The sequence below is a fragment of the Toxorhynchites rutilus genome, chromosome 3, assembly GCF_029784135.1.
Source record: "Toxorhynchites rutilus septentrionalis strain SRP chromosome 3, ASM2978413v1, whole genome shotgun sequence".
Classification (NCBI taxonomy): domain Eukaryota; kingdom Metazoa; phylum Arthropoda; class Insecta; order Diptera; family Culicidae; genus Toxorhynchites; species Toxorhynchites rutilus.
In genome coordinates this window covers 138118016-138190104 of record NC_073746.1, presented here as the reverse complement: position 1 = coordinate 138190104, position 72089 = coordinate 138118016, and positions in this window count along the sequence as shown.

Sequence of the window (72089 nt, the reverse complement as noted above, 5' to 3'; positions counted from 1 at the left end):
TATACAGGAATCGCAAATATACAAGCACACTGTTTTCTGCCCTTCCTGGATGCAGTCATATTTCATTGCATGATGATTGTGTCGGGTGAAAGATTTGCCGAATAACCCTCAATGGTCGATGAAAAACATTAAATTACGGGAAAATATGTTCGCTGTATTTATAGTTCCATTTCTGAGATAGAACCATGTGTTAGATTTTCGTTTCAAAAATTATTCACAGTTATTAATTTTCTCCAGCAATATGATAAATATGATGATAATGTTTAATTTTCTATTAAATATCTAATAATTTTGGATGAATCGATGGAAACAAAATTTGGAAGAATGAAATTAAAATCTCCTTATGTTTTTGGAATTTTTATGCAGACTTCTATTTAAAAAAAAACAAGAAGTGGGCTACATCTGTGATACAACCGCAAGGTGGACGAAGGACTACCGTTGGTTCGGTAATCATTTATTTGAAATTGCATCTGAATCAATTCTAAATGAATTAGTGAATGAATATTTTGAAAATTTGCTGAAAGTTTTTCTTGTTAGTGTGTGGTTTTATGAGTATAAGTATGGAATTGTTATTAACATAAAATTCAACTCTTTCGAACTTGTTGGTGGTCCCGAAACGAACCGATGGAATTTGAGTGGCCTTGCAAAAGCAAATGAAGATGTTTGATACATGATTCATTTTTGTTTTCGTGAGAATAACACGAGATTGTTTATGATCACTCCATGCGCAGAATAGAAACTGAGGGCGCCTCTTCACGATGAAAACGAAATAAAGTCTATATAACCTTGCATAAAATTCATTTCGTTTTTATCGTTATGTGGCAATTTTTCATGATTGTTCCATGCGAAAGCAGAACAGAAACTGATGCTATTGACGAATTTACGTTAGATTTACAACCAGATGGCACAGCGAGGAAAATTATGATGTTTTGTTTTTCTGGTCGTTCAAATTTTTTAGAAAAATCAGAAAGGTTATAAAATCGCCATTTTACAATGTGGCATGTATATTTTGAAGAATTGCTTGGTATAAGTATTGTAACTTAAATTTTTTTTATTCAACTAGATAAACGATGAGTAGCATGTGTTGCGCTAAAAATACTGCAAATCCTTCTTGTATCGGCCGTTACATTATCAATTATATAATCCAACTTAATACGATTACGATTTCATCACCATTATCCACAGTATTAATAAGATGTATGCATAATCAAACTCGAAATTTTCGAAAATTATCAATGATTTTGGTCCAATCGCGTGTTGAAATCATCGTAAATATACAAAGCCCTAACTTTCTTACCATATACTGAGGACATTTAATGGTTGAAATGAATCTAAATAGTAATAAAATGATTAATCACGACCGAATCTTGCTTTTCAGTGCGTAGAATTTTTGTGGTTCTGAACTCTAATGTAGGTGTCGCATGAGCTGATTCTGCTTTGTGTAAATTCGTCAATTGGATTGCATCACGGGAACACCAAGTCGAATGCGCAAATGCGAATATTCCTTCGCTTAGACTCATTCACACGCAAATAATTTTTCATGACTGTTCCATACGAAAGCAGAACAGAAACTGATGCGAGTAAAAGTACTCACGCCTTGCATGTGTCCACTATGGTTTCTCAAACACTAATGTAAGCGAGCAAAAGAAGTCGCAGCTTGCATGTATTCGCTATGACGGTTTCTCCAGGTGCCTAGATTTTGCGTCCGTGTTCGGGAACACATTGCGATCACCAAACATCATCAATGAGCAATGATGATTTCAATAGCTTGCTTTCAAAGTTATTTTTAAGCTATTGAAACGATTTTTTTTTACCAATAAGTGACAATCATATAACTCGTTGACATTTTATCTTTCGGATGAAGTGATTATTATACCGCTCCATTCAGCCGGTAAAGAGGTATTAACGTGCAAAACCTTGCACTCCAGCGTCACTCTCTCGTTTTCAAAACATTGAACTTACACCCCGGTACAGAAATGAAAGACGTAGTCCTACGTCAAAACTTAAAAAAATTAAAAACACAACTGGTTTCTTTGACAACTAAATGCAATATTTCGTGTTCAGAAAAATATAAGAACAAATAAATTTTGAAGAAAAATTTGCAGTAACGATAATGCCAGACCAGAGCTGGAACAATTGTTTAGAACTACCGCCTTTTAAAAGTCATACAGGTCGGACTCGATTATATACAGACTCGTTTATATGTGATTCGATTATATACAAATTTGGACTCGATTATATACAGTTTGGAAATTTTTTTTTTTAAATATGGCTTATTTCAAGAAGAAATGTAATCTTTCAAAGTTAAGGTGAAGTTTAAGTAGCTATTACATGTACTGTGGGGTAAAAATCGTGATTTTTGAAGGTTTTGCTTTAATTTTCACCAGGAATTGTCTATATCGGTATTGCAGCCAAATTAAGAAAGATAGAAGTTGGGCGTCAAAGAACAAATTGTAGAGCGGTTAAAGAACTTCAATTTAATTGATAGAAACAATCTAGTTTAATTTAAAATCCACTAATTTAGTTGTTCCACTACTATATCCTGCACTGAATTTTCTCATCTTAATCATAATCGTCTTCCGTAGCGTACTTTGTAATGTAGAGCCAGTTTGAGGCAACAGAGTCCGAAACAGAAAAAAAGTTCTATAACTCTGTCATTGTCAATTCGAACATATGCGTAAGAGGAATTTTTTCGTCAAATATGATCGCCTATCACCTCCTGAGATAATCTTCATAAATTTATTTTTTTCGTGTGAGAAAGGTGCTTTCTGACTTTAAGGGGATGAATCAAAAATTCAAATTCCTCTTTTATTTTCAAAAAATGAAAAATACATGCAAAAAAAACAAATAATAAAAAAAAAATTTTTTTGCCTCGATTATATACAGGATTCGATTGTATACAGTGAAAAGAAATCAAAAACTGTATATAATCGAGTCCGCGCTGTAACAAAATTCAAATTCTCCTCAAATGCCGCGATCGAGATCGCACTCCCACGAACGCAAAGTGAAAGGGAAAAGAACCGGAATCATTGGGGAAGAATTTGGTAAACAAACCCCGATTATCTCACGCGCCTTCCATGCGCAGCCTAAGCCGGTCTGATGCAATGCAGCAACAGCGCCACCGAGTCTTTTTGTTTTCTTCATTTCTGTGCGCCATCGACGAATCTCTTCGCTCGGTCAATTCAAGTCACATACATCTTGAGTCTGCGTCCTGCGCGAGTTCATTGGCAGAGTTCAGGGACAACAGCTTCTGCGCGACCACAAAACTGGCTGCTGTCCGATACGTAACGTAATTCATTTCCCATTCCTGGACATGCTGTCTATACGGAGCGGCAGCGGAGGAAGATTTTTTTTCCTCACTCCGTGTCTGCGCAGCTTTGGGTTGACATTCCCTCGCGCCCTGTGCGCCTACCTACTCGAACCGTTGTTTGTTGTTCTCGGAAAACAACTTTTTACTGTGGTTGACTTTTTTTTTCTTAATTTAAGTTTTATTATTTGAATTCCAGTAGAAGAAACGCGACAACAAACGCAATACAATTAAAAAATACAACAACGACATCGAGTTGTGTGGTGACAATCAACACGACCGGATCGATGGACTAGAAGCTTGCTTGCTCGTGTACTCACTGACTATCAGATGTAATCAGGAATGGTTCTATGAAAGGACAAAAAAACGATTGCCCGAGCAGAATGTGCGAGTGAAAAGAATGCTGGAATTATTTCAATATTTTTGAATATTTACATGGCTGCACAAAATGTTTATTGAAATATATGCAACAAGATCAGGAAACCCGATGAGCAAAGATGTAGTACTATTATTGGTACTCTACGCGGCGATTAGCACGATATTAAAGACTTATGGCTTATGACTTTATGACTTATTTTATTATGATTTATGATTTCTTCAACATTACTTGAGATTTTATTATTTGTTAGCTGACCCGGCAAACTTCGTCCCACCCAAAATTTATTTTTCGTTATCCCATCCACATTTTCTTACTGAGCGCTGTTCATGGTTCGCAGAATTGTTCATTGATTGATCTTCTAATCTACCCTTTAAAATTACCTTTTACTGTAAAATTCCTAGTACTTCTACTAAAACTCGTCATTATAATATCAGATTATTTCAGACACAATTCTCGTTCAAGATTTTTCAACCACTTGCAAATACAGGTCGGACTCGATTATATATAGTCGACCATTTTTTTTCAACAATTTTTTTCAAATCCTATAGATGATCGAATTTGAAGAAAACAATTTTTTTAGTAAGGAATGAATGTCAAACATTAATAGAAAAATAGTTTTTTTGTGATTCGATTATGTATTGGATTCGAAAATTAACATTGAAAGTGAAATTGCGATTATATATAACCGAGTCCGACCTGTAACATGTTTCTCCGTTAAATGGAATAAATGATAGATTTTAATTTATATAGCTAGAAGACGATATAGGAGTGCGTTTTATCACATTAAAATCCATTTTCATTTTCGAACGAAGATCAATTTCGTTAGCACAAACATAAACGTCTGTCATTATGTAATTGTAGAACTCTTTTTCCTTAAGAGTTTTCCGAAAATTTTCAATTGCCATGTTTGGTTGAAATATGTGTATCATTTTTATGGGACCCCCTTTCCATTCCAGAGAAGAGATGGGTGTCATATCATCATAGAAAAATTTTTCGTACATAATACTTGATCAGTTCTCGAGTTATACAGAAGAGTGTGTTTCATATGTATGGCAGCCCCCCACTTAGAGAGAGAACGGGTGTCCAACCACCGTAGAAATGTTTCGTGCCCCCTGAAACTTGCACATGGCAAATTTGGCACGATTTGTTTGAATGGTGCTCGAGTTATGCAGAAATTTGTGTTTCATTTGTATGGCAGCCTCCCCTTAGAGACGGTGGAGTAGTGTCGAACCACCATAGAAACGTTTATCGATCTCTAAAACCTCTATATGCCAAGTTTGATTCCATTTGCTTGATTAGTTCTCGATTTATTCAGACAAACCAACCCCCCCCCTCCATCCTGTAGAGAGGGGGAGGAGTGTCAAACCACCTTAGAAACATTTATTGTCTCCTAAAACCTCCACATGCCAAATTTGGTTTTGTTTGATTGATTAGTTCTTGAGTTATGCAGAAACTTGTATGGCAGTATTGTTTTTTTTTATGACTCGATTATCCGGAGGATTCGATTATCCGGAGTGAAAAAAAAAATCAATACTCCGGATAATCGAGTCCGACCTGTAGTCGATCTTTGTTGAAGCTTATTTTCAGTCTCTTTCTATACTCGAATCAACGATTATCGCTTGTTTTAATTTCAAAAAGAGTTGAGAATCAACTTTAGTAGTGAATTGTATAAGCAAACGGAATAAGCATCACCAATGTTTACAAGGCGACATCGTGCATTGACTCATACACTACGTGTCAGAAGTTACAGCCACTTGATTTTTTTTAGTTTCCAGAAATGCGTAAGAGCTTGGTTGAAATGATGTATATAGTGCAGAGTATAATAACTCTCTTCGTTCGTAAGACTGATCATGCCAACTCGACTGGTCATTGGCAACACCATATCAGAGAGCAGTGAAACGAGGTGGATGTAAAAACATTGTTCATTAAAACAAATATGCATACCTGAAATATTAAAAAATGGACTACTTTTTGAAAAGGGTTAACAAAATTTCTTTATTTTTTACAAAATTTTATAACTCAAAAACTATCATATCTTCAATATTATGGTCAAAGTATAAAATGCAGGAAATTGTTTAAGTTTTCATTGTTTGGCTAAATTCAAATGAGGTACAGCAGTAGGCGAAGTGGATCTGTATTAACAAGCAAAATATCGTGTCATAATTATTTGCATTCAATATGTAATGTATGTGGAAGAAACAAAACAATGTTGAAAATACTCACGGTTGCATGATCATTTGAGCCAAAATTCTCACGAAATCATTCAATTGGATGTTTTTTAACAGATGACAATTATATCGTGGCTTATTTCGATTATTCATGTGGTAAAAAGGTCCAGAGAACAGTCGTATGCTTAGTTCTCGAAAGCAGTAACATTTTCGGTGAAATTTTGATTAATTGGCGATTATTATCTAACAACATACACACCGACACTGAGAGCCTTCGAAACATCAACTTCATAGCGGTAAAATAATGAAACTTCGTTTATTTCTATGAACGTGGCGAAGTGAAAATAGCACATGAAATATTACTTTTATCCGTCTTTTTCGACGTGATTTCACAAATATTCACTCCACGTTATCACATTAGCCTCATATTCAGCAGGAGCTCTACAAAAATGTACGTTTTTAATTGATAAATTACTTCCTGAAAATAGCATTTTTACATGGATGCGGTGGGCAATCAAAGATAAACACAACGACTGACGTCACTATTTGCGAAATAGTTATAGCAGCGCATACTATGTCGTTCGAAACTCGACCATCTTCATTACATTTTTTCCAGCACATTGGCTAAATTCCTAAAAATTAACTTAAATGAAACAGTGAATTCGAAGCCAAACTGACACACAAAATGACCACCCTGTACATACTGTTATACAAATAAATACAGATAAGGGACACTCGCAATACACTCAGAAAATTATAGCAATAGAATCCGAACACGAATGAAACTCAATAGTACACGTTAAAAAGGACATAAGTTTGATATAGTAACCAGTATCCGACAGATCACCAAGGAATAGATATCCTGAAATACAAAAATTATATTATTGTAAAAAATGGGAAAGTGGTTCTAATAAATTTGTATACATTAAAAATTATGTGGTTGGAGTTGTATATTACTACATTAGTCTATGGAGGAAAAGGGAAGCGGACAATTGGATTCGTGAAGGATTTGGAAAGGACGGTATTCAGTAGGAAAGGAAGGAATTCAATTGGGACAAATTACTAATTACACAAATCCTACGTTGGTAGGTACACTCCAGTGCTAAAGATGCATCTTTGGAGCGTTTTGGAGTACTCAACCCACGAACCTGAATCCCCCAGCATTCATAAAACATTACCAAAATATTTTTAAAGAAAAATAACAATGAAAACATTTTTTTTAATTGAAATTCATTTTCTTCAAAAACAAAAACAAAAATAAAAATTATTTGAATAGCCCTTACAATTTCCAACAAGTAACCCATACATCAGAAGCAGTGTTGCCACACGTACAGATTAGTCTGGAAAGGTACGGTTATTTCGTTATTTTTGGTACAGATCTGTACTGTACAGAGTACAGATTTTCGTCAAAAAGTACAGATTGGTACAGATTTTTTTCCGCGTGTGAAATTTCTTACATTTGAACAAAGCACAATTGAGGTACCGCCGATGGGGATGAAAATCGGTCAAAAAAGGTAGTTTTCGAACTTTTTGTTGAATAACTATCGTAAATTAGAGTAAAACACAATTCTGATTACGTAGGAATGTTCTCTAATGATGAACACTCGTAGGTGTTCAAGGAATTGTTGAATAATATTAATTTTTCACTGAACTACGATTAGATGAAAGTTGACCCAATCTCACCCCTTAGAGGGGGTGACAATGGGTCAAAGTAGTGAATATTACTTTCTATTAAGAACTGTGCCAGATTTTCGTGAAAAGTGGTAGTTTTGTTCTTTATCGCAAAACATTAGACCCGTTTTTTATCATTTGGCTGATCATTCCCATTTTTGGGTAGCCCAAAAATCAAATTTTTCCTATTTTTTTTCCAAAAATGTTTTTTTTTTAAACTCAAAACTTTTGAACTACTGTACCGATTTGGATTATCACAATCAAATCAAATTAAATAGGTAATCATTTCCATTTTAGGGTGGTCGGAAAGATCATTTTATTCTAATTTTTTCCAAAAATTACTTTTGACGTAGGATTACGTCTTTCGTGAACATATTGGGGAACAAATTGAAAATCGAGAATCGAGCACATCGTGAAAATTGTCCAATTTCAAACGCTTATTGCTCAGTCATTTCATGATGGATTGATGAAATGTTTGCGTCAATCGATTCCGGTACTCCATAACAATTTGTTATATTGAAGAAAATTATATATGTCATGAAACTAACTATCAAACAATTGAAAAATCTCAACCCCTTCCTAACAGAAATATCCACTTCTGATTGGTCAAAATTGACGACACATGCGACGGGTCCCTAACAGAGACATCAAAACCAAGCTGCCTGGGAGAAATCGGCATTGCAAATACATAAAAGTAGGAGAAACTTTTGTTCCTACCGAAATGTGTTCCCTAACAGAGACATGAAAGTAGGGGGAACTTTTGTTCCTACCGAAATATGTTCCCTAATAGAGACATCAAAACCAAGCTGCCTGGGGGAAATCGGCATTGCAAATACATAAAAGTAGGGGAAACTTTTGTTCCTACCGAATGTGTTCTCCAACAGAGACATCAAAACCAAGCTGCCTGGGGAAAACCGGCAATGAAAATACCTGAAAGTAGGGGGAACTTTTGTTCCTACCGAAATGTATTCCCTAACAGAGATATCTGAACTAAGGTACCCGGGGGAAATCGACATTGCAAATAAATGCAAGTCGGGGGCATTTTTAATTTTCAAGTAGGGTGAGTGATACGATTAATTCTAGCAAATAAAATTTAAATTTGGAACTTTAATGTTGGTTGCTTCGTGAAATTTCATATCAATGACCGATCGTGTATTGTGAAAAATTTAGTACAAGGGTGAGTATAAAATTGTATATGGTAGCAGTTGTGTTAAAAATGACTTGATACATGAAACGATTTATTTCAATTATTATAAATAAAAACCAAGGTGTGTTCCCGCTCGAGAACGACTTGTTTGGTTTAAGCTGTCTGCAGGATTGCCACATATACATAATATTCTGTATTTTACAGATTTTTCGCCAAATTTCAGATACAGAATCTGTATATACAGTATATACAGATTTTCGGCAAAGATATAGAATTTACAGATTTTTGAAAATTCAGTTTCAAATATTAATTTTAATACAGTGCATGCATAGCTAGATTTGATTTTTTGATTTATGAAACAAAATTGCTTTCTTTGAAAGCAGTTGTTAAGCGAAATATTGAGCGAATTGAAGAGCTTAAGCTATTCTTTTCGTTCTATGTTAAGTATAACCATAACGTCTATTGCACTTCTTCTCATGTTTGAGAACTTTCTAATGAGACAAGAATGTTATTGATGATCATGTTGGGTAACTTATGTTTGGAGAGCTACGTGCAATGATTCGCTTGATGTGAAAGATTTTGAACACTTTCCGAAAAAGCATGAGAATGTTTACGTTGGTATCGATGCAGAAGAAGCTGGAAAAGGATTGGATTCAGCTAGGAAAATGATCTTCAAATCGATTTGTCGTGAGCCTTTTTTTTTGAGCGATTGTCAAATTATGTGGGATCCAACGTGAACATAATTTTCGCACAACTAAGTGTTCATGTAAAATCGCATATATGCTGGTGGAACTAATGCTTAGGGATGCCTCAATCTCACAATAGGTTACATGACGATCTTGCTTAATCATTTCGTGCACAGCATCGATGTTTTCTGGCACTACAGTCGATTTTGGACGACCTTCACGAAACTCGTCGGACAGCGAACTACGACCACGATTGAATTCACTATACCAGATACACAGTAGTTTTTGATGGAGCTTCATCGCCAAAAGTCAAATTAAGTTGATTGACGCACTCTTGTTGTGATAATCCACGTCGAAAGTCGTAAAAAATCGTCGCACGAAAATGTTCACGATTCAGTTCCATTTTTTTGCCGAGACCAAACTTTCAACTAAATATAAAATAAACAAATAGCGTCCGTATGACAAAATGTTCTGAGTACGTATATCGTCAATAATGTCAAACTTTACGATGGAACCGTTAGATGGACTCACATGACATCAGTGAGTATTTTTTCTTTAATTCATCCATTCATAGCACAGGGGGCATCTAGTCTAAGATCACAGAGGGCGGTTTTCATCATATCTCGTTCCACTTCGGTATCTTTTATCTGATACACATCATCCAACGACTGTTTACCATCCTTCTATGGAGTGAACAAACAATACCCAACAACTAAACAACTAAAGAGTTTAACGATGTAATTATTCAAACATATACAAAATCAACATTTTAAATCAATAATTTAAAAAAACACATAACTTTTGAACTACTTAAATGATCGATATATCAAATTAAAGCCAATTAGCCACATTTCCTGTTTTTGGTTAGGTTTTGAAGTCTGAGTTAGGGAAGCACAGATATTACAGCGATCGTACATCAACCGCTGCTCAATCATAACTGAATGGATTTGGCACCCGCTTATGTACAGATTCGTGTGATTTCAATAGCATGTTTTGAAAGCAATTTCAAAGCTCTTGAATTAAGTGTTTGGATCAATAAGTAACAAGCAAATAACGCGTAGACATTTCATCATTCGAATGAAGTGTTCATCATTTCGTTCAGTTGTTTAGGACGTTTTAATGCACAAAATCTTGTTGTTTCGGCGAAACGCTCTTATATTCGAAACTTTGAACTTACACCCCAGTATAGAAACTGCTCCAAAATGCCACCAACAAAACATTAACTATTTTCATTAAACAACAATTTTTACTCGGCACGGCACTTATTGGAACATGCGTACAGAGAACGCGTAAACGTAATGAGAGACAGATAAATCATCGCTGAGCATTAGCAAGCACGACGGAGTCGACTCTTAAGTACCATTTATCCTTTCCCAAGCCGGCAAAATGATGCGCCGGAGGCAAGTTGTCCTCAGTTGTGCATTAATAGTCTTTGATTAGCACTAATACACTTGTATGCATGAATTGGCCGCATCATGTTCCGATTCGGAGGGAGCGGGCATAATAGTCGTAAAGATGATAATAACGATGGTGACAACTGTGGGGAATATTAATAAAACGGGCGATTTAATCAAGCAGGCCACCACACATTTTACGGGGTCAAGCTTATATCCAATTAAAAGTTTGCACGATTGAACAATTAGGCATGATTGGGCCACTGTCTGACCGCAGAAGTTTCGTCGTTTTAATGCCGATAGCTAGTTTTAAACGGTTGTTCAAACAGTCATCGTTTCATCTCAGTTATGACGAAACTGAATTGTACTTCAAAAAGCTGTAAAAAATATTATAGAATTCTATCTTGAACAAGCCTGAGAGATAAACGGAAAAATGTCTAGAATCATATGATGCTTTGTTGTGGATCACCACGACGATGTATGATCCCGAGAGAAGGTTAATGAATATCATCGAGCAAAAGTCTATGCTCATCGGTTCGACATGGCAGCTGTGGAAGAAGTAGAATAGACACGAAGCAGAACCTTGAAAATGTAGAGTCCTATAGTAAATCGCAATCAATGACCTCTCTCTTTCCGTGTTACATACCTCTGCATATTCACAGAATTAGGAATTCTTCGGCTCGGGTTGATTTTCTAGCTGCGGAGCCATTGAACTCTCGTCAGATCAAGATTGGCTTTTATGAGGCGCTCGATTGTGCGTATTGGAACGTGCTAACCGAGATCGTTGCATCACGTTGGGGTTAGCTTGTATTAACTGCTGATCATCTTGGGATCCCAGTTTTTTGAAAGATTATGTTCTCATCGAAGACGAATCGTTTTCATTCATGTCTCTAGCTGTTTATGTCTATTCGGCAACTCACGAACAATAACTTCCCATATTTTTCATTGATTTTCGTCTATTATATTCATATTTTGAGTTCTGGTAACACTGAGTCTTTTAGTTGACATCTGAAGGTTCCATTAGAAAGTTCAACATTTTTGTTTATCAAATCAAGAACTTTTTTGGTATTCGGTCTCGATTTGTATTTTCTAGACTCACCTGAAATTTGACTCTTATCGAGAAAGATGGAATTGGCCCGGAATTTTTTCGTGAAATAATTATTATTAGCATTGTATTTTTAAGACATTCGATGAGAATTATTTGTGGCTCCCCTTTATGTTATGACCGAGGCTGATGGCGAAGTACCTCTGGAAGCGTTAGTACCATTAAAGAAGTAAAAGATAAGTTAGAACATAAATGATAAGATAAAGGTGTGTTGATTTACTCCATGAAGATCTCGACCGGATGCAGAAAAATCATTGCATCACTTTCCCGTCGAAACCTTAGTCTTATGTGGTAAAAGTAAACGAGAAGGAAAACAGTTATTTTCATCAGGATCATGTTATGGTGGGTTTTACATAATTATTTATGGGTATTTGTTCCGGCAAACTTGTTAAGACCGAACGCATCGATTAACTCCAAAATACATAGAACATAAGGCTTTCTCTCGGACAATGTAGAAGTCAACAGTCAGCGTTTCCCCTAGACGTAAGGGGTCATCGATCTAATCGAAAGCTGTTGTGAATGCATTACCGAGGGGTTTCGAGTTGTTTTCTGGCAAACTAACTATCGTGTAGCTGATACGGAAGATCAAAAACGAATCTTCACACAACCATAATACACGCAAGCTTTAAATTTTTGTTTGATATTTTATGTTCAGTTTTTTTTTTGGCTGATTTGCTTATATTAGCGATATTCCTGACCAAGATGTAAAATATTCGATAGTAGGAAACGGCCAAGCTGCAGTCATATCAGTCCAAAAATAAAACACTATCCATAATCTTCTCTCAAAAACGGCATTAATCAGTAAAACAAAACTGTTCATCTCCGGCATGCATCCAATCATTTTGAAATCACACACATCCATCTGGGAAACCGATTCTCATTCTATGGAGCATTCGCTATCTCGCAAAATGTGGAAGAAACACAATGCCAGTCACGTAGCTGTTAGAGGTGATTGATTACAGGATTTTATTATCGTCAGGTTTTGATCTCATCATCCACAATGCCTTCGGATTTTTAGAGTTTTTTTCTTTTTTTTCCATTTTCGAATCGTGACTTAGGAATCTGGCACTCCGAGTGAAGAAGGAAGCTGATGTTGTTAATCACGTACGAAATTTAGCACTCCAGACACGCGGGCATTGTGCAAGCTTCTAGTTTTTTCAGAATATCGGTCAGATTGGTGAGCGGAGCTTGTTAGCTCAAATCAAACTTTGTATTGGTTTTTTTTTCGTGCAAGTTCCGAAAAAAAGCAGAGGTAATCGTTCACAGTATTAACACCTTCGTCGCCCCGTCACCCAGATATGGGTGCCACTTTCCTCGTTCAAATTGAATAGGATTTTTATAAGGAATTCAATAGAATAGGCACCTAAGTGTAACTATAGGATATATAGAAAAATTATAAAATTATAACCACATCAATATAATGTTTATACTATTCTTTTTTTATTAAAATATTGCTTGATCATGTCAAAGTTCCCTACACACTAAGTTGATTTTCATTGAATAATTTATCCCCAAGTTGGGCTCCGCTAGAAACTCAGAAAAGTCGTTTTGGGCGACGAACGTGTTAGTTATGATATTTTTTCCGCTTACCTGATTCTAAAAAACTCAACTACAAATGAATGATTGCCCTTTCTGGTGGTGTCTTTAGAAGAGTCTTCCCTATCCATTCCCTAAAATATATATTGTAGGAATATGTCTTCAGTATTTTCTGGTGACATAACAACAAAACAAACAAGCTATAGTTATCGATATAATGAAAGTTAGGCAGTAAACAAAATGCCACTTTTTTTTCTAAATAAAATTTTTATGAGGTCCGTTTTCCTTTTTCTTAGCTTTTCCTGAACCTGATCTTTATTTTTCGGGATGGGTATTGTGAGGTAATTTGGATGTTTTGGGATAGTCTTTTATTTTCAACACCCTATTCGAAACCTTTCAACTACCATGTTCATTCCACGCCGACAGCTTCGAGAAGTCGCACGCGCTTTGTGTACGTCCCGTTGGTGTGATCGGATACCGTTAGTGAAGCTATTTTTTCCCGTATTGGTGCTTATTAGTGTCGCGCGTGAACTGGATACAGTGTTCGCGATAGCAGAAAGGAAAGGTTCACTTCAGCCAAAGTTGGCAAAGCGTCTGGCTTTTGGTTTTCACCATATCATCGCCATTACTATCGGCATCAGACATCGGTGATCAATCCCACACAGTGTGAAAGCGTGAAGAAGCACTTTTTGGTGGTGGTAGTGTTCGATTGCCATCTCACTTGCGCGGAGCGCCCAGCACGCAATCAACCGAGCGTCAAGTTCAGCTGCACCGGTGGGTGCGTTTAGGTATTTAAGAGTAAAAAATTTTTAAGATTTGATAGTTTTAAGATTAAGAAAAATATTGTATTTTTTAACTGCCGCATAATCATGGCAGAAGGGGAAAGAGAGTTTCCTAATATGGAAACCTCTGACTCCGAAAGTATTACCGCTTTAGTTGTGCAAACGGCGGCAGGAAAATCGCTAAAGCGAAACACCACTTCGGAAGAAGAGTCATCCCACCTCAAAAAACCCCCCTCGAAAAAACTCGCAACCCTCTCCTCTCGATCCCCTGAACCATCCACTTTAACTCAACCCCCGATCTCGCATCCCTCATCTGTGGCTTCCGATCCCCCTCAACCATCCACCTCCTCACCCCCCTCTATCGTCACCGTTTCCGCTCAACCATCGACCTCGTCTTCCTCCTCCGCTGTCTCCGCTCCCCGTGTCAAAATCTATCCAGAAGATGCATCTGGAAATGGCTCATGGGTTGTTTTCTTCCGGCCCAAACCAAACGGGAAACCGCTCAATGTAATTCAGATCATGAAAGATCTGTAAAAAAATTATTCCTCCGTGGTTGAAATTTGTAAAGTTAGACCGAACAAACTACGTGTTGTCGTGGCTGATCGGAAGCAAGCTAACGAGATTGTTGTCGACAACCGGTTCATACTAGAATATCGCGCATATGTGGCCTGCCATATCGTAGAAATTTCGGGGGTGATAACAGAAACGGGTCTGACGAGTGAATTAATAAAACAGGGAGATGGCAGATTTAAAAAGCTTCCTTTGACAAAAGTTAAAATTTTGGACTGTCATCAATTAGGAAAAGTGTCCCAGGAAGAGGGAAAAACAAAATTCACGCCGTCCGACTCGTTTCGAGTAACTTTTGCTGGTTCCGCCCTCCCTGACTACGTTATGGTGGACAAATTGAGGCTTCCAGTACGACTCTTCGTGCCAAAGCCCATGACTTGCAACAAATGCAAATCAGTTGGTCATACAGCAGATTATTGCGCCAACAAGGAGCGCTGTGCCACTTGCGGAGAGCAACATGTTGGGAAATCCTGCAGTGCGACTGAGCATAAGTGTCCATATTGCGGGGGATCCCCACATGAGCTCTCAGCTTGTGAAACTTATAAGAGTCGCTGGGATAAACAGAAGCGCTCTTTGAAGGAACGCTCAAAGCGCACTTTTGCGGAAATTTTAAAGGGCGCTTCTCCACTGGCTCAAGAACAACAACCAATCAACACACATAATGTCTTCGCCACGTTGCCAGTTGACGAAATAGAAGCGGACACAGCTAACGGGAGCACACCATTTATTTTCCAAGGGAATCCCCGGCGCAAAAATGTGACCACTCCCAAAATTCAAGCACAAGTCCCTCCGGTGATAGCCCCTGTTAGCTTGCCTAAAAAATCGAGTGCAACGGATAAGCAAAATCAGGTTCCTCCTGGCTTCCGTGGGAATAGTTCACCTTCGAATGACCCAGCACTTGACGGGACATCAAAAACCCCAAATGTCCCTGTTTTTCCGTCCAGTTCAACTTCCCAATCGGGATTTATAAAGTTGACTGTCATTTTGGATTAAATTTTCATGTGTTTTAATGTTTCCGACTCCATCAGAACCATTATCACCGCAATGCTTCCAGTATTAAAGACAATTTTGCAGCAATTGATGCAAACATGGCCCCTCCTTGCAATGATTATCTCTCTTGATGTCTAATTTAAATAGAGAGGTCGGAGATATCACTGTTCTACAGTGGAATTGTCGTAGTCTTATCCCTAAACTGGATACATTCAAATTTTTAATTCATAAGTTCAATTGTGATGTTTTTGCTCTGTCCGAAACATGGCTTTCTTCGCGAGATGATCTCTCTTTCCACGATTTTAATATTATACGCTTGGACCGTGATGACAGATACGGAGGGGTGCTATTGGGGATCAATAAGTGCCACTCATTTTTTCGAATTGACCTTCCACCTATTGGAGGGATCGAAGCTGTTGCTTGTCATGCAAACATCAGAGGCAAAGACCTCTGTATAGTCAGCTTGTATTGGCCTCCGAGAGCTGCGGTTAGCCGCAAGCAACTTGTTGACATGTGCTCACTCCTTCCTGAGCCACGATTAATCTTGGGAGACTTCAACTCTCACGGAACTGCCTGGGGGGAACAGTACGACGACAATCGTTCATCGTTGATATATGACCTTTGTAACAGCTTCAATATGACCGTTTTGAACACTGGGGAAACAACGCGTGTACCTAAACCTCCTGCTAACCCAAGTGTTCTTGACCTCTCGCTTTGCTCGAATTCACTATCGTTAGATTGCAAGTGGAATGTAATGCAGGATCCCAACGGTAGTGATCACATGCCAATCAAAATTTCCATCACCAATGGGTCAAATTCTTCTGAATCTATAAACATGGCATATGACCTCACAAGACACATTGACTGGAATAAATATTCGGACACGGTTGCTCTAGCCATCAATGCCATAGATGGTTTACCTCCATTAGAGGAGTATAACTTCCTTTCTCGTTTGATTCATGATAGTGCAGTTCGCGCTCAAACGAAACCCATCTCAGGTTCCACCGTTCGCCGGAGGCCTCCCAATCCATGGTGGGATAGCCAGTGTTCCAAGCTTTATCAGGATAAATGGAATGCATTTAAAGCTTTTCGGAAACGTGGAACCCCTGAAAATTTTCAAACGTATTTAGACCTTGAGAATCAGTTCAAAAATTTGATCAAAGGGAAAAAACGTGCTTATTGGCGAAATTTCGTGGGAGGTTTGTCACGAGAAACGTCAATGAAAAAATTATGGAAAGTGGCTCGAAACATGAGAAATCGTTCTTCAACGAATGAAAGCGAAGAATATTCACATCGGTGGATTTTTAATTTTGCACGGAAGGTTTGTCCTGATTCCGCTCCTGTGCAAAAAATAGTTCGAGATATACCACAAGATAGGTGCGATCTTGATTCCGAGTTTTCGATGGTAGAATTCTCTCTTGCTCTCCTTTCTTGTAACAATTCTGCCCCAGGATCGGATCGAATTAAGTTCAACTTGCTGAAAAACCTCCCTGATGTTGCGAAACATCGCTTGTTGAATTTATTCAATCGGTTTCTGGAGCATAATATTGTTCCAGATGACTGGAGACAAGTACGAGTTATAGCTATTCAAAAACCCGGAAAACCTGCGTCCGACTTCAATTCCGCCCAATAGCAACGCTGTCTTGTATACGGAAATTGTTGGAGAAAATGATCTTGTTTCGCCTTGATCGATGGGTTGAAACGAATGGCCTACTCTCAGATACACAATATGGGTTCCACAGGGGCAAGGGGACGATTGATTGTCTTGCGTTGCTTTCTTCAGAAATTCAAATGGCTTACGCCGAAAAAAACAAATGGCTTCAGTATTCTTGGACATAAAGGGGGCCTTTGATTCTGTTTCAATAGAGGTTTTGTCAGACAAATTACACTCTCGGGGTCTGCCGCCTCTATTGAATAATATGTTATATAACTTGCTTTGTGAGAAACATTTGAACTTTTCTCACGGAGATTCGGCAGTAAGTCGGGTCTCTTACATGGGCCTCCCCCAGGGCTCATGTTTAAGCCCCCTTTTGTACAACTTCTATGTAAGCGGCATCGACAATTGCCTTACACAAAATTGCAGCCTTAGACAACTTGCAGATGATGGAGTGGTGTCTGTCGTAGGATCAAACGAATCCGACCTGCAAGGACCCTTACAAGATACTTTGAACAATTTTTCAACCTGGGCCATTGGGCTAGGGATCGAATTATCCACGAAGAAAACAGAGATGGTGGTTTTTTCTAGGAAGCATAGACCAGCAAAACCAAAGCTTCAACTTTTGGGTAAACCGATCACTCATGCTATGTCATTCAAGTATCTTGGGGTCTGGTTCGACTCCAAATGTACTTGGGGGGCCCATATTAGGTATCTGAGTAAAAAATGCCAACAAAGAATAAACTTTCTCCGTACAATTACCGGTACCTGGTGGGGAGCCCATCCCGAAGATCTTATTATGTTGTATCGAACAACTATTCTCTCAGTGATGGAGTATGGCAGTTTCTGTTTTCAATCAGCTGCCAAAACACACCTCATTAAACTCGAGCGAATTCAGTATCTTTGTCTCCGTATTGCGTTGGGATGTATGCCCTCAACGCATACCATGAGTCTCGAGGTTTTGGCAGGCGTACTCCCACTAAAAGATCGCTTCAAATTATTATCTCTTCGGTTCTTCATCCGGTGTAAGGTTATGAACCCATTGGTGATCGGAAATTTTGAGCAGCTGATCGGGCTAAATTTTCATTCTGGATTCATGACTTCATATCATGAATTCATCTCCATGCAGGTTGATCCTTCTTCGTATATTCCCAACCGTGTTTGTTTTCCTGACTACATCAATTCCTCTGTACATTTTGATCTGTTCATGAAGGAGAAAATCCATGGAATTCCAGATTATCATCGATCGGGGATCGTTCCTACGATCTTCAATGCAAAGTATGGGCGTATCAATTGTGATAATATGTACTTTACTGATGGGTCCACTATAAACGAGTCCACAGGATTTGGAGTGTTCAACGTATTTTTTAGCACCTCCCACAGTCTTCAGAATCCTTGCTCAGTGTATATTGCTGAATTGGCAGCAATACACTGGGCGCTGGACAGCGTCGCCTCACGACCTGTTGAACACTATTACATTGTAACGGATAGTCTTAGCTCTGTCGAAGCTATCCGTTCAGTGAGGCCTGAAAAGCACTCGCCGTACTTCCTTGAGAGAATACGAGAAATTTTGAGTGCTTTATGCAGACGCTGTTATGTCATTACCTTTGTCTGGGTCCCTTCACATTGCTCAATTCCGGGTAATGAGAGGGCTGACTCATTAGCAAAGGTGGGTGCGATTGAAGGCGATATTTATCAGCGTCAAATCGCCTTCAATGAATTTTACTCTTTAGTCCGTAAAAATACAATCGCTAACTGGCAACACAAATGGAACGAAGATGAATTGGGCCGGTGGCTCCACTCAATTATCCCTAAGGTTAGCCTCAAACCATGGTTCAAAAGTCTGGACTTGAGTCGGGACTTTATTCGAACCTTCTCCCGACTCATGTCCAATCATTGTTCGTTAGACGCGCTACTTTTTCGTTTTAATCTTGCCGACAGCAATCTCTGCGTTTGTGGCCATAGTTACCACGACATCGAACACGTTGTTTGGTCGTGCGAGTTGTATCTTGTCGCCAGATCGAATTTAGAAAACTCCCTTCGGGCTCGAGGAAAGCAACCCAATGTGCCGGTGAGAGATGTGTTGGCTCGCTTAGTCTTGAATATATGTCCCAAATATATGTTTTCCTTAAAGCCATCGATCTTCGAGTGTGATGTTCTTACATCCTTTACCCCTCCTTTTCGTCCTTCGCGAACTATCGGTTCCCTTCCTACTAACATTAGAATAAGTTAAATTGTGAATACATATTAGATGTAAGGATAGTTTTAAGGATTGAGTGTGAAGTGTGAGTGTGAATGAGAATGTGAATGTAAATGCGAGTGTGAGTGTGAACATTGCTACAATATCCTTACATCCCATCCTTTTCCCAATCAAAGTGTGTCACCCTTCTAAACTCGAGTCGACCGCGAGTTTCCTATTTTATTAACCATAGAATTAAGGAAACATGTTAATATTTTATAGTAAAAATATATTTAAGAGCGTGGCTCCTTTAAACCTATGTAACTGAGCCTGTAAAAATAAACGGATTAATAAAAAAAAAAACTACCATGTTTCAGAAAGCCATGATTTAACAATACACAAATCATTAACACGTTGTTTGCCGGCCGGATTGGGCCACTGACAATGAACTTTTTATTTGGGCTACATCGGTCTCTGCGGATCGATAGTGGACTCATTTTCTAACTTTGCAGCTGCCGTAACCAGTGCCGGCACTCACCTGACAAAATGTCCACTGTCCGTTCAATAAAATCGGTGCGAAAAAGACAGAAAATTCAGTGGTAGTCCCCAAGAACTAATGCGGGGCTCAACTTATTACACTATCCATCTGTAAGGTAGTGTACACCAGTGGTCAGATAATGTGAAAGCCACGACCATGCTAATCCGTGGATCATCTGCTTGCGAACAATCTAAGTTCTACTGTATGTCCAAACTATATTATTGCGTTAATTCTTTGCTTATAGCTCATTCTGACAGTGAACTTGAACTTGAAGCAATGCACTTGTAATCGATATCAACTTCAAAGTATATGATTACAGTCTGTTTTCTGTGATAAACCTAGGGCAGGAGTTTTTTTCTCGGAGGAGCTCTTTTCATAGCCAAAATATGTGACGGTGCATCTGCATTTTTTGATCAATAAAAATAAAATCCGGTTTGCGTTGGCGTTACCCAACTGGGAATAGCTCTATTTCGGTTGCGCATCACAATTACACGACAAGAGTAAGGGTTAAATGACATTTATTCAGTTCTTGACGGTTATTCGTGAAAAAAGTGGGTTAAGTTGAGTTTTCGCTGGTTTTTCACGCAAACAAAGTTTTTTTTAAGTGTTTATTTCTAAAGCAATAAATAACATTTTTGACGTAGGACTACGTCTAACCGGAAGATATAGGGGGTGAAATGAAAATCTAGGCACTGAACAAGTAGGAAAAAATGCAAGATTTGGAACGCTTATAACTCGAGCATTTCTCAATAAATCGCAAAGGTGTTTGCATCAATTGATAGGAAATATATCTACGCATCTATCATAACGAATAACATTTCATTTTTCTTGAGATAAACAATTGAATAATTGTGAAATATCAAGCATTGTCCAAATGCACTATGTGCCCATTTTTGATTGGTCCATTTTGTGCTCCTCAAATCGTACCGACCAAAACGGGCAACCAGAGCAGCAGCGAAATAGAATGAAGCACGATTGGGAAGGAAAAAGAAAAAAAATGAACGAAACATTGGTCGCAGTCTCACACATGCGTAATTCTCGAGCCAGCCAGCTTAAAAATCCCCGCTCCGCTGCCGTAACGATCATTCTCATCCAAACCGTACACCACATCGTTTCGCATCACATCACATCAACAAACTAACACAAGCAGCCATGTCTGGACATGAGAAAGGAGGAAAAGTGAAGGGAAAGACAAAACCCCGCTCGAACCGTGTTGGTCTTTAGTTCCGCGTAGGTGTATTCGCCAATTGCTCCGCAAGGGTAGCTAGGCCGAGCGCGTTAGTACCAGTGCACCAGTCCACCTAGCCGCCGTTATATAGTTTCGGCCGCCGAAGTGATCGAGTTGAGTGGCAAAACAGTGAATGAGCTGATGACCACCTATGCATTCCCTATCACAGCCATCATTTTGATTGTACGATATGTACATACCCCAAAAGATGCCTGGCGTTGAACATTTAATAAGTACAAAGCCTTCAGAAAAAAAATCAAGAATCAACTATGAGATAGTGAGAAAAAATTGAGAAAGTTTGTAAAAAAAAGCAAAAACACTACAAAGGTTCTTTTCAGAACCCCCAACATGTTCATAAAGAGTAAACAGTAAACTAATCCATTTTTCAGGTAGATAGGTAGGTATTTACGTAGGAGAAGAAAAGAATACAATATATTTAAAATATATATTTAGCAAAAGCTGTCCCCTTTGTATAGTCCTACGTCACTCCGGTTATGTCCCCGACATTACCCACCTATCTTTTTCTGTTATTTAAATATTTACACCACTATGAGGGTGAAAAACTTTTACTATTCATGTCATGAAATCATTTTTTGGATAAACTGGTATGCTTTTTTACTCGCAACGACTTTTGTTTATCGCATTAGTTCTACGGACAATGAGGATAGAGAAAATGTTGCAATTTAAGCGCCGCCCGTATTCTGTTTATTGAGTATAAACAAGCTATTCGCGATTCCGAAGCATTCTAGCATTCAGCTTGCGACCAGATGGCAGCGATGCTTTCCAAAAGGCCTTTCTCAAGGCCGAGAGTTCAGTTTAGTTTTCCAAATCGGCCTTTCACAGAGCTAGAGACGGAATTAAAATAATTTAAATCATGATCATCATTATTAATTTCATAGTCTCGCTCCAGTTAGCAAACAGCATTTTTTCTCAATGCTGATGACACTCACAGCTGTTCTGCTCTATACAAAGGGAGAATTGAAGATAGATATCCCTCAAAGTCGTGCAATTTTGTTCGAGGGAGGCACCACGTGTTGAACGGACGTGCAAAATATGACGCTTCAGAATGCATTACCAGAATATGTGCGAAGTAAGCAGAGTGCAGAGCTTGCACTGACGGGTAGAAGCGAAGCAGGAGAGAAATATTGAATAGGTAGGTAGGTAGGTATTGTATTATAGAGACTTTAAACTTTTGCAGTTCATTCGTCTCTAGCCTTGAGAAAGGCCCTTTGAAAACTCTACTCTATTCTACTCCAGCGCTACCACCTCCGCCCTCTTGCCATGAGAAAGGCACTCGATCCCTCGCCGTCCAGCTCGTCCAGCAACGATGTTGTCCAGTCGGTGTCCACACAAAGAATGATTGAATAGGACGTATCGCGGAAGTTTTTATACCGTTAGGAGTAGTGGGGGCAAATTGGTCATGGGGGGGGCAAAGTGGCCACCTGCTTGTTTTGTAGTATAACTATTGAATATTGACACCGTATTGATAGTCACCTTATGTTTGAAGAATTTAATGACTTTTGAGTCACCCTGTACTTCAGTAGAGCTGTCGCATGTCACAATACAAATAAAAACAGAAATTACTCTCTCGATAGTCATTCGGCCGTAGTTCTGTGCGCATGGTATCTAAGGAATTTCTCGTGAAATTTAGTTTATTCAATCTAATATATTGGACAAATCATCAGTTTGGACCTCTGTTCACATATTCTAGGAGAGGTGAACAGATATTTTGTTGAATCTCAGCGATTAATTAGCATAGAAATTATTTTGATGTTTGGGGGCAAAGTGGTCATAGGTGAATAACAACTCACAATGTTCTGTTTACTAAAGCTGATATACCGCATCACATTCTGCTCTTGGAGAGGATCCTTTTGTGGCTTTGACCCTGGACAAATATGCCACTCCAACTAAACCAAGCCTCATTATGCGAAACGTTATGTGTTTATTACTACGTTTTTGTATGCAAGAGAAAATTTGAATTGAGACTCTAGGTGAATAGGCCAAGCTTATTTCATACATGTACCTACTATATCAAATATGATTTGAACAAATTTGGACGAAAAAACGCATAAATCTATCCCATTTGGCTTGATATGTGCGGGGGACCACTTTGCCCCCACCAGGTGACCACTTTACCTCCAAGCAAAAAAAAAAATCGATTTTTCACCTTTTTTTCTAATGATGAAAAGTACACTATTTTGAATTTTTATATTAAAATCCGTTTGCTATCTTGAAGAACAATGAGTTGAACTATAATATTCTTCGAGAAACGGGAATTGAATCGGTATGTGGGCGTTGGAAATGGGCATATTCCTTGACCACTATTCTCCCACTTCCCCTATGTGGAGATTGTTTGTGTGTGATTGAATCACACATATAAATTGTTGATTTTATGCTTTTTCGAATAGATACGGGTCATGGGGGAACAAATATGTAATCGGCTAGAGTCACTTTATGACTAGCACCAGAAGATATATTCGCGATTCTATTCGCGATGCATACTGAATGCACTACGTCTATTAGCTTCTTAGAATGTAGAAGTGCGTGCAGATTTATTGGTGTGATGAAGATGGTTTTTCGATTTATAGAGACTCTTTCAGACTCTCGGACTTTATCAGTTCATTCGCCAATTTGGAAAACTAAATTGAACACTCGGCCTTTAGACAGTTCATTAAGGGGGTATTCTAGTCTAGAAATCTGAAAAAATCGAAATTTTTTTTTACCATATTTCTGTAGTTTAGGCATTCAAGAATATACTCTAGAAAGGACTTATCGAAAATCCTATTATTTACCTAGTTAGAGCCATCTTAGTGATGTGGTATCTAACCTGTTACGGCCATCACAATGAACTTCAAACGCGTTTCTCTCGGAACTAGTTTTTTTCTAACTGGCGTACACGATATCTCAAGTTCTACTGAACCGATTTATGTCAAATTTATATGAAAATAATCTGCATACATCTCTCTATCGCATGAACCAATAAAAAATTATAACTTTTTAATTTTACTATTTTTAAAAAATCGGTAAACGCAAAAAAAAAACCTTTTAAACAGCATTTTTGTTTTCAAACGGCCGCCATTTTGTTAAAACCCATGTTTTTGACTTGTCCGAGGTTCATGCCATAGCGACATCTTTACTGATTCAGAATCTGTTCGATTTTTTTGTTTCAGATAACCAGAAGGACTGGAATCGTGTACGCCATGGCACAACTTTTTTTTGAACACCCTCACTTCACCAGCATGTAACTATTCTAATTATGAATATTTTTTTTCCGTCCTATTTTTGTTTTATTGTTGAAAGATAGATAAACGAATAATGATATAATGGATAGTAAAAATATTCTTTGTTTTATTTTTACGGAGTTCGAAAAAACGTCCGAAATTCGTGTCTCTACACTAGAATACCCCCTTAAGAAAGCCTCCCTACTGTTGTCATTTGGTCGCTAATTGGATGATGGATAAATCGTGAATGGCACATTGGTGATTTTTTTTCCCAATCGATCAAATAATTTCGTGAACTCGAACATATTTTCCGGATTAAAAGTGGCGTTACACTACATCTCGTTTCAAGTCGGAGGAGAAGAAGGTATTTTTCGGCGGAGAGAGCCGCGTTCTTCGGTAGAAAACTGAAGGCTCCGCAGCGATTACTATCGACCCCGTCACCCTACCACGCATTCGATTCGGTTCGAATTTTCTGTTGCCGTTCTGAGTGGCGTTGTTTTTGGGAGCGTTGGAAATGTAACTTTGCTAAGAGATACTTTAAAACTACTCTGATATTCAATTCATTTTGAGAGTTAATTTAAAAATCTTCTCAATTTCGTGTTTTATTGCTCCGCGAAACGTTCGGACCCTCACTCAAAGAAAGCATTCATTCTGCGTATTGAACACCATCCTTCTTTATTTTTGTTTACGGCCCGTGACACCATGACTAGCACGTATTTGTGACCCTCATGGAGAAAGGGTTGAGTACCGCTGCTCTATGGTATCGTAATTATTGAAGTGTATATGGAAGAAACAAAAGAACGTTCAAAACACTCACGGTTTCATGTTGTTTTGAACCAAAATGTTCATGAATTATTACAACTGTTTGTTTTTGATTAAATAGTATTGTGACTTATTCTCACTATTTAACCCTTTGGGGCACGGTGTTATTAAGAATATCCCACCTTTTTGATGCGAAATAACGCATGGTGGACAGTGCTGCCACACGTGCAGATTTATCTGGAAAGGTACAGATTTTATAGATATTTGTAGTACATAAGTGAGTATGTTTTATGCTAAGAAAATGATTTTTTCTCTACAACGAATATTTTCGTTGGCGCAGATTTTTGGAAGAAAAAGTACAGATGAGTAAGATTTTTAACCCCTCTGGTACAGATTAAAATGTGGCAACAGTGATGGTGGGATATTTTTGAACCACCTAGAAATATCAGAATAGCTGCGTGCTAATGTTTTTTTTCGGAACCTTTTTATTTAAAGTAGTTGGCAACACCATTAGCAAATGTCAAGAAGGTACGAGGTCGCCGTCTAGCGGATTTTATGGATGTATGAGTAAAAAGTAAACAAATCGTGTGTTTTTCAACTGTACCTTGTGTGCTATTTTTTTCTCGAATTCTTTTGTAGTTTATAAAAAACGAATACGTAATGATAGAGTGGAGCTTAGTAAAGCAGTTTTTGCTTCAGGAACCGTTAATTTATTTCTTTGATACACAATACAGAATCGAATAAGAGTACCTGCATTGATATTAGCATACTCAAAAGCAGTTGTAAATTTTCAAACATTGAATGAAAATTAGTTTGAAATGTTGTTTGCATGGTCAGATTCCATAGTCCGGAGCCGTATATACTCATTACTAAAAGAACTCCCAAAAATTTTTCACCAGAACCTTTGAAAAGTGGACCTCAAAACATGGAATAATTGCCCTAACAATAAAGAAATTTCTCTAGTTAGTGATACTGTCATAACGCTGAACCTAACTGTCGCTCGATTTGTACAGTCGTTCCTGCTTTTAAATCAAGATATTGGCCAAGAATATCGTAACCTTTCATCGAAAACTGATGAAACTTGGTACTTTGAATAGTTTCAACGGCTCAGGATGGAGATTGAGCCGTTGATAACCAACCGTGCCTGAAATCTTCATATCCGCGCTTTGCATTTCCTTCCACCAAGTATGTAAAATTACCCCCTCGACGACTAAACGACTTCCTCCAACAGCGAAATTGAGAACATCTGCCAGGCCCTCAAATACAAAATTTGCTACTATATATTGTTTCCGCTCACGATTTTTTACTATTTGCACAAAACTCGTTACTCTTTTATTTAGAATATGCACTTGACACGAATGATTTGAGTTTCATTGATAATTTTGTCTCTGAATATGTGTTTGTTTTCCCGCCGCAGAAAAAGCGTCATTTTGTACAGCAATAAAAAGATGTTTCTAATGTTGCTAATTTTTATATTCAATACATAGCGGACTCGAAGCACCTTTCTCACATGAAAAACATTTTTTTTCTAGAATTTCTCAGGAGGTGATAGATGATCATATTTGATGACGAAAATCCTTCTACGCATATGTTCGAATTTCAGTGTAGTGTAGCATCTAAATTAGTGTATTTAAATAACATTTTGGAAGCGAAAATTTTAAAAGTTAGTAATTTTTAATATGTAATTATTAATTTTATCCCAAAAATTCATATTAAGCGTGATTGTTTCTATCAATCAAATTGAAGCTCTCAAACCACTCTACAATTTGTTATTTGACGCCCAACTTCTACCTTTCTTAATTTCGCTGCAATATCGATATAAACAATTCCCGGTGAAAATCCAAGCAAAATCTTTAAAAATCGCGATTTTTACCTCACTGTACTTATAATAGCCACTTAACTTTCACCTTAACGTTGAAAGGTTACATTTTTTCTTGAAATAAGTCGTTTTTGAACTATAAAAAAAAAAATTTTTTTTTTCAAACTGTAGATAATCGAGTCCAAAATTGTATATAATCGAATCACCTATAATCGAGTCTGTATATAATCGAGTCCGACCTGTAATTAGCTCTACAGAACATCATTCTTACATTTAACACTTACCACTATCAAAATTGAATACATTACTTCTGTGAAACTACTTGTTAAAATCCATCACTTTTTGCTTTGCGTTTTGTTTATCTTTGCCTTATATAGACTGGCTGTCAAACTCAGCTCCGATGTCACGGATTGCGTTGGCAAAGTTTATCATCATATGACAACACACCATTTTTTTCAATTTTGAATGATATATCATTTCTGTGCATCATGAGTTTTTTTATTTTCAAAAATTCTGTGTGTCAAAGAGTTAAGACAGAATTCTAGTCTAGAAATTTGACTTTTTTTTCGTATTTCTGAAATTTAGGCATTCAAAAATAGTACTAGAAAGTACTAGAAAGTACTTTTCGAAAATTTCATTAATTGCGGAATAATAGGCATTTTAGTGATGCGTTATCTAATCTAGTACGGCATTGACACAAAACTTCGAACGCGTTTTTTTCGAAACTAGTTTTTTTTAAACTTGCGTACACGATATCTCAAGTCCTACTGAACCGATTTATGTGGAATTTATATGAACACAATTTGTATGCATTTCTCGATCGCATAAACCGATGAAAAGTCATATTATTCAAGGTTTTATATAGCATTTTTTCAAACGGCCTCCATTTTGTCAAAAAACATGTTTTTGACTTTTCCGAGGTTCATACGATAGCGGCATCTTTACTGATTCAGAATCTATTCGGTTTTCTTTCAGACAACTAGAAGGGCGGGAATCGTGTACGCCAAGGCACATTTTTTTTTAGCCCCCACACTTCATCAGCTTGTAAGTATTCTAGTTATAATTCTTTTGCCGTTAAATTTCTGTTTGTTGTGAAAAGAAAGAGAAAAAAAATAATGATATAATGAGTAGTAAAAATACTGTTTGTTTTATTGTTTCGGAGCTTGGAAAAACGTTCAAAATGCGTGCCTCTACACTAGAATACCCGCTTAACATATTGAGCCCCAAATTTTTCTTGCTGCGTTCTCCATTCAGCCCGCATCAAGAGCGTTTGCACAATATCAGTATCGGTTCCTGATCCCAAAGATAGCTATTGTATGAATAGAAAATAGTCAGAAATTCGTCTAGAAAGTACACACATTTTGTAAAACATCCGAAAATAAACCATATATATTTTTTTTTTGTAACTGTCAGTCCTAGTCAGTCAGCGCTTTCCTACCAAAAAGCTCAAAGTCGGCCCCTAGGGACCGACGCGGGGATCAACGTGTTAAGTGACAAAAGGTTCAGAGAGAAGTCGTATTCTTAGTCCTCGAAAGAAGAAGCATTTTCTGGGATATGCTGCACCAACACTGAGAGCCTTAAAATTATCTTATTGATACCGCTAAAATAATTACTGAAAATAACGTTTTCACATGGATGTGGTAACCAATTGAATACAGACACAGATATCGACGTTAAGATATGAAAAGAAGTTGTGGGAACGCAAATATCTCGCACAACACCATTCCAGTCTATTGGATATAATATACCCATAGTTAGAAATATTTATTCCTTAAGACCTCGGCCCCATAAACCGTAAGGCTAGATCGTTTGATTCTAAAATCACTTTGTAATGAAATTGCATAAACATAAACTCTATGTTTGGTGGAATCTGGAAGATCCACTACGAGTTGTTAAAACGACTTCAAACTGTCGTAGGAACGTTCTATAAACTCTTCGAACTACAAATGGTTCGGAACGGACATGAGAACGAGCGGAATAATTTGATTATTTTTATGCAATTTCTATATATTTTGACGTGCTGAAAACGAGAATCGAATTGACAAAAAAACGGGATTTGCCACAAAGTGAAAAATTATCTTCAAATTCGGTACTTTTTCCTCACACTTTGTTATTCTTTTAATGTTAGGATCTTAAACAAAATTCAAAGTTACTGTTAATTAATTCACATCACAGAATGCCACATGATGTAGAAGGCCAACAAATAGAACTTTCAAAGATAAAATGATTTACAAGTAAATTTGCCATTTGTTCATGTTTTAAAAACAATTGACTAAGTCTCACTAATTTCATAAGTCTATTTTCTTTTATTTTGAGGAATGGGGAAATACCGGGAATTTGTGTTTTTAAAGAAAATGCATTATCTATCATCTGAATTTATATTATCGCCCTCAAATAGGTCTCTTCTGAAACAATACACTTTCTCCAACAAACGATAGAATATAGAATAAAGATCTATTATTTAAACTAACAAGATACTCGGTAGACGTGCTTAAAAATGCATTTGATAAAAGCTGTGTACAGCGATAATCTTCTATCTAAGATAAGAGCGTCCCAATGGGCAGAATCCGTCGAATTTGAATAGAACATCATGGTTCAGAATATTGGACTCTTTCAGAGCCCTCAATTGACTATCTTCATATTGTTATAGAATAACTACGTCCACGCAACAATCATCAGCGAAGGAGATCTCTGTTACAGCTAAAATGCAAATGACCCTGAATAAATATAATAAATATAAATATGTAAAAAAAAAAGTTGGACTCTTGCACATGACAATGTCAAAAGTCACATGTCATTGAATGTGGATCAAATTTAGACTCTAAATTGTGTCTGTGTATTAAATCATGCGCCGATCACTTGATTTGGCACCCTGTGACTTTTTTGTGTTCTCAAACATTAAGTCCATGCTAAGAGGACATTTATTTCACAACATTAGGGCAATTCTAGCCGTTTCAATCGAAATTTTGATCGCCATTTCTCTGAATGACCTACGTCACGCATTTGAATAGCTATTAAATCGAATCCTCTTCTTTGAATAATATGTTTAAAAGTTTGCGCTTCCTACAAGTCTCGACGTTATTTGAACTTATATCTTTTGTGAATATTGTGGCGTATTATAGACTGTCAAAATAACAGTTGTATTCGGACGAATCGCCAGTGAACGCATCCATCATTATCCGGCATGTTAATTAGACCTTCTTTGAAGCCATGTTTGCGAACAAACAACATGTTTTTGCATGCTTTGATAACTGTCCCGGTGGCCATTAGTAAGGTAACAAAAACTATCACCAACCCCCACGAATTATGACTGACACGGGGGTAATTCGAGAACAATCCTCAGCAAATTACCTCATACGCAGTCACATCCGAACTGGTTCGGCTGGTTACGAATAACACGCTCACCTGGAAAGGAAAAAAAAAACGCAAGAAAATTGGATTATTAAAGTATACCAGCAATAAAACACCTTTTCATGCATCACAGAACTCCTAATCCACATCAAAGACAGACAGGGCTGAAAATGTTCACAGACCAACAAAAAAAAACTCAAGCTTTTGGAGCGGAAGCAGTCCGAATATCAAGCCACCCAAATCGCTTTGTGTGTTAAAGTAATTAAATTAGGAAATATTGGAAACCTGAATCGTAATCCTTTCTTCGGTTCGTTTCGAGCCTTTTGAACCATTTTTTTTCTCACGGTATGATGTCACTCAAGAGGAATGCTCAGACGCGGCACTGATTCGAAGCTTTTTTTATTCCTGTCGTTCGTTGGCATTTATTGCGAAATCCATATTTCGCGAAAACACCATCCCACTGTTGGTTCACGAGTGACCTTTTTCTTCGCAGAACAAGAGAAAGATAAAAGTGCAACTAATTTGATCGGATTTGGTTTTCGTAAATTCCCCGTGCCGTGACACAAAATGAGTCACAACATGTGTGCTTGAATAATAATATTCAAAGCTCTTACTTCAGAATTGGAATATGTGTCTACAGCATCGACTATACTGAATAAAACCTTGAATGCGGTCAATGAATTTTCGAGTTTGTAGCACTCGTTCTTGTTCCGTTTTTTTTTCGCATTTTGTTTTGTTCTCTTCCAACGAACGAGATATCTCAAAAGATACATTCGAAACTGTCGATGGTCGAAAAGGAGCGCCTATTGTACAATATTTACGCTTCGTTCATCAATATTTTTTCAACATGAATCATACTGACAATTCCTAAAGCAAAAGCCCACTTTGAGATCTCATTTTCTATTAGATCTGGAAGAATTATTCATCACAATTTGGATTCATAAAAACAATTTACCCCGGAAGCATTACATTCTAAATTCATCGAACGAAGCATCATTCACGCAATATTGATTTTCCCACCCCTCGAAACAGATTCTCGCGCCAATGATGCTGCCTCACGCACTTTCCGCCGCCACGAGGAAAGCAATTGCCTTTCTGAAAATAAAGCACCTGCCGGCGCAAGAGAGCACCTTCTCGGCATTCATCCCTCCCAAAATATTGCTTCTTCAATTCTGCCGGCTTCAATATCGGTCCCTACTTATTGCCGCTACAGCGATGAGACTGACTGAGTAAATACACGCACCAAATTGCCATTCTCCTAAGCTGATGCAAATGTCCTTGGAAGATATTTTACCCCGTCGCCCTGGGATGTAGCAGGATTTGCCAAAATGTACGACGGCTTGCTCGGTATTCGTCCTTCGCCATCGTAGTCCTGGAGTCCTACAGGCGGACGGGCGCTCGAATGAATATGCACGTGATGCGAAACACTTTTCTTTTTTCTTTGTTTTCTCTGCCGAATGTAGCCGAGGGGACGCTAGCGACTTTCCCACTTCCGGGAAAGCAGCGCACGTGGACCATCGTGAGCAGCATCTCCCTCGCTCGCGGTGCTGTTTGGATATTAAATTGTTTGTCGAGGATTGTGTGCTTCCGTGGGAGTGCTTAAAATTGAGCGTTCCGAAAGATGTGATGTTCTTCTAGAATTATGAGAAATAAGGGAATGAAGCATATACGAGTGTTATTATCAATTCCGGTATTGTAATAGATCAAATATTTGTACACAAATATATTAGGCTGTCAAAAAAGTCCTGCGGTATTTTTTTTGAATTTTCATTTGTTCATAAAATTAGTTACAATCATCTGTTTTAAGTCAAATATGCGCCGTTTTGTTCGATGACTTGTTCCCAACGAGATGCCAACTTCATAATACCCCTGTTATAGAAGCTCGCTTCCTTATTGGCAAAAAACTCGGATAGCCAATTTTCACAGGCCTCTTTTGTGGCTAACTTCTGACTACCTAGCTCGTTCGCCATGGACAAAAACAGGTGGTAGTCACTTGGTGCAAGGTCCGGACTATACGGCGGATGCAAAAGAACCTCCCATCCGAGCTCCCGGAGCTTCTGGCGCGTCACCAAAGAAGTGTGTGGCCTGGCGTTGTCCTGGTGGAAGACAATGCGGCCTCTGTCTATCAAAGATGGCCTCTTCTTCATGAGTGCTACCTTCAAGCGGTCCAGTTGTTGGCAGTACAGGTCCGAATTGAGCGTTTGGCCATAGGGAAGCAGCTCATACAAGCCTTGACAATCCCACCAAACAAATCAAATGGTTAATAACGGTTTGATGACTTATCCCCAGCTCTTGGCCGATGCTACGGCTGCTACTATGCCAGTCTTTCTCGGCAAATTCAGCGATTTTGTCGCAATTTTCGACGACAGGCCTTCCGGAGCGTGGCGCATCTTCGACGACCTCTACACCAGAACGAAAACGTTGAAACCATCGTTGTGCGGTGGAAATGGAAACTGTATCGGGTCCATAAACTGCACAAATTTTATTGGCAGTTTGAGATGCATTTTTGCCTTTGTCATAGTAGTACTGTAAAATATGTCGGATTTTCTCTTTATTTTGCTCCATATTTGCGAAACTATAACTCACGAACGACTTAACCAAACAAAACACTGTCAAGGACTATATTATACCTTTCCAACAAGCTATAGTATGACTCGATACAATGAATACAACTAAAACTACGCGCTTACAACGACACCTCGCGGAAATACCGCAGGACTTTTTTGACAGCCTAATATTATCTTCATTGACATATTGATTTAAGTTCATCCTATTCAACACTAGAAAGACCGAAACTCAGTACATACCTATATTGCCCAAAATCAGTCCGAATGACTGCTTTGTGAAAGAATATCTAATGTGTAGGAAAAATGATTTAAAATTAATTTTCAATTTTTTTTTATATCAATTTCAAATATTAAATTTATTACAGTGCATACATAGCTACCTTGATTTATAAAAAAAGTTGGACACAACGCAACGAGATGGCTTTCGTTGGTGGCAGTTATTAAGCCAAATCTTGAGCGATTTGAAGAGCTTAAACTTTTTTCGTTCCAATTTATGTATGACCATAATCAATCCGCCAGTCATGTATTGGCTCATTTAAACGACCCTATGACTAAACCGATTATACTGTGCCTAAACTTTGTTCTACCGCTCATCAATAATGTCAATCGCTCCTTTCAAGCAGAAGGTTCTCAATTTTGCGAACTTTATAATGAGAGAAGACTGTTATTGTTGATCATGTTGGGTACTTTATGTTTGGAGAGCTACGTGCAACGATTCGTTGATGCTGACCTTAATGTGAAAGATTTCGAAGACTTTTTGAGGAAGCCTGAGGATGTTTGCGTTGGTATCGATGCAGAAGAAGCAGAAAAAGAATTAAGTGCAGCTAGGAAGTTGATCTTCAAGTCGTTTTGTCGTTATATTGAACTCGTGAAACATAGTTTCAGCCTTGACGAACCAAAATTTCGTCAAGCTACCAAAGCTTAATGATTTGATGCTACAATTTTCTTCAATTCGTTGCTACAGGTAATAGAAAAGGTTTGGGTTACGGGTTACGGGCAAAAATTGAGTGACTCGGATATAACTAGGTCCCAGCTATTGAATGTCAAAAGGCGTGATAGGAAATTTTTGTATCCATTGCTAAGGTCGTTTGTAAGATATTCGGCTCCGCAAAGCTTATGCGATTGAGACTTATAAATAAATGAAAGAAACTGAAAGAAAAGACATTTGATGACATTCATTAGCACGTTTTGAGCGAATATTTTTGCTAAACCGTGCCAACAAAACAAAATTCGGAAATCGGTTGATTCCCACAACTGCGTCGCCTAGTTGCAAAACCGGGCAACTCCACAAGTTTAAAAAATACGTTTTTAGACCTTAGACACATTTTTTCACTTATTGGTAGTGAGAAACAGTACCAATATCTATCAATTCCCTATAAAACACTCGTTTGAAAATCATGACGTGCTAAGAGACGAATGAACTCTCAGAGTTTAAAGTCTCTCTAATTCAATACCTTCCTTCCTTCATGACGTGCTGTAAAACAGGTGGCATGATGCTACAGCAAATCGCCTTTCCTGTAATTTTTTTCATTTGGAGCCGGTTTTGCAATAATCGACACAATTATGGACCCTATTTTGAGAGCGAAGAACTATGTATCGGCTTAAGGAGGAGCGTCAAAGATGAAGTCGAAGGAAAATTTGAAGGCAAAGTACAAACAAAGCCATGTAAAAACATTGTACAATTCAGAAGTGAAAAACTTTCCTATGATTTATTTTGTTGTATTGACACCACTTACACAACCCATAAATAAGAAAAATTAGTTCAAAGTGAAAATAAACCTTTATTTTAATTTTGCAGATTTTTTATACAGATTTTTTGACTAAAAATATAGATGTACAGATTTTTTCAGAAATATTACAGAATGGCAACCCTGCTGTAAGAACACAATTCTCCAATTTACATAACAGAGTTAAAAAACGAGGCATGTTAATTTCCATTTGATAAGCTGATTTGGATAGTTCCGTTTTGTTTCCTCTAATGACTCCAACTAGAAATGTTTTTTTGTCAATAATTTTGTCGCGCTAGGGAAAATTGGTCGTGATATTTCTTGAACAGATAATGGCTTGACGAGTTTCAGAACAACTGAGAAGCATTGATGATATTTCCCCAAATAAGAAAAACCATTCAAAACATTCATTCCAATTGTATGCCAAGTTTATTGAGTTTATTAGGCATATACTGTGAAAATCTGCATCTGGTTTTTGTCGAAAATAATTGCTCGTTAACTGTAATATTTTGCCCTGGTTGATAGCAAGCTTGATTATTCTCAATATTCTCAAAGCTCCACAAGCATATAAAATCCCAATAAATGCACATATTTCACATAATTTTGTTGTTCAATCTTTCCTCAAAATTCAGCAGTCTACATTTGTGTGTTTTTTTTATATGCTTGATAATATTATAATCTATTATCAACGAGATAAGACCATCTGCCATAATGCTCGTTTTTGCGTTACCTGTTGGCCCTTTCACACCCTTGAAAATACAAGTAGATGGCAACCTTCCAGGAACACCAGTTTCGTCAAATTTTGACCACACAATACCATCGACAACTGTTCCGGTCTCCTGGAAAGTGTTTTCTGTTTCTTCATCAGAGTCTGCACTGCTTATCACCCTACACCTTTCTCCGGATATATTGAGGACATTTTCATTTTCATCATTGGTGAACGACTCCTCATCGTTATTTTCAGTGTCAGATGTTTCACTTCGAATACAATCTTCATCATATACACATGATAGTTCAGAATTTATTGCATCTGATTCTACATTACATCGAAGCACTCTTCACTTATGTATGTTTACTTTTCCAATAACTCATTTTTATTCAACATTTATTTCCTGCATTTAGGTCTCAGAAGAAATAAAATAAACAAATTGTTAGAACAAGTTTCACTGTATAAAAATTCGAATGACGAGTACTACTTTAGATTTTTGAGAAACTGCAACTTATCAAGTATACGCCCAAAGTAACAATTCATCTTGTACTTGTATGTTATCATGTGAGGGTAATCGAAAAAAAAAAGTCACAGGAGGGTTGTTTCCGATACACGACCGCATAGTTTACGTAGGATCCCGTTAGGCTACCTGTTGATTATGGATATGTTTGAAGAATTACATCGTTGAACTCTTTGACCCTGTAAAGGGCCGTTTTGTTTGGTTGTTGGATATTGTTTGTTCACTCCACCAGTGTTTACCGAGTGATGAATGAACGCAACAAAACAGAGAGCTTTAACCAAACGATCCGTTCTCGAGCGGGAACACACCTTGGTTTTTATTTATGAAAATTAAAATAAATCGTTTCATATATCAAGTCATTTTTAACATAACTGCTACCAACTGCTACACAATACACGATCGGTCATTGATATGAAATTTCACGAAGCAACCAATATTAAAGATCCAAATTTGAATTTTATTTGCATTGTCGATTTCCCCCAGGCAGCTTGGTTTTGATGTCTCTGTTAAGGAATACATTTCGGTAGGAACTAAAGTCACAGGATGGTTGTGTCCGAGACACGGCCGCATAATTGTAGTAGGATTCCGTTAGTCTATCTGTTGATTTTTGATATGCTAGAACATTAACATCGGCAAACTCTTTGATAATGATTTGGTGGCCCTGAAAAGAGTTTTGTTTGGTTGTTCGGTATTGTTTGTTCACTCCACCAGTGTTTACCGAGTGATGATGACAGAAGGATGGTAAACAGTCGTTGGATAGTACGTATCACATAAAAGATGCTGAAGTGGAACGAGATATGATGAAAACCGCTCTCTGTGATCCTAGATTAGATGCCGCCTGTGTTATGTATGGATGAAAAAAAAAACTCACTAATTTATAATAATTAATTACCAATACCGAACACAATTATCAATTTTTCACATCAGTATAAACATGTAACTTTAATGTAGAGAAAAATATTTGAAATGGAAAAGGTAATTTTCTTTTATAATTTTTAGTTTCTGAATGTTTATTCAACCCAATGCGAATTTGAATTGGACTAACAACACCAACACCTATACTATATATAGAACATGTGGGAAATCACATTTTCTAATATTTCTTCACTTTTCCAATTTTTCTCGCCGTATTGAGTGAAAATGAACATAACAAAACAGACAGCTTAAACCGAACGACCCGTTCTCGAGCGGGAACTCACCTTGGTTTTTATTTATGAAAATTGAAATAAGTCGTTTCATATATCAAGTGATTTTTAACACAACAATTTTACAGTTACACTTTTGCTAAATTTTTCACAATACACGATCGGTCATTGATATGAAATTTCACGAAGCAACCAACACTAAAGTTCCAGATTTAAATTTTATTCGCTAGAATTAATCGTATCCCTCACCCAACTTGGAATATAAAAATGCCCCCGACTTGCATATATTGGCAATGCCGAGTTCACCCAGGTACCTTGGTTTTGATGTCTCTGTTAGGGAACACTTCTCGGTAGGAAGAAAAGTTCCCCCTACTTTCATGTATTTGCAATGTCGATTTCCTCCAGGCAACTTGGTTTTGATGTCTCTGTTAGGGACTCGCCACATGTATCGTCAATTTCAACCAACCAAAAGAGAGTATTTCCGTTAGGATAAGGGTTGAGATTTTTCAATTGTTCAATAGTAAGTTTCATGACATATATTATTTTCTTCAATATAAAAAATTGGTATGAAGTGCCGAAATTGATTGACGCAAAAAAATCATCAATCCATGACTGAGCAATAAGCGTTTGAAATTGGACAATTTTCACGATGTGCTTGATCTTCGATTTTCAATTTGTACCCCAATATGTTCCCGAAAGACGTAATCCTACGTTAAAAATGCACTGAAAAAAAAATATTTCAAATATTGAAGTTAATTTTTCTCAAAAACATATTTTTTTTAAATTCTCAAAAACATATCAATAGTCTTTTTTCCTGTATCAGTGACCTTCTTTATATGTATGGATGACTTGTTGGTGATTGTATGGGCCATAAATGGTTCATTCACTATTTTTTACGATAAATTTATTTTTAAAAATGTGATTATTTAAAATAGATTTTTGATATTTTTATGAAAACATAAATAATTTCCTGCATTTCATTCTTTAACTAACATCTTTTAGTTCTTATAGCTTTTAAATGAGATTTTTTCTGAAATTTTGAGTTCTTTTCCAACTTTTTTTCGAAAAATCTTGGCTCAAAAACTATAAAATCTACAAAATGTTGGTTAAAGAATGTAATATAGAAAATTATTCAAAATTTGAATCAAAAATAACAAACAAATTGAGAAAAACGAAATTTAATTAAAAAAAAATATTTTAAAAATTAAAATTATTTTTTTTCGAAAATATGTTCTAAAAAATTATATGGATAGCCCATAAAATTAGCAGCAAATTACCCGCACATCGGAAGAAGGGCACTACTACAGAGAAAAAGCTTCCCGAACAACAACTTTTTCAGGTTTTTTCTTAAGTTACTATTAATCTCGTAACTCGTAACATTTTAGTGTGTAAATTATCGCTATTGAAATATTCTGCAAACTCTTTTGCATTTAAAATCACGTAAAAAACATATCGAACGCAAGAATTTACACACAAAAATATTACGAGGAGTTTTCCAGAAGTCTCCATACAAAAATGCCTTATATTCAAGAACCTATAAAAGATAAGAAGTCGACGTCTTCGACAAAAGTTCTTATATCAATATGTTCTAAAACTATGTCGAATATATCTTTATCATGACTTGGAACAAAGTGCCCTCAAAAATGCCCAGCTTTCAATGTATGGATGGCTTGTCCTGCCAACTCGTAAGACAAGTAGGAATGAAATTCTTCTATAGCTAATTGTAATCCTACTTAATTTAAATTTCCTACACTAAAATTTATTTGATTTAAATTTTATACCGAACTTAATTCTTAACGGTAATACGCTCAAATTGCTCGTCGCCGTCTCCTAGCACAGGGGTTGAAGTTGCCTTGAAGTGTCCGTTTATCAGCAAGGCGAACAAGACCAAACGACTTAAGTTCGGTAAGGAGCATGCTGATAAGTCCCCAGAATTCAGGAAAAAGGAAAAAGGCGCATATCGGAGGAGGAGCTTCAGGAGCGCCACATCCAAGGCATGATGAAGCAAGGAGGAGGTAATGTGATGGTATGTGGGTGTTTCTCGTGGGTTGGAGTGGTGAACCCCGTGAAAGTCGACGGGATAGTGACGGAAGACTCCGTGTACACCATGGCACTGCTTATTTTTTAGAAACCATCATATTTTAACAAAATGAGACATCTTCATCTTCTTGGTTCATGATGTTTTGGATATGTCGAAATAACTAGCCCTTCCTGCCATTCATTAACTGCAGGAACAGTCGTTTGGTACAAAACAACGAGTTTGCAGAAGTTGTTGAAAACTGAGTTACGTGTCAAAACCAGTCAAAATGCTTGAAGTGGAGTGAAAATCCATCCTTCCGAAATTGCAAACCATGCCAATACATCCACGAAACGCATCAGAACTGGTGATGTCACATAAGGTTATAAGTTCGGCCAACATTCTGCTCATAAGTTTAGCCAACATTCCAAGCCTGCCCTCCAGCAGAGTCGCAATCAAAGACAACGTCAACGTGGACAAATATCATCGCACAATTACTGTATTCGTCTGATATAGCTGTTTTTTTTCTGTTCCCAAAACACAAATTAACACCACCCAATTTGATAGACGTCATAAAAAATTGGATGCATTTATTTGAAAAATGTTTAGATAACCAGTTAATTCCCTGTCATTCCATGAGTGTACTATTTCAGAAGAGGATTCGTTTGAAACGATAGGATACATTTGAAATTATTAAAACAATAAGGAAATAAATAACAACGAACCCACGCAATATCAAATGCTTCTCCAAGTAAAGTATTCTTTCTCCCAAGCCGGAATTCGGATAGATGACACCGCTCGGATTATGTCGCATTCTTTCCTCCTCCTTTCAATCACTCCACCAAATCCTGCCGCTGTGGAGCCACCGGTTTCATGGATAAACAGAAAAAGTGAAAGCTGTTTGAATGACAAATGTAATGAATTCCTCGGGAGACTCGTTGGCACAATTTGCCGGGTGACGCACCCACGTGTCTTTGTTATCCTCTAGGCGCTCTGTGGTAGGCGAAGCTAATGAATATTTCATATATTCCTAGCGGTGTCTGCTTTTCGGGTCCTTTGGAGTTTTGGCGGCGTGGGTAAACCGACAGTAGGGAAAAGGGTAAGAATATGATTTTTCAGGATCCAGATTTAATATCTCTAGGTGAAAGTTAAATTAAGTTTTCTAAAGTTTGTCAGCGCTTGTGGTCTTAGGGGTTGTGAGGATTACTTGATTGTCGGGTTCAGATAATAAGTTAGAAAGTTAATGAACCAGGACGGTTTAACGACCGAGTTTGATGGGGATATGGTCGAGCTGGGGCAAGAAATACGCACAAAGTTTAATCTCCACCTTCCACGGGCTAACCGAGGAAACATGCGTCGGAGGATCATCTTATCCGTCTCACTTTTAATGATAATCGCTGTAATCAACCTTCATTAGTCCTATGGGATGTTACTACAAGAGAAGCGCGAGCTTTTGTTCTTTAATGTCAACTTTTGATAGTGGATTTTTTTCCGACCAAACATATGTAGCGGTTTTCAGAGCAATCAGTTTTTCCCAAATGGAGCAGATTCAAACGGAAAGTTGGATGGGAAAGTATCTGGCTTTTACCGGTGGGCAAAGCATTTTATTGATGATTGGAAATCGACAAACCCAATGATATATCGCTCGTTCGAAACAATGATATCATGTGGATACCTATATTGTTCGTTTTACAGAAATAACATGAGAAACTATGATTCTCCACAACACAATGCCTTACATTGTACAAAGATGCCTCCAGCGTGGCATAAATATGGTATGGGCCCTTGAAACTACTCACATATTTTCTCTCACGATATCCAAGGCTAAACAATAGCAACACACGAAAAGCATCATCAATTCCCAGCTGAGTTCAGTTTGCCAACATCTAGCTGGGAGACGTATGCAAAGGATTCGATTCATATGGCAAATGTATGTGAAGCCATTATTCATACTTGACGACAACGATTCGAAGCCTTTGTTGAGCCAGGCGAAAAGTTCCATTTAAATTTTAAATTTCTCACACACAAACACAGATCGCACCGATCCTCGTGTGCTAGGAAGTGAAAAGGATATTGACGAAGGGGCGACACAACGGTTGGGTGGTTTTCTTCCAAACGAACAATAGCTAATGGGGAATTTCTGCCAGGGGTGTAGAAACAGGAACACGTGACTACAACAACATAATCGTAAACTTGGTACACCGTTCCCATTCAATCGCTGGGAGGGTTGTAAAATTGTGGACAGAGGGGAAAACTATGTCAACCACCTTTTTCCCAGAATTCCAAGCTTCCGATGGTTGTTATATCACGAGCTGGATGTGTATAGCAGCGCATATCAACACATGCACGAGGAAGGAAAGTGTCAATCTCTAACGCCAGGGGGAACAGAAGCCAACGCAAGGAGTCGAATGGCCGGAGGAAAGGGTTGACGTGTTTAGATTACCGGATTGTGCAACGGTTTCCCGGAGTTACTTTTTTTAATCCATTCTGTAAGGGAGAATAGAAATAGGAACTGTTATGAGCGAAGGAAAATCCTGTTGCTGCGCCGTGAATTTCAGCCAAAATCGTTGCTCATAAATTCAGTGGGATTAATGAAATTAGTAGAATTACATCAAAATATTATACCATAGATTATAGTTTGATTTGAGTTTCATTCATTGGCTGTTGATAACTATCAATAGAAGAACAGGAGGGAATTGCCGGGAAGGTTTCGAATATTTATATTGTACTAGCTGACCCGGCGAACTTTATCCCGCCCAAAATTAAATTTTTGATATGAATTCTTCTGAACATTCGCGTTTTCCCACTAAGCGAACATTCTCGTGGGTTCTATCCTAGAACTCTTCTTTGTTTCATTTTTTGAATAGCATTTTTCACGGTTAGAGTCGAATGAACTTTGTAGTCTAAAGTCTCTGGGCCTGATCACGAACATCACTGCCACATACGCTTTCTCTTCGCTTACACTTCACTTAATCATTTTGTGTCTATCATCATTGTCACGGACAGTTGCGTGTCAAAATAAACTCCGTGAAGTGGAAGTGTTCATTCCTATTCATAAGAGACATGTCGGTTGCATAATTTCGGGCGTTAGAACGTTATGTCGGTTGCATAATTTCGGATGTTTGAACGTTATGTAGGTAACATTAATACAGTGTATGAGATATTATCTCATATACTGTATTAATATTAAATATTCCATTTACACAACAACAAGTTTGCGATTATACCTCGATGATTCGGTATTTCAATGCTATTCGGACTATTCGGACGCATCCCATGATTCATTTGTTTGGTGCGTTAGTTTGGTGAATCACACGCTGGTTCAAAGATGAGGATGAATACTTGGTTGCTCGTGAATAATGTAGTAGTATTGTTGAACATATGAGAATGTAATTTTACTCTCTCTTTCTATAAATTACTCTAGAGATAAAACATGACTATTATGTTTAATTATCGATATCTCGCATACTCTTGTTCTTAGCTCTGGCTCTTTTGAATAGTGAGAAATATTTAGTATAGGTCAAGGTTAGCATCATTTTTTAAGAACCGTTTCAACAATTTGGATGAATAATAATGTCTTCTATATCTCAGAACAAACCCGAATTTATCCACCTCACGATCAGTATAATCTGAGCTACTCCCATATGAGATTCTGAAGTTTAATCCTCTAATCCTTCCGTGTAATTTTATATACGAGACATGAGGTTTGATTTAATTATTTATACAGGAACTGGTCAGCAGCGTCAGCCAGAAGCATAATCTTCATACAAAACATCTAATGGGTTTCAAGGAATTTGCAAAAAGCAGAAAGTGATTCAGATTTTCTTTTGACGGATATCAAAATTATGGAAAGTGGGACCGTCATCGTTATTATAAAATGAATAGAGTACTGTTTTAGGTGTAGGTGCATGTGTGTGTGTGTGTTATTTTTATCTTAAGACTATGATGATGATGGTATGTTGCTTTTATTTTGTATTCTATATAAATAAAAATGTAAGCCATATCTGTTGGTAAGCGGAAAGCCTGAAAAAGGGATGGTCCGATTTTAGCCTCCAGTATTTTGTTGTATTCGTCTCTTCCCGTAGATCAATATAGTGGAAAATATTCGGAAAATTCTGAAGGAAGGTCGGAAAATTCGGAAAATTTAATTCCCACATGTTCGAAAATTACATCATAATAAGCGTTGTTAGTCCATTCGATATTTGCGCTATCGAAATTGATCTTTGTTCGTAAGTGGAAATGGATTTTCAGGCGAAATAACGCATTTCCATATCTTATATCTATAAATAAAAATGGAAGGCCAAATGTGTTGGTGTGCCCTAAACCCGAGGAAGGAATGGTCCGATTTGAGCTGTCCGAAGGTCCGAGGATGGTGACTTCCGGATCGTTAAAAACGGATATATAAGACCGGGAATGGCATGAAATCTCACAATACAATCGTGAATGGTATTGTTGGCATATATCCATGGGTGCGCGAAGAGGAATAAAAAAGAATAATGTTTGATAGTGAGAGACAGGATTCAAGTGACAGGGAGATAATGTTTGAGTGGAAAGAACTTAGCCTTAGAGGGAGGTGTGTGGAGTTATACAGGGTTTTCCAACTTTAAATTCCGAAAGTAAATTGAAATAAAACACACTTAGAATTCGAATTTCGATGAAACTTTTATTCCAAATTAAAGTTTGGTTTATGCCATTATGTGTGTTTTTGGTACAACATCATTCAAATGTCCACCTAGGGCTTCCTCGCACACCTTGATCCGGAACAGGTAATTTTCGATGACTTTTCGGCACATATGGGGCGGTATCTCGGTCATCACTTCACGAATGTTGTCTTTCAAATGTTCAAGAGTTTGCGGAGAGTTGGCATAGACACGGTCTTTCGCATAACCCCACAAAAAAAAGTCTAGCGGGTTAAAATCACATGATCTGGACGGCCAATTGGCATCACCAAAACGCGAAATTATGCGTCCCTCAAATTTCGTTCGCAATATGGCCAAGTTCGGTCGTGTTGTGTGGCACGTGGCGCCGTCCTGCTGAAACCAAATGTCATCCGTATCCATATATTCAATTTGTGGCAAAAAAAAATCGGTTAACATGCGGCCATAGCGCTCACCATTCACAGTTACCGTCTCGCCGTCCTCATTTTCAAAGAAATACGGCCCGATGACTCCACCAGACCATAATGCGCACCAAACAGTGACTTTTGGCGGATGCAATGGCCTCTCAACAATCATGTGTGGATTTTCTGAGCCTCATATACGGAAATTTTGGGTGTTCACATAGCCACCGAGCTCGAAATGTGCCTCATCGCTGAAGAAAATTTGATGCGAAAATCCGGCATTTTGCTGCTGTTGTTCGTTCACCCAATCGACGTATGCCTGACGCATTCCATGGTCACCACGCTCTAATTTTTGTACCAGTTGGACTTTATATGGATGTAAGTGCAAGTCCAAATGCAAAATTCGCCACAATGATGTGTTTGACAAGCCCAATTGCTGAGCACGCCGTGGAATCGAAACATTCGGGTCATCCTCCACACTGGCAGCAACAGCAGCAATATTTTCGGCCGAACGCACATTACAATGATGCACAGGTTTCACAATATCCGCTACGGATCCAGTTTGTTCGAATTTACGCACTACATTAGCGATTGTGTGCTCTGTAGGCCGTCCATGACGACCAAAATCCGTCCGTAATGCTCGAAAAACATTTGCCGGTTTTTCATCATTTTTATAGTATACTTTAACAGAATTAACACGTTGTGCGATGCTAAAACGATCCATATTGTAAAATGGCAGACATTCAACTAACGATATGACGCTTTGGTTGACAGCTATGTCAAACGGTTGTCAGCGCAGGGCTCTTTACTTTCGGAAGCCCGAAATGGAAAACCAAAAAAGTCCTGCGGTATTTTTTTTTTATTTTCATTTGTTCATAAAATTAGTCTGTTTTAAGTCAAATATATACGCCGTTTTGTTCGATGACTTGTTCCTAACGAGATGCCAACTTCATAATACCCCTGTTATAGAAGCTCGCTTCCTTATTGGCAAAAAAAACTCAGATAGCCAATTTTCACAGGCCTCTTTTGTGGCAAACTTCTGACTACCTAGCTCGTTCGCCATGGACAAAAACAGGTGGTAGTCACTTGGTGCAAGGTCCGGACTATATGGCGGATGCAAAAGAACCTCCCATCCGAGCTCCCGGAGCTTCTGGCGCGTCACCAAAGAAGTGTGTGGCCTGGAGTTGTCCTGATGGAAGACAATGCGGCCTCTGTTTATCAAAGATGGCCTCTTCTTCATGAGTGCTACCTTCAAGCGGTCCAGTTGTTGGCAGTACAGGTCCGAATTGAGCGTTTGGCCATAGGGAAGCAGCTCATAATAGATTATTCCTTGTCAATCCCACCAAACACACAGCAGAACCTTCCTGACCGTTAATGAGGGCTTGGCCACCGTCTGAGCCGCTTCAGCGGGCTTCGACCACGACCGTTTGCGCTTCACGTTGTCGTAAGTGACCCACTTTTCATCGCCAGTCACCATCCGCTTCAGAAACGGGTCGATTTTGTTGCGATTCAGCAGCGATTCACATGCGTCGATACGGTCAAAGATGTTTTTTTGCGTCAACGTGTGTGGTACCCATACATCGAGCTTCTTTGTGAATCCAAGCTTCTTCAAATGGTTAATAACGGTTTGATGACTTATCCCCAGCTCTTGGCCGATGCTACGGCTGCTACTATGCCAGTCTTTCTCGGCTAATTCAGCGATTTTGTCGCAATTTTCGACGACAGGCCTTCCGGAGCGTGGCGCATCTTCGACGACCTCTACACCAGAACGAAAACGTTGAAACTATCGTTGTGCGTTGGAAATGGAAACTGTATCGGGTCCATAAACTGCACAAATTTTATTGGCAGCTTGAGATGCATTTTGGCCTTTGTCATAGTAGTACTGTAAAATATGTCGGATTTTCTCTTTATTTTGCTCCATATTTGAGACACTATAACTCACGAACGACTTAACCAAACAAAACACTGTCAAGGACTATATTATACCTTTCCAACAAGCTATAGTATGACTCGATACAATGAATACAACTAAAACTACGCGCTTACAACGACACCTCGCGAAAATACCGCAGGACTTTTTTGACAGCCTAATAATTTTCAAGGAATTCTTTTTAACCATTCAACGTCGCTTGCATCGATTTTATGCCTTTCACCATTGATTCAATATGATTTCACCGAACGTAAGGATTTCTAGATTTGCTCAACGCAATTGATCAATGCATCCGTTACGTTTCATCATAGGCCTACATTTTTGAATCAGTCATATTCCTGCCAACCTCAGAAAACATATTCCATCGGAACAGAAACACCCGGGTTATGTTGCATTGTCGGATTTTCGGCCCAACAAAAACATGTTCCATCAGTTGCAGCAGCAACAGCAGCGCGCGCGGATGCAACCGTCTAACCGTACAAGGATATCAACCCCTTTTTGTCAAACGGATGGACACGGATCACGGACGAAACAATAATTACAATATTTATACTGATTTATAAGAATGGGTAGCATAAATTGATATGCAAATGAAGCGCACTAATAAACGCCACGCGTCGTCGCTGTTCTGTGACTTTTTTTTTCTTTTGTGTTACCGTTGCCTCGGCTACCATATCAAGGATTTTTGCAGCTGTTGATGAATGGGATTGTTGAGTGAATCGGAGTAGGAAGGGGCTCGACTTCGTGCTCGGATAACGCAAACATGAATAAAATGTTGAAACGGTAGATGATAGACAGCCGTTAATACGTTTGGCTTGGTAGATGATTTTTTATGACTTGGATGTATCTACTCACGAACACAAAATATTTTATTTAGAAATAGCTGAAATTTTTACGTTTATGCGTTACTACTTTAGAATTCAACTTTTTGCTTTCCGCAAAAATAAAAAGTTTGCTTAAATACATTTATACATTTACGAGAGCACGGATAACGGAAATGAGCATGTATTATACATACTTGTTTGCAAGAAAATTCTTCGAAGACACTAGAAACCGATATTGCGTGAAAGCTCTTGTGCTTTGACACAATATTTCGAACAAGTTGCTGACAGCGACACACTGCGGTGGTAAGCCTAAAGTGTTGTGTAGTTTCTTATGTTTTCATGAATACATTCTTTAGACTTAATGTGTCTCGGATAAATCTGAACAGAATTTGATTTGATGGAGCAACTTTGTTGCTGTCGTTTTACAGCCTTTGAAATTATATACCACTAATTACTTGACATGTTACTTGACGAATAACTTGTTGGAATTAATATTCGCTACAATCATTCACACCAGATCATTTCCAGATTATTATAATTTCTTATTTTATTTGTTACAATTACATTGATGATTAAGTGATCATTTCATTCGCTAACAACAGAAAGGTGAATCGTACCCCCATCGGAAATTAAACTCCCTCAGTACCTGCTTATCACAGTGAGGAGCTTCCTCATTGCCTCATTTCCATGTGACCTTGTCCGGAATCATGTGTTTTAACAAAGCGCCGAGGGACGATAACGAAAAGAAAAGTGTTTGGGCAAACGAAGGAGAAAACGAAACCCCTCTCAAGGTCGTCTCGACTCACCTATATTTGGAAAAGTCTGGTTTTTTCTTGTATCTTGATTTGGATGTTAGTCGTTTGTTGTGAGCAGCAGATGAATGTATAACTGTAATAAGAAAATATGTTTGGCCTAAACAGATTAATCATGAAGTTGTTTCAAGGTCAATGTCATTAAATGCTTTTTCTCACGTTTTTTTCATTTCTTTTTCATTCACGCAAAATGTAATGTTAAATGGGGTTGTATTATTGTTTGCATCAGATATTTTTGTAAAAGCATGCAAAATGCGTGCGCACATCAGCGAACAAAAAAAAAAGCTCACGTAAGCGACACCAGATATACATTGAATTCAAAATAGAATGATTGATACTGACATTGAAGTTATGTGCTTATTTATCTTTAGACTATTGTTTTTCTGGTGTCGATCGGAAGCAGATGTTACAGTGTTGCTGTTCAAGCTTCCTCCGTTTGCGAGTGATCATGGGCTCATTTTCAGAACCCTCCATCGACAATGTTCTAAATGGATTTTTACATGAATAAAATCGAATGACATTTAAACTTTCAATATCTCTGATACTAACAAAAATGAATGAGGGAGAGGAACGCGAACGAAGAGACTTTTTTATGCCTCCTTGAAAAGATATCACAACAAAATAACCGTCATTTTGGGCCTGATTCTCGAATACACTACGAATACACTTCACGGTGGAAACGGAATGAAACGTATTCGCGATGACAACGGTACGGTGTCGACATCTGGATACGAGATTAGTTTCCCACTAAACTTAACATTATAATATCAAATTATCTTCAGATGAAATTTTTGTATGAGATTATTATATCACATGAAGAAAACAAAGTTTTCCACTCACATTGGATACCAGTTTGATACGAAGAAGTGAATTTTCATTAATAATTTTTTATTTGAAAAGTGCTCATTCTGCCTGAAAACTCATCATTATCTTCGACATTTCACTAACTCGTAAAACGTAGTTCAGTGGGGTACCGTTTATTTCGTTTCCACCGTGAAGTGTATTCGAGAATCAGGCCCTTTATTTTTCTACTTCTGTTAATATGTTTTGTTCACAACTTACGACGAACAGATTTTAATGAATCGTATACCAATTATCGGATAGTTCAAACAAATGCAGCAGCCAAGCACAGTCGTAATACAGTAGAACCTTGATTATCCGCGAATGCGAGTTCCCTGGTAATTCTATAAACCTTCCCGAAATATGCCAGTGAGTGATAGAGTCTTACTCTTTTGTTTTGGTCATGGCTTTGACATTTTCTGATCCCTGATCTACACGACCATCATACATAATTTCTGTATTGATAAAACATATTTTTTCATGCTAAAATATCTTTTTTTCGTGTTTGTAACTCATTTTTAGCCCTTTATTGCGTTATCCGCGATTTTCGTTATACGCGTTGATCAAGCCCGACTATTTCGCGGATAATAGGGGTTCTACTGTATACCGAAATATGATATTTAAGCGCATCTTAATCGCACGATCGGAGTCCAGAGAGAATGTTCGTTCTACAGAAACTGTGGAGAGAGGAAATATTTCAATTTAAGCTCCGTCCGACGGCAACCTGCTCACACAGTCTGAGCGTATAACCAGAATTTTCAATTTCTATGATTCAGTATTGCTCCTGCCTGCTTCTTTTCATTATCAGATGACCAATTTGAATTACGAGTGATTTCTTAAAAGGGCGTAATAAAAATATTAATTCAAAATCCAGATGCCTGCTTAAAATATGATGTTTGACAAAGTTGTTGAATGAATGACAAAGCGAATGAACCGTTTAGAAAAAAAATCACATTTTGAATGCACTGTGGTGCCATGGTCTCCTCACCAAAAAGGAGAAATGAAATTTTGGTAATTTCAATACTTTATGAAATCGCAACCATTTAAGATTTTTTATCATAGGACTAACCGTCCCCGAGATATATCCAATTTAATAATATTAAAATCATTTTCGTGAAATATCAGAAATTCCCTTTTGCTGCTTTGCCCATGTTTGCATAGGAGACGTAATCACCAACACCATTAACACCACAGAAAATAGTAATTATATGAGCAGTGTTTCAATGGTTTCTTAGATTCATCTATTAGGAAAAACTAAGTAATAAGACACTATCGTGACAGGCATGTTTGGACCCTACAAAGAATGTGATTCAAATGTACATTTAGCTTATAGCACATAATACTTATAATTGTTGATTTACGAACGATGTATGAAAGCTGTATGGAACTACGTCTGTTACGAATTACATTTCGTAGAATGCAAAACGACGAAAATGTCAATTTTGTTCATTTTGTCACTTACGTATCTTATAGAGACATGGGCAGTAAAGTAAACGTTGATTGTTTTCTTGAATTATACAAAAAATATACAGCTATCTCACCACAAACTGATAGTTTAGGTCTCTTTTTATAATAAAACTAGCTGACCCGGCAAACTTCGTCCCGCCCAAATTTTTTTTATCAATACCTTCAAACATTCACGTTTTCTTACTATGAGCAAGTTCAAGAGTTCAATCGCAGAACTGTTCATTTATTGATCTTCTAATCGATCCCGTTGAATTTACCTTTCACTAAAAAAATTCCTAGTACTTCTACCAAAACTCATCATTATAGTCAGATTTTTATCAGACATAATTCTCGTTCAAGATTTTTAAACCACTTGCAAATAGCATGTTCCTCCGTTACATGGAATAAATGTTTGATACAGAAAATATGATAGAATATAGACGTACCCCTCCCCTCTTCTCCCCGTAGAGAGGGTGGAGGAGTGTCCATTCACCATAGAAACGTTTCGTGTCCCCTAAAATCTTCACATGCCAAATTTGACTCCATTGCTTGATTAGTTTTCGAGTTATGCAGAAATTTGTTTTTCATTTGTATGACAGCCACCCTGGTCAACTTGTATACAACATATAATACATTTGCATAGTTAGAGGCCAGCACCGGCGCCAACATCGGAATTATACTAAAAAAAGATTAACGAAATTATCACGACTAAACATTGTGCGAAGTGTTCAGAAGCAATAACAGGCATCGACGTCGTAGTCTGTCGTGGATATTGTGGCGGATTATTCCACATCAATAATTGTTCCGGAGTCACTCGAGCAATGCAATCCTACTTCACATCCCACAAAAAGAATCTATTCTGGATGTGCGACGGATGCGCCGAGTTATTTGAAAACTCGCATTTCCGCGTGATTTCGGGTCTAGCCGATGATAAATCACCACTCCGCTCACTGACGACTGCCATTACGGAACTAAGGACCGAAATTAAAGAACTGCATTCTAAGCCTGAAGCTCAACCATCAGCAGCTACAAGTATGCAGTGGCCCGTAATCGAGCCTCGAAGAGCTACTAAACGACTTCGCGAGTTTGACACTACTGCACACGCTCCTGACTGCCGTGTAGGTAGCAAAAAACTACAGGAAAATGCGGTAACAGTTCCTACGTGCTCCAACGATATTGAACAAAAGTTCTGGCTGTACCTTTCGAGAATTCGGCCAGACGTCACTACCGAATCTGTTGCCGCCTTGGTCAAAGCCAATCTTGAAATCGACGTGGATCCTCCTGTGATGAAGCTCGTCCCTAAAGGGAAAGAAACCGGCACGCTGTCCTTCGTGTCTTTTAAAATCGGTCTTGACCAGTCGTTGAAGGACAAGGCCCTCGATCCTGCAACATGGCATGAGGGGCTAGTGTTCCGTGAATTTGATGACTACGGTCTCCGAAAATTTCGTGTACCTGAAAATCAACAACATCGATGTTGATACTGGAAGCCAAGCCTACATCTCCAGTCACACCTTTAAACCAGACGCTGTCATCCCGGGACGCAACGATTCAAGCAATTTGGAAGTCCCTTATTCCCCCATCACAGTCGAGTCCATATCGCTAGTACCCTGCAGTCGTTCCGGTCCTGTGTTTGGGTGTGGACACGGGGACTTCCAAACTGTATCCACAGGCAAGTACACGTCCGATGCTCGTATCCCGCTGATTTTAGTACCTGATAGTTCAAACGATTTCAGCCAATCGTCAGTACCATCCGATCCTCCCTCTTCATCCTCAACCTCTGGAGTCGGAATGAGAACGCGCTCCTCTGAACGTCCTATTTCCGTGTATTATCAGAATGTCAGAGGTATACGCACCAAAATAGCGCAATTACGTTTGCAGCTAACTAGTTGCGATTACGATGTCCTGGTCTTCACTGAAACTTGGCTGCGGGAGGACATTGATAGTGCTGAGATCTCGACCGACTACATATTTTATCGCTGTGATCGGAGCCGGTTATCAAGCCAGCATTCTCGGGGAGGTGGAGCGCTAATCGCAGTTAAAGCTCAACTCAACAGCGAGTTTATTCCGCTAATGAATTGCGACCTCGAACAAGTCGCAGTCTGCTTACGACTTCATCGTAGGTGCCTCTACCTTGTGGTTATCTATCTGCCACCCAATTCAAGCACTGATCTCTATTACGCGCATACTAACGCAGTACAGGACGTTGCGAACCGAGCTGCCGCAGTTGATATTGTTGTATCGCTAGGTGACTTAAATCTACCAAATTTGCGTTGGCAATTTGATGATGATGTGAACGGTTTTATACCCACAAACGTTAACCTTGAACATGAACAGGCACTCATCGAAACAATGTTTGCTATTGGACTGCAACAAGTCAACCAATACCTGAACGCGAACGGCAGGCTTCTTGATCTAGCATTTGTGAGCCTTCCAGAGCAGTTGGACGTAATTGAACCCGGCTCGCCTCTGTTGTCAGTGGACAATCACCATGCACACTTTGTTATACTACTCGACGGGGACAGCGACGATCTAATTATGCACACCGAGTTAGACGATAATCCTTCCTATGACTTCAACCTATGCAATTTCGCGCAGTTAAAAACGGTTCTGAGCGCTATCAATTGGGACTTCTTACAGCAAACCGGACCAATAGAACAACTGTTATCAGCATTCTATGACAAGCTCTAGTGCAGTGCTTAATGACAATGTGCCTCGCAGAAGACGTTCATTCAGATCAATGTCTAGCAAACCGTGGTGGACCCCCGAACTCCGGAACCTGCGCAACATTCTTAGGAAAGCTCGTCACCGCTTCTTCAATTCGAAGTCTGTAAGCGATCGGAACTATCTTCGAAATGTCGAACTGCAATACAAGACAGTGCTGTTCGACAGTTACAGCAACTACATTGCCAGGATTCAGACTAGCGTAAAACAAAACCCATCGTGCTTCTGGGATTTTGTGAAAAAAAAGGCAAGCATCCACTCGAATCCCTCGTAGCGTCAACTTCAATAGTATCCAAGCCAACACAATCGCAGAAGCCGCGAACCTCTTCGCTATGTTCTTCGGGAGCGTGTTTAGCAAAGAGTCACCGGTACCAAGACGCGGTTGTTTTGCTCACATTCCTGCATACAACATCGACCTGCCAGTGATCCAGTTCACCGAAAATGAAATTGTGGAAACTATCGATGCCCTGGACATCAGAAAGGGATGCGGGACGGATGGTATACCTCCCCTACTGCTGAAGAACTGCTCGAGGGAATTAGCGGCACCAATTACCCTCTTGTTTAACCAGTCACTTCGTGAAATGACCTTTCCGGAAGCCTGGAAAGCTGCCTACATCGTTCCCATTCACAAGTCTGGCAACTACAAAAAAGTGGAGAATTATCGTGGCGTTACTATACTGTGTTGTATTAGTAAAGTATTTGAAAGGTTGGTGCACAAAGTTTTGTACAACGTGATGTCCCCCATTATTTTTGAAGGACAACACGGGTTCATGAAGCATCGCTCTACTACTACGAATCTTATGTGCTACGTCACTGCCCTGTCTCGCGAAGTAGAAGATAGACGACAAGTTGACGCAGTATACGTTGACTTCGCGAAAGCGTTCGATACGGTTCCGCATACTCTGCTCATCGAGAAAATGAAGCACATGGGATTTCCAGATTCAATCACAAATTGGATTTCCTCGTACTTGCGTTACAGAACCGCATATGTGGCGCTCAACTCAACTCGATCCCGAGTCTTTAATATTACATCTGGAGTACCGCAGGGTAGCGTATTAGGACCGATGCTATTCCTCATATTTATCAATGACTTGCACATGTTACTTTCCTCATCTAAACTCTCTTTCGCTGACGACCTAAAATTCTACCGTACTATCGAGACTTCCTCAGATTGTGATGCACTCCAGGCAGATATTATCACTATGTTGGTGTGGTGTAGAGACAACGGAATGCGTGTCAACGGCAATAAGTGCAAAATTATTTCTTTCGGCCGTTGCAATAGTCTTGTTATGCATCATTACTGGATGGAATCGACAGAGTTGGAACGTATATCGTGCATCAACGACCTTGGAGTTACTATTGATTCCAAGCTTAGATTCGGTGAGCATGTGGCGGTTACGACCGCGAAAGCATTTTCCGTTATGGGCTTTATTCGACGTCACGCAGCTGAATTCACAGATATCCATGCACTGAAAGTACTATACTGTTCACTAGTTCGCAGTACGCTGGAGTACGCTGCGCCAGTCTGGTCCCCTTACCACGCTGTCCACACCTTGTCGATCGAGCGGGTGCAAAGAAAGTTTTTGCGCTTCGCTCTTAGACTACTTCCATGGAATGATGCGACCAACCTACCGCCATACCCTGACAGATGCAAGCTCATAGGATTGGAAGCATTATCAGCCAGACGAATTACGATGCAGCGGTTACTTATATTCGATATTCTTGGAGGTTCTATTGACTGCCCTGAATTTCTTGCACAGATGCCACTCAACATACCTCCCAGACGTTTCCGGAACTCGCCTTTCTTTGCAATACCATACCACAGAACAAACTACGGCTACAACAATCCGTTCGATTCTTGCCTCCGCCGATTCAATCTTATTTGTGATGTGTATGATTTAAACTTGACTAAGAACGCTTTTAGAAATAGGATAAAATGTCTATCATAGGTATAAGCAAATTACAGTCTGTACGACTAGTCGAAGACGGTGTAAATAAATAAATAAATAAATAAGAGAGGGGGAGGAGTGTAGAATCACCATAGAAACATTTATTGCACCCTAAAACCTCCAAATGCCAAATTTGGTGTCGTTTACTTGATTAGTTCTCGAGTTATGCAGAAATTTGTGTTTCTTTTGTATGGAAGTCCCCCTTAGAGAGAGGGAGGAGTGACTGTTCGCCATAGAAACGTTTTGTGTCCCCTAAAACCTTCGCATACCAAATTTCGTATTTTCTTGATTAGTTTTCGAATCAGGCAGAAATTTGTCGTTCATTTGTATGGCAGCTCCCCCTTTGAGAAGGGGTGGAGTGTCTAACCACCGTGAAAACATTTATTGCGCCCTAAAACCTCCATATACATAATTTGGCTTCATTAACTTCATTAGTTCTTGAGTAATACAAAAATTTGTGTTCCATTTGCATGGCAGCAAAGAGAGGGGCCCCAAAGACCCCTACATACCAATTTTCATTTCGATCGGTTCAGTAGTTTCCGAGTCCATAAGAATCAGACAGACAGACATACAGATAGACAGACAGACATATATAATATATAGATTTGTCTTTGAGGCAGAAATTTGTAAAAATTAATGTGTCCGGCATCTTTGAAAAAATAAGATTGAATCGGGAAAGACGGACATTTGGCGGGAAATATGGACACCTGGGATGGGGAAGATGGAAACTAACTGAAAATTCAAGTTTATTTACATGATATGTTTTGGAGGTCTTCAAATAGGCCTTAATGATCGAACAAAAAGACTAGACTAAAATCACCTAGAAAGGTTTGTAGTTTTTCTCATTTTTTATGTCTAAAATAGCTTCCGGAATTTGGTTACAGAAACCAATAATGAAAGATCACGAACTGTTTTTACGGCAACGACTTTTAGCGCAAAACGAAGGACAATAATTGGAACATGGAATGTATTAACCCTAGGAAAGCTGGCACAACTAGCCAGCGAGACGCGACGCTCGCGAGGTGAGTTGGACTGAGAACACAAGCTTCCATCGGGACAGGTACTGTTATACTCTGGCATTCGAGGTAAAAACGCTCCCCGTAACCGAGGAGTTGGTTTCCTGCTTAGCGCCCAGGCTGCGCTCATCAAGTGGGAACCTATCAACGAGAAGATGAACTTTGCCAGATTCAGAATACGGGTTCGGAACCTAACCATAAGCCAGCCGACGCTGCCGAGCTACAGGACAAGGAGAACTTTTACAGTCAACTGAATGCCATCGTGGATAATGTTCCAAAGGGTGACATCAAGATCTACACCGGCGACTTCAACGCGAATATCGGCTCCGACAACACGGACTGTGAACGCGTTATGGAACGTCATGGTCTCGGAGAAATGAGCGAGAATGGCGAGCTGTTTTATTCAACGACATGGTCATTGGGGGTTCACTCTTTCCCCATCGACCAATGCATAAAGTCACGTGGAACTTCCGTGATGGACATACCGAAAATCAAATCGACCACATTTGCATCAGTCGGAAATGGAGACGGAGCCTTCTTGATGTTCAGGATAATCAAAAGATCCAGCTGTAAAGTAAAGAGGTCGTTCGTTGAAGAGCTTGAGACTCGAGCAGAGTATATTCCGGAAGGTGACAACGTAGAAGAACAGTGGACGCCTTCATCGAGCCTGGGCCAGCTGCGTATCCAAAGGAAAGAGTGGATAACGGATGGAACCGGGCGGAAAATTGAGGAACATAGGGAAGCTGAAGCCACGATTGAGCGGGCTAAAACCAGAAGAGCTAAGAACGAAAGCCATCAACGGTATGCGGTTCTGGAGAAGGAAGTTAAACGCTCCTGTGGCGAGCGTGGGCGGACTCCCTGACTAACGAGAAAGCCGCTATAACCCCTGAGTGAAGCTAGGATGAATCTAAGGATGCCTGTGAAAGACACGACCGGACAGTTACTCACCGACCCCACTGACCAGCTGAAACACTGGTTTGAACACTTCAAACAAATTCTTCAATTTTCGACTTCCTATCAGCCATCAACATCTCGGTAAGATTCGGCGCATCACTCGTGTCAATTCCGAGACCCCATTGCCGCACGAAATCGAAACAGCCATCCGGTGTATGAAATCCAACAAAGCTCCCGGGGTCGATCGCAAATCAGCAGAGATGCTCAATGCTGACCCCATGCTATCATCTCGAATGCTACATCAACTATTCTCGAATATCGTAATTCGTACCTGGTGGCCTCATAACTGGATCTCAAACGTCGAGCTACATTGTCAGTGTAACCAGAAGCCGACAACAACTGAGATTCGAGAACGCAAATGGAAATAGGTCGGCCATACACTACGGAGGAGCGGAAGCGAAATTTGCAAACAAGCGCTGGATTGGAATCCGGCAGGACATCGCAGCAGAGGCAGACCCAGGGGCTCGTGGCGATGCAACCTCAACAAGGAAATCAAGGATGTCGACGCGAATCTGACCTTGGACCCGGTCATGGCTAAAGCGAGCAGGCGACCAGGATGAAGATCTTTCACGTTGGCCCTCTGCACCAATACTTTTTGCGTTACAGAATACATGGAAAGTACTTGATAAGTACTACGGGACTTTGACTATCACTCAGCTTAGTGTTCTTTGTGCTTTAGAACCATGGACTTATGGGGTTTCTCAAACAAACGAATATTTGCATCCCAAATTTAATGGGGTTCGTAGAACTAACTTTTCTGAAATTTAGATAGTCGACGAAGGTACCCTCATGGACTCAAAATCTGCCAAAAAGTCAATTTTGATAAAAATGGCGTTTATGGGGTTTCTCAAACAAACGATTCAATTAAAATTGCTCATATGATAATGGAAATTGTGATTTTTGGTAGCTTCCATCTTTTGTACCAAGTTTCAATGAAATAGAAGAGGGTCGCGTCAAAATTTTCTGTTTTTTTGCTGATTTGGGTTGGAATTGCTCTTTAATCATTCGTGAACATGTGTATGTCAACTGGCACGTTACCGTTATAGCTATAACACAAAGGAGAAAAATAACGCTTACGATATTTGTTCATTATTATCGTGAGAGAAAGAATGAACCATGACTATAGCACCTTCAGCTGATACTACAAAGACACAGTTCATATCAGACATATTTTTGAAATCTAATGTCAGCTGAAGAATGACATATTTGTCAAATCAAAGGAATGCATACAACCCTGTTACGACAATTTAAAATATCAACTGAACAATTTCAGCTCGTACACCTGGCAATGCAAAAAAAAAATATTCGTATTTAGTTTTTTTCTGTATCCATGCAGGTAATTCTTCTTCCCGCCCTCGGTATTGAGCATATTGCACTACTGCTGAGTCGATTAACTCTGTGTGGTTAGAACAACCCTAATTTGTGTGTCTTTAAACCCTTGCACTTATGTCAAACCACCTTATTACTTTTTTGAGGGCATTTTATACCTTTCATACTGAATTTCCAATTGAATCTTGGAACGAGTTTATTATGAAAAAAGACACCATCCAAAGGACAGGTTTTTTTTTATATAATCTTTCCAAATAGAATAAATTTCTGGAATCATTCTGGCACCTTTCCACCTCTCAACATCATCTCATCATACCGCGGCGGCCGACCTAACAAAAACGACCCAGTCATGGGGTTGTGTCGTGAATTACCTCTGCAGCGGATGAATAAATCTTGAGACGAGCTTTGCGCTAGAAGAGTTTTCCGCTCTCCCGCTGGACCCTGAACCCAGTCTTTGTCGTCGTCGTCGTCATCGTTCAGATGATGATATCTTCAAGCGCAAACAACAACATTTTTGCATGAGTAGCTCTCGCGATCCGTTACTCGACACACTTCCTTGCTGGTGTGAGCCACTCTAATCCCGCACGCGTTGCAAAACGAAGCCTCAGTTACAAGATTGCCGTGCAGTCGCACGATTTGGTACGATTTCAGTTAACAATGGCTGTTAGGAATGAAGCAGATCTGTTATTTCTGAGAGGGTAATTTTATGGTGTTTCATCAGCATTGACGAGAGTTGGTTCATTGAACAGGGTGGCGATGATCCTGATGATATATATGTACAGCATGATGTTGCCTTCGTACCTCTGGAAAGATTAAAGAGAAGAAATAAAAATAACGTTATAATGGGCATAATCAAAGGATATTGGATTAGACATATCCGCGGAGGATATTCAAACGTTGTAAAAGATGAAACATCTCATTGCTTGAGAAGGAGAAAATTTGTATAAATTTTAATATTTTCAGCAACAACAATATTTAGGTTGACTCATAGTTCTCGATGTGTTTTAATAAGCTGAGCTGAGCCCAGAATGCCGCATTGTGCGAAGTGTCGTGTCGACAGTGAATTTCGAAGATATGTGTTTCCGTACAAACGCCCACACTGATGCGTCGTGGCTACCCAGATTCATATTCCCAATTGAATTTATTACAAGGTATGTATTAGTTACAAACCTAAATCCAGATTTCAGTTCCAAGACATATACTGTAGAATCATTGGCAAAATAGAATGAACTAGCCGACTTTTTTTAGATTTATTTAAAACTAGCTGACCCGGCAAACTTCGTCCCGCCCAAAATTTGTTTCTTGTTATCAATACCTTCAAATACTCACGTTTTCTTACTAAGCGCAAATTCATGAGTCCAATCGCAGAACTGTTCATTGGTTGATCTTCTAATCGACCCCGTTGAATTTACCTTTTGCAAAAAAATTCCTAGTACCAAATAATCTGATATTATAATGATGATTTAATTCTCGTTCAAAATTTTTCAACCACTTGCAAATAACATATTTCTCCGTTACATGAAATAAATGTTTGATAAAGAAAATATGATAGAATAAAGACAGACCTCTCCCCCTTTCTCCCCTTAGAGATGGGGGAGGAGTGTCTATTCACGTTTCGTGCCCCCTAAAATATTCGCATGCCAAATTTGGCTCCATTTGCTTGATTAGTTTTCGAGTAATGCAAGAATTTGTTTTTCATTTGTATGACAGCCCACCCTAATAGAGGGGGGTGGAGTGTATAACCACCATAGAAACATTTATTGCACCCTGAAACCTCCAGATGCCTAATTTGGTTGCATTTGCTTGATTAATTCTCGAGTAATGTAAAAATTTGTGTTTCATTTGTATGGCAGTCCCCTCTTAGAGAGGGGGAGGAGTATCTAACTACCGTAAAAACATTTATTGCACCCTAAAACCTTCACATGCAAAATTTGGTTTCATTTACTTGATTAATGCAGAAATTTGTGTTTCATTTGCATGGCAGAACCGCCACCCCCTCCCCCCCTTAGAGAGAGGGGTGGAGTGTCTAACCACCATAGAAACATTTATTGCACCCCGATGTCTAATTTGGTTGCATTTGCTTGATAAATTCTCGAGTAATGTAGAAATTTGTGTTCAGAAGGAAGAAGAGTAGACGACCGAGAGAGTACCAGCATCGAAAATTGGTTCCGCTTGAGGTATCGAAGCAACTGCCACACGCATACACGCGTGCAACTCTTTACGTTCGCTGGTTATCGAGAAGAATCCGGAAAGAAGTGATCGTTGCTGTAAAATAATCTGCCAGTCCCCCTTGGACTTGAAAATTACAGTCAAGCGAACTAATTTATTCTAATGTTTTCTATCCATATAATACTGCGACCAAATACATTTAGTTCTGTGATTTTTCAATCAAGTGCAATTAGCAGGAAAGCTTCTTAAGATTATTCTTCCCCATCAGTAGGACATTTTCGTATCCAATATTGGATGCATAAAAACTTGTGTGTGGTAGTGTGCGACACACATTCAATTGTGCCGAGCGCGATCAACCGATTGGGAAGCAAGCATCGGTTGCCAGTTTATCTGCACTGGTGTACAATTGGGTGATTAAAAATTAATATATTTAATTCTTTTTTTCTATTTTATTTTTTTATTATTATTTTTAAATACATTAGATTATAAGTACAAAGTGTAGAATGTCAGAAGGGGGTCTCCAAATATGGAGATCTCTGACGATGACTCCCCAATGTTAGTAAAAAATAACAAAAAAGGAACAGCGAAAACACTTAAACGCGTTACTTTAACAGGAGATGCTTCGTCCGGGGACGAGTCAGCTAACTCCACCAAGCCCCCCTCTAAAAAGTCTGCCACTCACTCCTCTCCATCCCCTAGCACTTCCGCCCTTCCTTCGATCCTACCTCCCCTCCCTGTTGTCACCGATCCCACCCAATCCACGTCATCTCCTTCTCATGTAATCACCTCTCCACGTGTCAAGGTCTATCCGGAAGATGCACTTGGAACTGGTCCATGGGTTGTTTTCCTCAGGCCTAAGCCAAACGGAAAAGCGCTTAATGTTATTCAGATCATGAAAGATCTGACAAGATACTCCTCCGTGAAAGAAATTTCAAAAGTTAGACCGACCAAACTGCGTGTTGTCGTGGATAATCGGAAAGAAGCAAACGATATTGTCGTCGACCAGAGATTTACCCTAGAGTATCGTGTCTACGTGCCTTCCCATGACGTAGAAATCTCGGGAGTGATAATCGAAACGGGTCTGACGAGCGAATCAATTATAGAAGGAGATGGTAGATTTAAAAAACTACCTTTGATGAAAATCAAAATCTTAGAATGCCGACAACTCGGCAAAGTCTCCCAGGAAGGGGAAAACTCTAAATTTACGCCGTCCGACTCGTTTCGAGTAACTTTTGCTGGTTCCGCTCTCCCTGACTACGTTATGGTGGACAAACTGAGGCTGCCAGTGCGACTCTTCGTGCCAAAGCCCATGACTTGTCAAAAATGCAAGTCAGTTGGTCACACTTCAGCTTATTGTGCCAACAAGGAGCGCTGTGCCACTTGCGAAGAGCAACATGTGGGTAAATCTTGCAGTGCGACTGAGCAAAAGTGTCCATATTGCAGAGGAATTCCACATGTGCTCTCGGCTTGTGAAACTTACAAGAGTCACTGGGAGAAACAGAAACGCTCTTTAAAGGAACGATCGAAGCGTACTTTTGCGGAAATTTTAAAGGGCGCTTCTCCACCGGCCGAACAACAACAAGAACAACCAATCCCCACACATAATGTCTTCTCCACATTGCCAGTTGACGAAGTAGTAGCGGACACAGCTGAAGAGGGCACACCGTTCATTTTCCAAGGGAATCCCCGGCGCAAAAATGTGTCCACTCCCAAACTTCAACGACAAGTTCCATCGGTGATACCCCCTGTTAGCATGCCTAAAATATCGAGTGCAGCGGACAAGCAAAATCAGGTTCCTCCTGGCTTCCGTGGGAATAGTTCACCTTCGAACGACCCAGCACTCGAGGGGACATCAAAAACCCCAACTGTCCCTGTTTCGCCGTCAAGCTCAACTTCCCAATCGGGATTTATAAAGTTGTCTGACCTTTTGGATCAAATCTTCAAGTGTTTTAATGTTTCCGACTCCATCAGAACCATTGTCATTTCAATGTTTCCAGTATTAAAGACAATTTTGCAACAATTGATGCAAACATGGCCCCTCCTTGCAATGATTATCTCTCTTGATGTCTAATTCAAATAGAGAGGTCGGAGATATCACTGTTTTACAGTGGAATTGTCGTAGTCTTATCCCTAAATTTGATACATTCAAATGTTTAATTCATAACTTCAATTGTGACGTTTTTGCTCTGTCCGAAACTTGGCTTTCTTCGCGAGATGATATCTCTTTCCACGATTTTAATATTATACGCTTGGACCGTGTTGACAGATACGGAGGGGTGCTATTGGGGATCAATAAGTGCCACTCATTTTTTAGAATTGACCTTCCACCTATTGGGGGGATCGAAGCTGTTGCTTGTCATGCAAACATCAGAGGCAAAGACCTCTGTATTGTCAGCTTGTATTGGCCTCCGAGAACTGCGGTTAGCCACAAGCAACTTGTTGACATGTGCTCACTCCTTCCTGAGCCACGATTGATCTTGGGAGACTTCAACTCTCACGGAACTGCCTGGGGGGAACAGTACGACGACAATCGTTCATCGATGATATATGACCTTTGTAACAGCTTCAATATGACCGTTTTGAATACTGGGGAAACAACACGTGTACCTAAACCTCCTGCTAACCCAAGTGCTCTTGACCTCTCGCTTTGCTCGAATTCACTATCGTTAGATTGCAAGTGGAATGTAATCCAGGACCCCAACGGTAGTGATCATTTGCCAATCAAAATTTCCATCACCATTGGGTCGAATTCTTCTGAATCTATAAACATGGCATATGACCTCACAAGACACATTGACTGGAAAAAATATGCGGACGCGATTGCTCTAGCCATCAATTCCAGAGATGGTTTACCTCCATTGGAGGAGTATAACTTCCTTTCTCGTTTGATATATGACAGCGCGGTTCGCGCTCAAACGAAACCCATCCCAGGTTCCACTATTCGTCGAAGGCTTCCCAATCCATGGTGGGATAGCCAATGTTCCAAGCTTTATCAGGATAAATCAAATGCATTTAAAGCTTTTCGCAAACGTGGAACCCCTGAAATTTTTCAAACGTATTTAGCCCTTGAGAATCAGTTCAAAAATTTGATCAAAGGGAAAAAACGTGCTTATTGGCGAAATTTCGTGGGAGGTTTGTCACGAGAAACGTCAATGAAAAAATTATGGAAAGTGGCTCGAAACATGAGAAATCGCTCTTCATCCAATGAAAACGAGGAATATTCACATCGATGGATTTTGAATTTTGCACGGAAGGTTTGTCCCGATTCCGTTCCCGTACAAAAAATTGTTCGAAATATTTCACAAGATAGGTGCGATCTTGATTCCGAGTTTTCGATGGTAGAATTCTCTCTTGCTCTCCTTTCATGTAACAATTCTGCTCCGGGATCGGATAGAATTAAGTTCAACTTGCTGAAAAACCTCCCTGATGTGGCGAAACATCGCTTGTTGAATTTATTCAATCGGTTTCTGGAGAATAATATTGTTCCAGATGATTGGAGACAAGTACGAGTTATAGCTATTCAAAAACCCGGAAAACCCGCGTCCGACTTCAATTCGTACCGCCCAATAGCAATGCTGTCTTGTATACGGAAATTGTTGGAGAAAATGATCTTGTTTCGCCTTGATCGATGGGTTGAACCGAATGGCCTACTCTCAGATACACAATATGGGTTCCGCAGGGGCAAGGGGACGAATGATTGTCTTGCGTTGCTTTCTTCAGAAATTCAAATGGCTTACGCCGAAAAAAAACAAATGGCTTCAGTATTCTTGGACATAAAGGGGGCCTTTGATTCTGTTTCAATAGAGGTTTTGTCAGACAAATTACACTCTCGGGGTCTGCCGCCTCTATTGAATAATATGTTATATAACTTGCTCTGTGAGAAACATTTGAACTTTTCTCACGGAGATTCGGCAGTAAGTCGGTTCTCTTACATGGGCCTCCCCCAGGGCTCATGTTTAAGCCCCCTTTTGTACAACTTCTATGTAAGCGACATCGACAATTGCCTTACACAAAATTGCAGCCTAAGACAACTTGCAGATGATGGAGTGGTGTCTGTCGTAGGATCAAACGAATCCGACCTGCAAGGACCCTTACAAGATACTTTGAACAATTTTTCAACCTGGGCCATTGGGCTAGGGATCGAATTCTCCACGGAGAAAACAGAGATGGTGGTTTTTTCTAGGAAGCATAGACCAGCAAAACCAAAGCTTCAACTTTTGGGTAAACCGATCACTCATGCTATGTCATTCAAGTATCTTGGGGTCTGGTTCGACTCCAAATGTACTTGGGGGGCCCATATTAGGTATCTGAGTAAAAAATGCCAACAAAGAATAAACTTTCTCCGTACAATTACCGGCACCTGGTGGGGAGCCCATCCCGAAGATCTTATAATGTTGTATCGAACAACTATTCTCTCAGTGATGGAGTATGGCAGTTTCTGTTTTCAATCAGCTGCCAAAACACACCTCATTAAACTCGAGCGAATTCAGTATCTTTGTCTCCGTATCGCGTTGGGATGTATGCCCTCAACGCATACCATGAGTCTCGAGGTTTTGGCAGGCCTACTCCCACTAAAAGATCGCTTCAATTTATTATCTCTTCGGTTCTTCATCCGGTGTAAGGTCATGAACCCATTGGTGATCGGAAATTTTGAGCAGCTGATCGAGCTAAATTTTCACTCCGGATTCATGAATTCATATCATGAATTCATCTCCATGCAGGTTGATTCTTCTTCGTATATTCCCAACCGTGTTTGTTTCCCTGACTACATCAATTCCTCTGTGCATTTTGATCTGTCCATGAAGCAAGATATCCATGGATATTCAGATTACCAACGATCGAGGATCGCTCCAACGATCTTCGATGAAAAGTATGGGGGTATCAATTGTGATAATATGTACTTTACTGATGGGTCCACTATAAACGAGTCCACAGGATTTGGAGTGTTCAACGAATTTTTTAGCACCTCACACAGTCTTCAGAATCCTTGCTCAGTGTATATTGCTGAATTGGCAGCAATTCATTGGGCGCTGGACAGCGTCGCCTCACGACCTGTTGAACACTATTACATTGTAACGGATAGTCTTAGCTCTGTCGAAGCTATCCGTTCAGTGAGGCCGGAAAAGCACTCGCCGTACTTCCTTGAGAGAATACGAGAAATTTTGAGTGCTTTATCCAGACGCTGTTATGTCATTACCTTTGTCTGGGTCCCTTCACAGTAATGAGAGGGCTGACTCATTAGCAAAGGTAGGTGCAATTGAAGGCGAAAATTATCAGCGTCAAATCGCCTTCAATGAATTTTATTCTTTAGTTCGTAAAAATACCATCGTTAACTGGCAACGCAAATGGAACGAAGATGAATTGGGCCGGTGGTTTCACTCAATTTCCCCTAAGGTTAGCCTCAAACCGTGGTTCAAAAGTCTGGACTTGAGTCGGGACTTTATTCGCACCTTCTCCCGACTCATGTCCAATCACTGTTCGTTAGATGCGCTACTCTTTCGTTTCAATCTTGCCAGTAGCAATCTCTGTGTTTGTGGCCAAGGTTACCACGACATCGAGCACGTTGTTTGGTCGTGCGAGGTGTATCTTGTTGCCAGATCGAATTTAGAAAACTCCCTTCGGACCCGAGGTAGACAGCCCAATGTACCGGTGAGAGATGTGTTGGCTCGGTTAGACCTCGATTACATGTCCCTAATATATGTTTTCCTTAAAACTATCGATCTTCGTGTGTGATTGTCCGTACACCCTTATCCTCTCCTTTTTTTTTCCTTCGCGAGCGACTGTTTCCCTTCCCTAACTATAGAATAAGCTGAAATGTATATACATAATAGTTATAATAATAGATTTAAGAATTGAGTATGATGAGCGTGAGTGTGAATGCGAGTGTGAACATTGTACAATATCCTTATATCCCCTTCTTTTCCAAAAGAAACTATGTCACCCTTCTAATCTCGAGTCGACCGCGAGTAATCGGTTTCCTACTTTATTAACCCTAGATTTAAGGAAACATGTTGATATATACTAATAAAAGTATAGCTAAGAGTTCGGCTCCTTTAAACCTATGTAACTGAGCCTGTAAAAATAAATGACTTAAATAAATAAAAATGTTGAACCATAAACCATTTTTTTCATTTGTTAGTATGAGAAGGTCGAACATGTGCAGTGGCCTCACATAAAAATAGGTTTTATTAAATAATAAATAAATACATCTTCTCGCACGATCCTTGTTTGCGGATCGTGTGATTCATAATTCGTTTTGTGTATTCTAAAGAGGAAATAGATTTACAAAATTTTGGGTATGGAGAAACTAAAAAAAATAGAATAAAGTACAGGCTGTTCTTTTGTGGCTGTTGGAAGGAGGACATCGTTGCGTGGTGTTTTTTTCCGAAATTCCTGTCGCCTAGACCGTTAGGCGAGGTTGTGCACATGATACTATTTAGAGGATTATAAGAAAACCTTCTTATGATTTATTTACACAACATTAACAACCCAAAACAAATGAAAATAAATTAAAAATGAAAAAAAAAATATTTTCATTTCTCCGTCAGTTATTTGATACAGATTTTCTTGCTAAAAATACAGATATACATTTTTTTTCTGAAAATTTTACAAAATCAAATGTGGTAACCCTGTTCACGATTGATAATAAATGACGCAGATTGACGAAATATTCGACGGTATCGGAATAAATGGTGGAAGTTCAGAAAGTATTTCAAGAAAACGTACAATGCTTGCCTTCAAAGTTGATAGTGAAGTGCAAAACAAAATATAATTCTACTGATAAGAGCAGTAAATCAGTACAAAATCAAATGTCAACAAAATTCGCTGAATGAATAACTTTTTTATTTTATATGTTATCCCAACTTTTCTATTGATTTTCATGACTTTTTGGCAGAACGCATCAATTCTATAAAAAATCGTTCAACTTCCTTAATCTGGGAACAAGTATGCGTCAACCGTGAAAAAAAAAGAGCGTGTTGTTCTCACGAAGACAAGAATAAATCTTCAATCAACCATCTTCGGCTGCTTCTACAAAACCACACAATCAATCAACTCTTTCAATCCACTAGATGGAAAGTGTTTGTGTATAATTTGATCACACGTAAACAATAAGGATACGAAACACCACATATTGCCAGCTTGTGTAATGTTCTCGCGAGAACAAGACTGGATTGTGAATCAACTATCTTCAGCTGCTTCCATAAAATCACGCAAATCATCATCCCATTTCAGTGCCACCAAAACTCTCTACTAAAAGTTATTTAAAAAATATCGATTTTTTATGCAGTAATATCGGCGAAATGATTTGTGAATTTGGGTATGTGTTCGGACTTATTGGTGATTATTTTCGATCGATCATTTCATTTTCGTTCATTCGTTTCGGGCTGAAAGTGACACCAAGGTACAGCGATTTTGGAACCGGATGAGAAGCAGGTATTTTCTAAAGGTGGAAACTGAAGATAAAATTTTGTTCCGCAGTGGTTGCTCTCGCCGCCGCCGCTATCACTTTACCGATTCGGTTCGGGTTTTCTGTAGCATAACTTGGGGATTATTATCTTTGGGAGTCAGTGTTTTTTTGGAGCGTTGGAGATGTAATTTTGCCAAGAGATACTGAAAAAGTGCTTGGAAATAAAAAAGTTCAGTGTTTTAGTGTAGAGATGTTACATTAGAGATGTCTTAGCAGCCATAAGATTGTCCGTAAGAAGAGATTTAGAAAAGAAGGCTATCTGCAAAAGTGTCCACAAATCGTTCGAAGACAGATCAGCATCACATAGTCGTAACTTCTATCAATTCGGTGCGTTGCATAAGACAAATGGCGATTGAATATGGAATCTACGAACGGAAAATCGATAAAGCAGAGCTGAGAGTCGAGCGCTCTCAAAGGTTTTCAAATTTTCTAAAGGGTGTAGAGGAACGAATTTCGGATATTTTTTATTCAAAAATATGAAGAAGAACTGTTTTTACCCAATCGTGCGTTACGGGGACGTGTGGAGGCCGTAATTATGAAAATTCCATAATAACCATAATACCATAATAACCATAATAACCAATCGATAATTACCCAGATTAAGGTGCTGATAAGCATATCCCTTCTCAATAAATACAGAAAACCCATACCGCAAATGTCTAGATTTATGAATGTTCTCGCAATAGCGCTAACATTATCACGCATATGATACACTAACACCTGGTCTAATAAAAATATTTTGCATAACCAGCGAGACCCAGAATAGGCTCCAGTCAATTAAACCAGCCGAGATCAACGTCCGATTCAAACAAACTTAACATTGCTGCTGGAGGAGAACATTGCACTAGTTATAAATATAGAGAAGCAAACGCCCTTGGCAATAGGAATTTTCGTGAGTCTACGATACGCTCCACGTATTCGAGCATTTGCCAAACACTCCAGTAGCTATGAAGGAAGGAAGAAACAGTTCTCCCAAAAGATCAACGAACCTGTACGTACGAGATTGCTTCGCTCAGATCATCAATCAAAATCAATTATCGCGATTGAGTTTGAGTATGCTTTGTGTGCTTGCGACGATGGCGCGGTGTTTTTCTTCGGTATTTCTTTGTTTCGATAGACTAAACGCAGCAATTTGCTCATTCTAATATTATTCAATTTTGAACTGTGCGAAAATTATACAATTTTGCATTTCAGTTTGATAATCTATACATCACACGAATGAGGATAGCCAAAGTTATTAGTGAGTTGTGTTTCCCCGATTCAACACTTCCCTAAACGCCAGAAAATCATTTATCACCAAAATGATACTAATATATGATTCGCGGGGAACGTAGAAGACCCATGGAATACCATCTAATGGTTGCATATCTGTGCGGGCCAAGTTTGCGCTTGCGTGGCTCGTTTTTAGATGTAAACAATTTGACCAATGACGGACCTTCGAACCAGATTACCAGATTACTCTCGCAAAACCTTTTTGTCGTTCAAAGTAGGTTACGTTTTGACATTACCAAACAAGCGGTTCGTTCCAATGGAATAATTCGTGAAAGAATTAAAACCGCCAACAACTTGATGTGAGTTCAAAGGTCACCCACTAATCAATTGAACAGTGAGTCATTTTTACTTGCCGCAGTTGAACAAATTAGAAAGGAAACAGTTCGGATAACAGAACTGTTTGATCAGAGTGGGAAGATCATAGCAAAGATACAAAATCACACACCAGAGGAATGTCTGTTTCGGGCACCATAGATGAGTTATTATACTACATTATTATTCAATTTTCGGAAGCCCCGCATGGCAAACTATCAAATAATTATCATGATTTATCGTTCATTAGCGATAAATGTGATCGAAGATTTCGGGTTGATGGTGAATATTAGCGGATGTTAATATGTTCCGTCCTTCCTCGTTTCCGTTAGTTCCATTCTGTGTTAATCGGAGATCGTCGGATCTTCATTAATTGACGAAACCAAATGTAAATTAACGACTTATTAGGGTATGAGCATATTCCGAATTTTAGGTCAACAACAAAATGCGATGTTTGCGAGTAAAACTGAATCCTTAGTTTGAAGCTGAATAAAAATGTGGTCAATCCTTTATATTATATTACTTTTTTGTGAAATCGTCTTGAAAACATGAGGCATTTGTCGCACTTTCGTTGCAACATGAAACTTGTTCTCACATGTCGATTAAGTGCTTCACTTGGCCCAATTTCTGCGATACTTTACAATTTATACTTTCACTTATCACAACTTTCACATTTTCTCAGATTGTATTATCATTTTTCGCCTCGAACATCGGCCGAGTCAGTGATTTCAACCTTTCCACTTTTTGTCTTTCTCTTCGCAGTGACTGATGTGCAGGGACGCCAACCGAATTTTTGAAAAAGCTGGAAAATTTTGAAAAAATCAGGAAAAAGCTGGATTTTTTTACACTGAAAAAAGCTGGAAGAATTTAGTTTTTAAATTTATCTCATTTTTTTATATTGACAATACAAATTAGGGTATACAGTGACAGTGTCAATATGCAGCATTGGTACTTACGTATTATCGCCACCAAAGTTATTTTCATTATGAATTTAGTTTCTCGTAATGAAATTTATTGTGAGGCCAATGTAATGGTAGCGAAATTCTCATCCAACAATTGGTGGAAACAGGTTTGCTTGCGAGAGGTCGCCGCTTCTGACAGCGACCAACTCGGATTGCGTCATCTCGGCGGATTGGGACCACCTCGGTTCCTTATCCTCGTTAGATAGGAGCTTCGACCCCCATTACATTATGTTATGACCCCCATTACATTATGTTAGAATAAATGTTATAACATGAAAACAAGCTCATAAAAAATTGCGCTACGTTGGCGTTAATACGTAATTACCGTAGCATTTTTAATTTTCCTCAATATGTTTGTGAAAATACATTTTATTAATATTATAATTTGTTTTACATTTTGTATCATTCTTACTAATCCTGACTGTTCTTTAGGCATGTCTACATAATTTTCAAAAGCTGGAATTCCGCGCAATGTTTATGTTCCTGCTCTATTTCTTAGCTTTGCTTTGTTCAAATTGTATTCCGAAAGCAACCGTTCAATCTAACTAATCCTTTTTTCCTTCATTCATCATTTGTTCTATATCTCTACATAACTTTTGAAAGCAAGAATTTTTCGCATAGTTTTTGTCCCTGTTCCATTTCAGGAATGCGACAGAATCGAGCATGCTGAAATTATTTCTTATCAATTTGGGATAGGTAAAATTAATGTCATACCTTTTTGGGATACAATTTTACCACAAAAGAAGTATCCTGGCGTTCGTTTACAGTGAAGTTAGTAAAAGCCAGGTTTCGGATCTCCCTGAATGCATTATCGATTTTCTGGATATCATTTCGATCTCAAATATTTGGAACACTTCCTAGAAGGGGAACAATTACATATGCTTCCTTTCTACGGCAATAGTTTGATCTATTATCACCACGTTGATGATTGTAGGATAATTCAAATTAAAACGTTTTAGAACTTGATTGCAGAGTGTAATGGAAAACTTTATTAAACTTTATTATTGGTCTAGAAATCAGCTTTATTATTGGTCTGGAATTCAGTTTCGGCGTTGTGTGAAATTTTACATACTGACCAATATTCATTGATTATCTACATGAACATTATCCAAACTGGCATAATTTTGCTGATTGGACTGAATATCAATAAAATAGTTGCAAATTAGTGAGAAAACACCGTACCGTACTTCTGTGTGCTTATGCTAGATATTTAAAGATATAGATAAAGAATGATAATCACCATAGAGTTCTTCGTGAAGCGAGTTAAATTCTCACAACTGGAAGAAAAGAATGTAATTTTGGGGAGTAAAAAACTTGAAAATCTGCGAAAAACAGCGAAAATTAAAAAAAAATCTGACATGCATGGGAAAAAATGGCAATATACAGGAAAAACTGGAAGGTTGGCTGCTGGTATGTCACAGCAATCATTCCGTTTTTACGCCCTTGATTTAGACTTCGAAAGGATGATATGGATTCAATCTAGGATTTTTGACGGAGGATTACGTCTTTCGGGAACATATTGGTCCAATTTCAAATACTGATTGCTCAGTCATTTCATGATAGATTTATGAGATTTATTTGATGAAATGGGTTGAATACCATACCAGAAACCTGAAATTTCAAAAAAAACCTTTTCTATTTCAAATATGTTTTCTCTATAATAAAGTAACATGTTTTTTTTCGTGACGAGAAAAAATTATAATTGTATTCGATAATGATAATTATCTTATATTAGATTGGTGAGTTTGTTTTCTTTATTCCATGCATACAGAACACAAGAGTCATCTCGTTCAGGGCCGCAGAGGCCGGCTTTCATCATATAATCATTCCACTTCGGCATCTTCTATCGTGACGCGT